Raw genomic sequence first — 72,089 nt, forward strand, 5'->3', positions numbered from 1 at the left:
CTTGCTGGATGTAAACATTTGTTTTTCCAGCGGCGCCTATTATATATAGGTCAAAACTATTATATATAGGTCGTTTTGACCTATATATAATAGGCGCCGCTGGAAAAACAAATGTTTACATCCAGCAAGCTACCACACATCACGCCAGACCAGCCGAGATGCAGCATTAACACCAAGAGGCTCCTGTCCGTCACCAACGTTGTGAATAGTCCCAGAAATGGACCCTAAAAGATAAACTGAGCCTCTTGTCCACCTGAATTTCCATCTGCCTGGAATATCGTCGTTAAAGAAATCAACCCCTAAGTATAAACTACCTGAAAACTACCTGAAAGCTACCCTATCCAGCAAATTACTCATAAAGAGAAGCTATCCGCCATCAAAGTTAATCCAAGAAGCAAATAAACTATAAAATCAGCTTTCTACCCGGACACTCATCGTTGGGACGGCCATTTCCATATATTCTGGCAGTATCGTGATACTATAGGTACACAATTTTAAACAGAAATAGAAAACGCGTCAATTAGCAAAGTGTGGCTATTTGAAGACCCCTTAAAATAGCCTCCAAAGCAATACACGGCCACCTGAAGAAGGCTACTTGGCCGAAACGCGCGTCGTGATCCACCTTGCCGTATTGCTAACATCTTTTGTCTTTTTCTATTCACTGTGTGTTTAAAAGTATTTGTAGAATGAATGTATATGAATTATCAATGATTTAACTAACTGTATACCAAAATAAGGAAAAAAATAATTTTTATAAACTACAAAAATATTACTAAAGAAGATATATATATTTTTGGAACTAATTTCAACAATAAATGAATGAAATAATTTGTTTCTAATTTGGCTTTGTTGGTGAGCTTTTCACTTAAAACACTGGAAACCAACCATTAGAAATATCACATTGTTTTTATGAGATTTGAGTACTTGGCTATAGACCTTTTTCAACCTAAGCTACTAAACAATTACTCAAGGTCCAGTGTTCGAGCTCACAACACTAAAAGAACCCAAAAATGAGCAATATGAAATGAATGCTGGAAACAGCATCAAACTGGCCAGAATATGACCTGAACTATACCAACAATGTTAACTACCAGTCTGTAGAGTACGCGTGAACAGAAGGAGGACGCTGTATGCTGTGGAAACCTTGGTAAGTGCACTCCATATTTAAGACAACACAGAGAAATGGAAAAAGTACTGTGGCATGTGGGTCTAAACGTGGTCGCCATCTTAAAACATGTAACCAGTAATGATGAAAGTCCTGCCACCAATGAATTCGGCACTCAGGAAACACAGGTAAAAGAGAAAAGTGGTGAAAAAACAATGTGAGTACCATAAGCAATATGAAGCTGACCGCAATTTCGCCTAAACCGTGTAAAAAAATAAAAATAAAACCTACAGTTCTGCCAGAATACACGCAAACTGTTTAAAGGTGCCATATGCTCTAAAAAACGTGATGAGTGGCGCCATATTTGAGACAGGCAAAAAAGTATATAGCCGCGCAACAACAAAAATCGGGTCCACTGCTTAAAATGTGTTAAATGCAATGAGCAGCAGAGCCTGACAACGTGTCAAAGTAAACGTGATCTCAATACCACACAGCGATAGGAAACTATAAACGAGCATGTGCTCATGTGAGCACATGGTGCTGAACCAGAATGGTGGACAAAACAGAGCACTCCTGTACATGTAAGTAGGGGAACTGTGCAGTAATAGAAATGATCTACCAAAAGGAGAGAAAGCAAAAAGAAAAGGAAATAGGGAAAAAAGGAAAAATGAAAAGAAAAAGCGCAGATGAAGAAAATTACTCTCATGACAAATTTTGAAACGTGAAATTGTATCTCATGTTTGCCATTATGAGTCTGGACAATAAGGAAACAGCTGCGAAATATGGGTTCCTAGTACAACATTATTACATATAAACAAAGAAACAGACCGAAATCATATTACAAAGTAGAGAACATGCAACGCAATTCCCTTTCTACAGCAAATGTCACAATTACAGGAAACAAATCATATACATTTCATCATTCAACCCATTGGGGATCAATTTATTGAATCTCTTTATCCACCAAATCTCCCTCTGGGATAATAGTTTGGAATTGTCTTTGTCTACACTGGTCTGTACATTCTTCAAAATTAAAAACCTGAGTTGAGCTATGTTGTGTTTGTGTTCTAAATAATAATAATAATGATAATCTTTTTCATATAAAAATATATGACATAAAAGATACAATATCATCAGCACATCAGTATAAAACAGTGATCATAAAAGAGAAAAACAGTCAAGGGGAAGATAAGACAATACAAGCAGTGGACAGCAACTACTAAAAAAACATTAAAAGACTCTACAGGCTACAATAGTTGGTACATAAGTCAGCTACATTTCATCAGCTTTTATGTTCCCCTAGTGGTTCTTAACTTTAAAGAAGATCTTAGGAAATTAAAGACACAGAATAACGTGAAAGCATCAGGGAACAGTTTTAAAAACAGCAGAGCCACACAGGCGTGCTTAAATCTAAGTTTCCTTAAAAGCCCCTTGAGAAACACTCTTATCGGGAATGAATAATGTGGACACAGGAGAACAAAGTGAAGGGTATCCTGTGAAGTCCTACAGTCGCAGCCACAAGGCCCTTTTTGTTCGACATGTGCCGTATACCCGGCGGGTACAGCCAGTAAATGATGTAACAAATTCAGCCTGAACCGTTTAATTAAGAATCTGTTGTGTGCACTGGCTATAAGGGTTAGGTATTGTTCTATAGTTTGTGTTGACATGACTAGGATATCATTTCTAACCATGGGTTTTTGCAATTCATTTTCCTCCCTTTGTGCCAGGGTATATTCGAAGAACAGGTCTTTAATAGGGCCTTTGTCCCGCGAGCACAACCTGTCTGGGTGGGAGAACAAATTGTCTCTACGCATCATGGTCAGGGTGTCCTTTACATATTTCAGCCACAGGATTTTTAACACTTAGTCTAAAGAGAGACAGTCCTGAGCTATTTGCCTATTAAAACCTGTTTCCACTTTGGACCATATGTTCACCCAACACAAGAGGGGTTTCACCGCCACCAGGTCAGAAATATATTTAACACCCGGCTCCTCATGGACAATAAACGCAGGACAATAAACGCAGGGGTGCTCGGTGGGACTTTTCAATAGACGCCTAAAATAACTATTTTCTTTACTTTGTAGTTTATCTGTCCTCACATATCCCCAGACCTCACTTCCATATAAAACCTCGGAACTACAAAAGGAATTATACAATTTTAAGATTGTCCCAGGCAACCAGTTGCCTAATCTATGAGCATACTTGCAATCGCTCCCGTGGACTTTGTGAAACCAAAACACTTGCCCTCTAATAACTGGTTAAAACTCAGTTTTGCATCCAACAAGATACCTAAATATGAGAAGGCCGGTACTTTCCCAAGAATATGTGTGCCAACTGTGTAGGTGTTCGACTTCCTACTCTTCCTCCCTACTTCCATTATGTAAGATTTTTGTTAGGTTGGGTGACAGACTCATCTTTTCCATAAACTCTACGAACCTATCTAGTAAAATCTGAAGTCCCTTTGGTGTGCTAGCAAGAAGGACCGCGTCATCCACGTAAAGTAGGACTGGAAGTGATCTAGTACCTACTTTTGGAGTGTCTGCTTTTAATGTGGTTAATGTTGAGTCAAGGTCGTTAAAATAAATAGTGAATAAAAAAGGAGCTAAAATACAGACCAGTCTGACCTCACACAGACACCTAAAATAATCTGTGATCTTCCCCTCTTGCGTATATCTTACTCCAGCAGAAGTATTTAAATGTAATGCCATTAGTATGTTAATTAAGGCCGGATCTACCCCAAGCAATCCCATAAGGTTCCAAAGTTTGCAGGTACTGCATTTACTACCTTCACCAAGATTTGCGCCCATACCTCAGGATTACAACGAAAAAGGTCAGGGGAAATCCTGTCTGGTCCCGGGGCTTTATTCCGCGAAAGACAATCTATTCCCAATCTCACTTCATCTAAAGTAAAAGAGATAGCGTCCATACTCTGGGCGATAGTCACTATCTACAGGTCATCCTCTCTCTGAGGCTGAATATACAGCCCCTCAAAATGAGCCTGCTATTGTTCAGGTAAGATGTTATGAGCTAGGTTCGGGTTATTAGAATCTTTAAAACATGGGCTGTTGATAACCTTCCAGAAGCGAGTGGAGTCCTTTAACTCCACGGCCTCTTCTAAATCCTCCCATGCCCTCGATTGTAGTTGGCGCTTCCGTGTCCCGACTACTTGTTTATACATTTTGAGGCAGGTCGCAATCTGGCCCCAATCTCTAGGTAATTGTTTAAGGGCCCTCTTTAGAGCTCTGAGGGCCTGCGAGCATTGCCCATCAAACCATCATGGCACCTCCCTAAAACATGGATGTGCAGGTGCTTTTATATAGGTTATCCACTAATTGCGCAATAGCTGTGAATGATTGAACAAACACACGACCCTGTATTTCTGGGTCTAAACAATTCTGAATCTCCTGCTTACCTCTATTAAAAAGGGAGTTATTAAATGAAGCAGTACCGACCTGCGTCCAACGCAGCCGCCTGCCTTGGTCAGTTGCAGAAATCAGCCCCCCGTCAATCTATGCAAAACCGGATGATATCGAGGGGCAACAAGTGACATGGTTACCAGATTGGGAACACTGAATGCACTGTGACAGATATTAAAACAGGTAATATACCTCCTCACTATTTGAGAAACAAAAATAAAATCAATAAATAATCCACAGCCTCTTACCTTATAAGTGGGGGGCACAATTATGTCAGAGTAATGGACAATCATATCCATTGTGTGGGTTAAGCCAAAATTATATAAGAGCACACTCAACTCCCGCCCTGCTTGTGTGTGTTCCATGTGTGGCCAACCAGTCACAATCGGTCACCCTCAAATTGTGACACAGGTGGCAGTTAAAATCTTAGCCAATATTAGATGTGACTTAACTCGGCCTTCAGATTGTAATTTCTGTAATCAGCTACTTAATTCGCCAAGGGATTTTAGTCCCTGTGAGTTTGATTGTGCGTTATAAAAATTAATAAGTGCCAGACGATAAGCATTGCTTACCAATGTTAAGCCCTGTACTAAGCCTGATTCCCATGGCATAGGTTTCCACCTCCCCTGATCCCTTAAATCTACAAACATAATAAGCCCCCCTGGCTCTCCCTGCACTAAACCTTAGTGCTGGGCAGAAGAAAGTTTTGTAACCTTCTAAAAAGAAGGTATTTACTGGCTCTCATGTTTCCTGCATGCAGAAATGTCTAATGTAATGGAGCCACTGCTCATCCCGGAATTTAATCACCAATCCTGCCACGTTCCACAAAATAAATCACCCTTGATTTGCCTCACCGGGTGGCCAAAAGGGTTAGTAGTAGCCCCATCTACACTGGGTGACCTCCTTTCACTTTGAACCCTGCGCTCCTGATAGACTTCACAAGTTGCCCCAGCAGTGACCTCCGCCCTCCCACTTGGATCCTCTATGTATTCCACCCTTTTCTTCAACCAATTTTGCTATGCTTGCTCCCTTAGAGCATCAATCTATATCAATCTATATCATTCAAATCCCTCAGAGGAGCGAATGCATTTCTTAGGTTCGAGCGGACCCCACCCATACTCGGGCCATCTACCTGCGGAGCCACCCATTGAGGGGATATAATATTAGAAGGGGGTGTATAAAAAAAATGAGTGGTACTGGTTTCATCCCGGAACCTGTCATAAGTGATTGTAGAGATGCAAACTAGATCTTCTGGGCCAGTGCCGGGTATCTGAAAATGACAATCACGCTATCCCCAGGGAATATTTTTTTAGACCAATCCATGCCACCCTTCTTGCCATCAGGGTGTGCCTTTGTTCCGAAGTATTAACCGAGGTTACCTTATTTATCAACTGAACACTAGACTCCTCCTGTGTACTGTCTAGTCCTGGTACCCCCACTAGGACCACCGTGTAAGGACAGCTTGCTGGGGTGAGATCTATAAGTGGCATGTTTAGGGTGTTATGGGCAAGCTGGTCAACATCACTGGCCAGGCGAGCATGATGTTAAGGTTCCCCATGGGAGCCTTTTCCAGTCGGCCCCCTGTTAGAGCAAGTCATCTGGCCAGACGTAGTCAGCCCCAAAGCCTGCCCCCGCGGTTCCCCCCCATCCTATTGTGCCCGTAATCATGAAGGGTTCTGTAGCTCAACACATGTCTGTACCAGTGGGATAACATTAGAAATTAGATGGTGTTGGACATTACACTTGGGACAGCAGTCTGTGTGGATTGGCCAGCCAGAGGCAATGATTTTCCAATATTCAGGAGTAAAACCTTTATATCAGAGAAAGTTTTTGATAGCTCACTTAGGAAATCTTTAAGAAGACAAGAAACCAATGCCCTAATTTTTTCCTCAAGGTACCCCCACAGTTCTTCAGCATTCTTCGCATCCTTAGCAAGTTCCTTTGCGCCCCTACAGTCTGGGCGTTTAGTGTCTTCTCCCAATGTCTCCCTAATTTCTTCTGTACTATTCGCTGTTTTTTTTGGGGCTGGTGGGCCACTTTGGTCAGCACGGCGAGTGGTAAGCGGTATGACCCTACTCCGTGTAGTCTGGCCGGCTGCAACAATGTTTATACTGATGCTGAAACTCTGCTTTGGGCTCACCGATTCTTCTACATCCGCCCCAGCCCCTGGCTTAAAGTGTCTCCTACTCCATTTCCCTCCACGTTTTCAGCTACTAATGACATATTCCCATCTAATGTCAAACCTATTAGTACAGCCCTGCCCTGTAAGAGCCTCCTCTCAGCTTTGTCAATTTAGATTGCCCTCACTGCCTTTATTAGGAAAGAGTCAATAGTGCCCTAGGTTGAATCAGGCGATGAGCCTGTGGGGGCATTCTTCCTTTTCCCCATACTGTGATTAGATCAACAGGCTTGCCCGGGCAAGCCCAATCACAGGCCACAGGCAGGGGGCAGTTATAAGATCTGACCACCACAGTGCAACACTCCCAGCACTCCCCGATCATGCTCCTGCAACTGGTTATAAAATGGGGGTCACTTACATAGGGAGACGTGTAGAGCTACAATTGGCTAAGGATATCCAGCAGCAGATGTTAGAGGTGTTGCCTGGCCCGGCCACCTCCGGTCAGTGACAGGCAAGGACGGGCCCGCCCTTGGCCCAGGCGCGGCCCGCGCCGCGGGGGTCGATGCCCATTTCAGAAAATGGGGTTTACCCAAAAGTGGTCCTGGACCTGGGTACTTCAAGCGATACAAAAACCAAGGGTCCTAGAACCTCAATTACAGAAGGGATTCAATCAAGTGACACAGTTGAGTATTGTCTACAGTTTGAGGGGAGTGTGGAGTACAAAAGGATTGTTGTACAAACTCCTCAATGCTTGAGTCAAAATATACACACATCAAATGAGCGTAAGGATAAAAAGAACACAGACCAAAAATGTCAACTCTTCTGGTAATGTCATACTTGAATTATAAAGAAGTCAGGTAATATTCATGAGATATAGATAAAAGATGGAGGTTGCTCCTAGAGGGAACGTGCTGGATAAGGAAGAGGTGCTCAGTGTTGATCAGTGACAGAAAAGAGGCTTTCAGTGGAATAGAAGGGAGAAGAAACTACACATACTTTTCTTAAACAATATGAACAGTTATCATTCACCGTCATATGTGGCCTAGCTTTTCATATATTCCCCATCTGTTCAATTTATATACATTAATACAGCGTTGAATTCGAAATTTGCACGACAAGGGACAAATGAAGGATGTATGACGGTACCACGTGTACTTTTACAACGCGTACCGTTACCACGCTACTTTTACCACGCAAGTCGTTACAACGACTTGCGTGGAGGGGCGCTGGATAGTAAATTATTTAATTTACTATTCCAACTCCAGTCCCCGTGGACTCTAGGGAAAGGAGTTGGATAGTAAATTAAAGTATTTACTATCCTGGAGCGCCCCCCAGCGCATGTCGTTGTAACGACTTGCGTGGTAAAAGTAGCGTGGTAACGGTACCGCGTTGTAAAAAATGCGTGGTAACCGTTGTATACCAATGAAGGCAAGTCTAGGCCTATCCAAGGGCGCCGACGTTTCGATCCGACTTAGGGCACAAGGGAAATTCGCAGCCTCGGCCGTGCGGATCTTCTTCAGGACAGGGGTGGTTGGGAGTAACCATGGTTGGTGGCTTAGTCACCGTCCGCGAGTTGCGAGGAGGCAAGGATGTGTGCGTCATGCCATGGCGCTTTCAGAGGTAAATATGTCATTCAATGGGATACTAGCTAATTAATGGTAGAGTAAGTGGCGCGAATCAAGATAATGAGGCGCCGTTGCGGTCCATGCCAAACAATCCACGGTAATGGATCGGCGGTCTAAAAAGAAGGAACGTGTTCGATCAGTCTCTCTGCAGCTGCATGATGTGGGTCGATGCAGCACTTTATAGAGCTATGGTCACGCCTCGGCAGTTGTGATGAATTTATAGCAATGCACCCTGGGATTCCGAGTACCACCAGGGTGTGGATTAGGGGCAAGGGGCCAGACACCAGCAGGTCAAAAAGGCGAGGATGCAGGTGTTTTGATCCTCACCTCGGTGCAGAATTAAGTCCAGCAACAGTCCGCAAAGTAGAAGCTCGTCCCACGCCGCGGCGGTTGAGGCAACTCTTTATAGCGCGAAGGTCACGCCTCCCTCCTTGGCAGCTGTGATAAATTTACAGCGATGCACACTGGGACTCCGAGTCCGACCAGAGTGTGGATTAGGGGCAAGGGGCCAGACACCAGCAGGTCAAAAAATGCGAGGATGCAGGTGTTTTGATCCTTACCTAGGTGCAGAATTAAGTCCAGCAACAGTCCGCAAAGTAGAAGCTCATCCCACGCCGCAGGGGTTGAGGCAGCTCTTTATAGCGCGAAGGTCCAGTCTCCCTCCTTGGCAGCTGTGTTGAATTTACAGCGATGCACACTGGGACTCCGAGTCCGACGAGAGTGTGGATTAGGGGCAAGGGGTCAGACACCAGCAGGTCAAAAAGGCAAGGATGCAGGCGTTTTGATCCTCACCTCGGCGCAGAATTAAGTCCAACAACAGCCCGCAAAGTAGAAGCCCATCCCGCGCCGTGGGTGTCCAGGCAGCACTTTATAGCGTGATGGTCACGCCTCCCCCCCTTGGCAGCTGTGATGAATTTACAGTGATGCACCCTGGGACTCCGAGTCCCACCAGAGTGTGGATTAAGGGCATGGGCCCAGACACCAGCAGGTCAAAAAGGCGAGGATGCAGGCGTTTTGATCCTCACCTCCACGGAGAATTAAGTCCAGGAACAGCCCGGAAAGTAGAAGCTCTCGTGGGGGTCGAGGCAGCGCTTTATAGCGCGATGGTCTCGCCTCCCCCCTCAGCAGTTGTGATAAATTTACAGCATTGTAAAAAATGCGAGGATGCAGGTGTTTTGATCCTCACCTAGGTGCAGAATTAAGTCCAGCAACAGTCCGCAAAGTAGAAGCTCATCCCACGCCGCAGAGGTCGAGGCAGCTCTTTAAAGCGCGAAGGTCCAGTCTCCCTCCTTGGCAGCTGTGTTGAATTTACAGCGATGCACACTGGGACTCCGAGTCCGACGATAGTATGGATTAGGGGCAAGGGGCCAGACACCAGCAGGTCAAAAAGGCGAGGATGCAGGCGTTTTGATCTTCACCTCCACGCAGAATTAAGTCCAGCAACAGCCCGCAAAGTAAAAGCTCTCACGGGGGTCGAGGCAGCGCTTTATAGCGCGATGGTCTCGCCTCCCCCCTCGGCAGTTGTGATAAATTTACAGCGATGCACCCTGGGACTCCGAGTCCCACCAGGGTGTGGATTAGGGGCAAGGGGCCAGGCACCAGCAGGTCAAAAAGGCGAGGTGCAGCTGTTTTGATCCTCGCCTCGACGCAGAATTGAGTCCAGCAACAGCCCGCAAAGTAGAAGCTCATCCCGCGCCGGGGGGGGTCGAGGCAGCGCTTTAAAGCGCGATGGTCACACCTTCCCCCTTGGCAGCTGTGATGAATTTACAGCGATGCACCCTGGGACTCCGAGTCCCACCAGCGTGTGGATTAAGGGCATGGGCCCAGACACCAGCAGGTCAAAAAGGCGAGGATGCAGGCGCTTTGATCCTCACCTCCATGCAGAATTAAGCTCAGCAACAGCCCGCAAAGTAGAAGCTCTTCCAGTGACACGGGGGTCGAGGCAGCGCTTTACAGCGAGATGGTCTTACCTCCCTCCTCGGCAGTTATGATGAATTTACAGCGATGCACCCTGGGACTCCGAGTCCCAACAGGGTGTGGATTAGGGGTAAGGGGCCAGGCACCAGCAGGTCAAAAAAGTGAGGATGCAGGCGTTTTGATCCTCACTTCTGCGCAGAATTAAGTCCAGCAACAGCCCGCAAAGTAGAAGCTTGTGTTCTAAACAGTGTGCAGCTAGATTAGATTTAGTATTCTGATTGCAGATCATGCTCTTGTGCTCTGTTTGTGGAATTTTAGTTTGCGATCTGAACATCGTCTGCGCCAGCTTGTCACCTATGTACTACGTGCCCGGCAGCCATTTTAGGTCACCTATGTACTACGTGCACGGCAGCCATTTTAGATATCATGGTCTCCCTGTCCACGATCGATCGCCAGCGCGCCCCTCTGACCCAGCAAGCATCCTCCGCGCACCCCGGCTCCCCCTCCCCCCCCTCATGAGCATGACCCTTCTGCATGACCCTGTCCCTGGGAGTCACGCCAGCGCCTGACCAACACCTCCTCTCCTCCCATGAATGCCCCTCTGTTGATAAACCTTCCCTCTGCACTGGATTGTCCACGAGCATGAATACCACTCCATTGATGGCCCCTCACCCCGTGTCCGACTGTCCACACAGGTCCGAGGCCATCGCCTAAGCCGGGAGATATCATTTACTGCCCCTTATTGTATGAGGTCGCTCTCTTTCAAAGAACCCTCTATTGATCCAGGCCTCCCCGCCCCCTGTGATATGATCAGGCGCACACATCCTAAGACTCGGCAGAACACTCAGCTGCGTGATGACCCCCTCCTCTTATCAGCAGGTTGAGGACCTCTATTGTGAAGGTATATGGGGGTGGGATTGACACAAGGATTACGGGGATGTCTTTTCCTTGCTTTACAAAGTTCTGATTGTAATAAAGAAAGGTCACATGCCATAAACCAGTGTATAAGAGGCCAGGCCTCCGAGAGGCTGTCAGAGCACCTCGAGACGATACCTTGTTGTCTGATCTGATGTGTTCTGCTCCGTCGGAATAAACTTCTGTTTTCCTGCCTTCTGGTCTCCGGCGCCTGCCTCATTGCTTGGTAATTTGAATGGTACAAGGGCGGTTAGCGCCGGGCAAATCTTGAGAAAGGTCCTAGCCCTACCTTTTTCCACAATTGGCGTCCCAAAGCGTGGGGCCCATCAGCGACACGTGGATCCAGTGGGAGAGGTCCCGATGACAGAGTGAACGACTGCAACGATCGGGAAGAGCTCGTGTCCGATAGACCCTCGTCTGACAGCCGATCATCCGACCTTCACTAGTTCTGAACAGACCTCTCTCGAGTGATCTACGGTCCTGACTGGGAACCATCAGGAGTGCCACGGGCATCACGAAGGAGAGAGGACGATCGGGCGCTGGATCCAGAGGACAGGAAACCGTCCATGCGGTCCGGGTAAGGTCGTGTAAACACGACGAATTGAGAAAAGATTGTTTTGTTTGGATAATACTAGTATTACGCTTTGTTGAAACCTCTGGAGATTCGCTGTCTGCAAACGGAGAAAACAACAGGCTCTCTCTTTGCAAACAGTGAAGGATAGGTAACGCAGACTTTTGTCCCCGTTGTAATCCGTCGTGCCTATCTTCCTCCCCCACTGTTTCCCGAACTGTCGTTCGTGGATTATTGTCTGGAGATTCTTTGTCTGCAAACAGGGAAGAGCAAGGTCTCTCTTTGCAGGTAGAGAAAGAGTGGGTAACAATAACTTTTCGTGCCCACTTATTCTCCCCACTGAATTGTTTTGATTGACCGATTATTCGGTATTGGTTCGTTTGAGGTATTCACCGCCGGCAAACAACGGAGAATAGAAATATTCTGTCTAGTCTTTGCCCGCCGTGATAAGGTAGGTAGTGCAGACTTTTGTCCCCGTTGTAATCCGTCATGCCTATCTTCTCCCCACTGGTTGGTAGCCTGTTTAGCCCGGACCGCTTATTAGAGATGAACCATCCAGCTCCACTGGAGGGCACCCCTAATAAGGACATGTTCACTAAGTATGGACTAGTCGCTATAGCTTACACTAAACTATGGCATAAATATACAAAAAAGAACCCTGAAAGTCAGTGGCCACTGATAGGTTCCTTTAATGAAAATAAAATAAAAACATTAGAAATAGCGCTCCAGAAGAATAAGACCACGCCCACTATGCTCGACAGTATCGGCATGTGGCGCAAAGAAACGGAACAACGAAAGAAAAGAGAGGAAGCAAAAATAGGGAAAGAATTACGAAAGGCAGCCCACCTGGCCGCAAAGCAACTAGAAGAGGAAGTAAAAGAAAGAAAGGAAGCTACACAGAACCAAGAATCAGGGTCGACAGGCCAATGTCCTGTTAGGACCCCCTCTGCGCTCTACCCTGAATTACCCTCCAAACAGCGGGTGAACGATGAGTTACTACTAGGTCCCCCAATCATCTACATGCCCCCTCCGTATGCCCCCTGCCAGCAACACCCGCGGGCCCTCAGTGTAAACGAGAACGACCTTGGCGCTAGTGCACCGGCCCTCACGGCCTCCACACCAGCCACATTAACAACATCGTCAGACGACCCCGAGGCTAGTAAACAACCCCCAGCCAGACCAAATAGGTTAAGCAAAGATGAGCGGGATGGGATCGACAAAGTAGCAAAGACATTAGTAGAACGAAGGGAGAGCGAAGATTATACAATGAGCATATATAATTCACATGCCGACAACCACAGACGGCATTTCATCTTGCGATTCAGCTACTACACCCTGAACGCATATGAAGATAGGTATCAAAGTAAGGGTCCCGCTAAACTAACAACACTGTATAGGAAGATTGATGTTGGAGATGGGACTGAATGTGAGGCGACGGAGCTCTTCATGCAGATGCTTGAGGTCTTCCGCCACCTCACGGAACAGAAACCAGAAGCCAAGGTCACAGTCCCTGAAACAACCTCGGTAGAAGTAGCCAATACTATGATGCCTATCAGAGAAGCGGCCCCTTACTGGATCCCGCCACGGGGCCAGGGAACAAGCGATGATATCAATAATGAAAATGCAAAAGGGAGGGTCGTGTACAATTGGGTTTACCAACCATGGGACCGACAAGATATCCTAACCTTTAAGCAAACCCTGCCCGATTTAAGAAAGAACCCAACGGCATTTTATACCGAATTAGGCACAGCCTTGGGTTCGACAATAATGACTTTAGCAGATATTGACTTGTTCTTTGGGTTATGCCTGCCAGCTGACGTGTGGAAGCAAATCCGGAAGGCTGACCACACGGATCTGTTTGGACATACCTGGGACCAACTCGGTAAACTAGATGGACAAAGAGAGCCTGGAAGGAAACCAGTAAAAGACATACTGGAACTCCCAGACAAACTAGTTCAGAAGTTAAAAACACTGATCCCGGAAAGAAAGGTAGACTGGTCGATAGTCACGGCCTGTCGACAGAAACCCCAGGAAGATGTGTCAGAATACTTCTCCCGATTTGAGACAGTGTTCTCCGACTACAGTGGCCAAGACATGACCACCGCAACCGGACAGCACCTGTTTGTACAAAATTATGTAAAGGGCCTAACACAAGAAGTCTCCCAAAAACTGCAGACGAGTGAGAGTAGTTGGGGGGCCTCCAAACCCGCAGCTATCCTTCAGATGGCTCAGTATTACGAGCACCAAAGGAATGAGAATGATAGAGCGTCCGAGAAAAAGAAGAAAGATTTAAAGGAAAGGGTAATGATAGCCCAGATACAGGGTATAGCGGTAGGACGGGAACACCAAAGGGGGAACTACCAATCAACCACCCCCAGAGATCTACCTTCTAAAGATCACACCCCAACACCTCACACTGGACGTAGAGACATTAGCAATGACCAATGCGCCTTCTGCAAAGGGTTCGGCCATTGGAAATCCCAGTGTCCGGTTCTGCTAGAGATGAATAGAAATAGGGATTCCAGGGATGTGGCAGGTGGTCCGAGGAATAGAGTGCAGGGACGAGGGAACCCCAACGACACCAACAATGACAGATCAGGGAGACTGAACACATTTGACCGTCCCCGACAGAACCAATATCAGCTGTCCGAAGGTGAAAATGCCCCCGACTTTGCATAGGGCTGCCAGGGGCAAAGGAGGGATCCAGTCGAGCTCTGTGTTGACCAGCAAGGTCCTTATGTCACCGCTAAGGTCCTGGGTACAGAGTCTCCATTCTTGGTAGACACTGGGGCGACACGTAGTGTGTTATCAAAACGACTGATTCCAAGGGCACCCTTGTCTGGCTCACACATAACGTCGATAGGTTTCGATGGAACGCCCTCCACTAACCCCCTGTCCGTACCTATTACCTTTGACCTAGAAAACAACACCACTGACGCGACATTTCTGCTTTCCTCCAACTCCCCTGACGCCATTATGGGCATTGACTTACTGAAACATTTTCGAGCTACCATTAGGTGTTCACCAGATGGAATACGAGTCATCCTGTACGACAACCCAGACATGCCCAGATCCCGTCCCCCACGACACATGTGCTCCATAACTGACGCTGACCTGTCCCTGCTTGACACCCTGCCTCCGTACCTGTGGGCCAAAAATGACTCTGATGTGGGGCGAATGATGATTGATCCTATTCACATAACTGTACGACAGGACGCTATGCTCCCGAAACTCCCGCAATATCGGATATCGCCAGAGGGTGAGAAGGCACTGGTAGCGATCATTCAGTCTCTGGTAGATGCAGGAGTGGTTGAAGAGGTGGTTAGCAACGTTTGCAACAGCCCAATCCTACCTATTGTTAAGAAGCAAGGTGAAGGAGATGAGAAAGCGTACCGCTTCATCATCGACTTGCGAGAGATTAACAAAGTGGTTGTACCCCAATATCCTGTAGTCTCCGATATCACCACCATTCTGACCCTCATCCCGTCCACTGCCACTACCTTCACTGTTATCGACCTTAAGAACGCGTTTTTCTCTATCCCCATTCATCCAGACAGCCGTTATCTCTTCGGCTTCACTTTAAAATCCCGCTCGTACCGATTTTGTAGAGCTCCCCAGGGGTACACTGAAAGTCCCAGCATTTACAGCCAGGCCCTCAAAAGGCAGCTAGATGCCTTCCAGCTACCAGATGGAGTGGTGTTGATCCAATATGTCGACGATATCCTTTTGGCGGCCGACACCACCCCACTTGCCACGACAGCCACTGTCCAACTCTTACACTTTCTTGCAGAAAATGGCCATAAAGTCTCCAAAAAGAAGTTACAGTTCTGCCAGCCACACGTGACTTACCTAGGCCATCTTCTGTCCAAAGAAGGGAGGAAACTTACACCCGACCGAATCCAAACCATCCTAGACACCCCCATCCCAAAAGCACAAAAGCAGGTCCGCTCTTTGGTTGGCCTAACCTCTTTTTGCAGACAGTGGTTGCCTAATTACAGCCTCATTGTGAAACCATTACTTGCCCTGCTGACCAAAGATGTCCCCTCCCCGCTTCCTTGGACCACTGAGTGTCAAGCCTCCTTTAAGGAATTACGGGATGCACTCTGCTCAGCACCCGTCCTCGGAACGCCGGATTACTCCAAACCCTTCTCCCTCTTCACCCACGAAAGGGAGGGGTGTGCATTGTCTGTCCTAACTCAATCAATTGGTCCTAAGCAGCGCCCTTGTGCCTACTTCTCCACCACTCTTGATCCTGTAGCCAGAGCTTTGCCTGCCTGCCTTCGAGCAGTAGCTGCCGCTGCTGTCTCTATCCGTCAGAGCGAGGGAATCGTACTTTCCAACTCCCTCACAGTATTAGTACCCCATGCAGTCGACACCCTTTTGAACCAGACAAAGACCCAACACCTGACTAGCGCACGACTGACAGGGTACGAGTTGACTCTGCTTGCACCCCACATCACACTAAAGAGATGCACGACTTTGAATCCTGCCACATTGTTACCCCTGCCTGAAAATGACCCCGACGTGCCTCCCATACACGACTGTGTGACCCTCACGGACGAACAGACAAGGAGTAGGGTTGACCTCCGAGACACTGCTTTTTCTGACCCCGATGGAGAGCTATGGGTAGACGGCTCATGCATCAAACTCCCAGATGGCACCACTTCAGCTGCCTATGCAGTAACGACAGCCCGAACAGTAGTTGAGACAGCCTGCATCACACAACGATCTGCCCAGGCAGCAGAGCTGATAGCCCTCACCCGAGCATGCATCATAGCCGCAGGGACCACCGCGAACGTATATACGGACAGCCAGTATGCCTTCGGAGTGGTCCACCATTTTGGGCTCCTGTGGAGGGAGAGGGGATTCCTGACGTCCCACGGCACCCCAATCCTCCACGGAGATCTAGTTTCCGCTCTGATTGAAGCAGTTCTCCTCCCCAAACGATTAGCGGTAATCAAATGTCAAGCACACAAAAGGGTGACAGACTTAGTTGGACAAGGGAATGCATTGGCCGACATCACTGCACGAACCACAGCTGAGAATAGGACGGCAACACGCATGTATGTGACCAGGTCACAAGCAGAGAGATGGACTGACGCAAGGGAAATGATCAGAGACATCCAGTCGGCCAGCACCCCTCACGAACTGATTAAGTGGGCAGGGGTGGGTTTGAAGGACGAAGAGGGCTGCTGGCGAACAAAAGATGCAAACAGATGGTTGCTACCCGACTCATACCTGATCCCCATACTGACAATGGCACACTCCCCCGCACACATAGGATCTGCACCCATGATCGAACTCATTTCCAAAGTCTGGCACAACGACAAAATCCCTGACTCAGCCAGACGCCTAGTTCAGCAGTGCCTCATCTGTCTGCAACACAACCCCGGGAAAGGAACTGTGGTACCCCGGGGAGGGTTTGGGACCCCCAATCACCCCTTTGAGGTCCTTCAGATGGACTACATCCAACTAGAGAGATGCCAAAACCTGAAGTATGTACTAGTCATCGTATGTGCCTTCAGCAAATGGGTAGAGGCCTATCCAACCCGTGACAACACTGCCATGACTACTGCCAAAGTACTACTGAAGGAATTCTTCCCTCGCTATGGCCTTTGTCGAATTTTATGGAGCGACAATGGCCCCCACTTCATAGCTGAGGTTATTCAACTAATCCTAAAGGGGTTGGGGGTGAAGCAAAGGTTTCATGCGGTCTTCCACCCCCAATCCGCCGGTCTAGTGGAACGCCATAATGCCACACTGAAGCTGAAATTGTCAAAAATAGTGGCCACCACTGGACTTAACTGGCCGGATGCCCTCCCACTGGCCTTGTTATCGATGCGCTCCACTCCCACCAAGCACCATTTGACCCCCTACGAGGTCGTGTTTGGGCGACCGATGAATCTCTGGACTGCTCCCAAACCGACCTCCATTCATGACGTCCCAGACGTCCTACTATCTGATTATTTGTGCAAGTTAACTAAAACGTTGTCTGTCATTCATCAACAGGTGCAGCAGGCCATCCCCGATGCTTCCAGGGGCCCCGGCCACGACATCCAACCGGGAGATTTTGTCCTAATACGAAATTTCCAGCGGACCAAGAGTCTGGAACCACGGTGGACGGGCCCCTGGCAAGTGCTGATTACCACCCGAACGGCACTTCGAGTGGAGGGGAAGAAGCACTGGCTGCACGCACATCATTGCCGGAAGGTCTCTGCAAACCTGGCCACGACAGAAAACGTCAGCGCCCAAGAAGAGCTCCTGAGCAAAGACCGACCGATATTGGACTGTTATCCCGATACTGAGGCACTCGAACTTGCAAAATTCTCTGATCCCACTGTGCCATCCAGAGAAGGGTATTTCCTGCGTCGAAAGGAGGGAGTTTCGTCTAAGTAGGCCACGGACTAAGCTAAATCTCAGAACGGTGACCTAAGCATCCAAGGGTTACCGGGAGAGAAGCTAAGCGAAGTCTGTGGTTCTGCCCACTACCGAGCCCCTTGAAGGTGATGGAAGCGCCAGATAAGAAGATGATGGAAGCGCCAGATAAGAAGATGATGGAAGCAACAGGAAATACCCAGTATAGAAATCCAAAGACTGACAACTTGCACAAATCAAAGACAATCGCACTCTTCATTGTCTTCCTCTTCTGCCTCCTCCTCATGACCTCCTTCTGGATTCTGGAGGAAAGCACACCGGCTCATGAGGCATTGCTACCTACTGCACAGCCAACACCCCTGAAAGAGCATCACCTAATCTCTCTGTCGCCTCAGCTCCGAGAAAGGCGCAGGGAATTCTGGAACAATTCCTTCGTGCAACTGTTGCACCAACACAACCTTGCTGCAAATGCTACGAACTGCTGGATCTGCGGGTTGCTCCCGCATGCCACAGGACACTCCATCCCCTTCATCCCTTCTCCTTTCTCAGTTCATGGCTCCTGCCTCGCCTGGTTGATCCTCATGCAAGAGAGCCACAAGGACAACGCCACCTCCAGCCGGACAGTGTCACACTTCTACTCTGGGTTCTGGCTGAACAGAACCGGAAAGACCCCTGCTACCCTGTGTCCTGCGCTCGCAGGCGCCACCTTCCTTAAAGACATTCCAGCCAAAGAACGAGTCGAAGTACAGGTGCTCCACAATCCAGCCAGAACCACCTTCTCTCATCTGCAAAAACAAACTACCGCCACCCTGACTGTGGCTCTGTCTGTTATCAATGTCACTGGCCTTGTGTGCCTCGAAGGCCAGGGAACGCAGCTGGTGGGTCACAGCTCCTGCCGAATCACCAGAACATTGGACTCAGTTGACCCCCCTTCCTTTGTTGCTTCTCCGAACATGTACTTTGTGTGTGGCACCAAAGCTTACACCTGGCTCCCGAAAGGTTGGAAGGGTACCTGCTACATTGCCTTCGTTCTTCCACCCACATATGTAGCCCCTGCCAACCATCACCGGCAGAGGCGTGCAGATGACATGGAACAAGCCGACTCCACTGGAGCTCAGTTCCTAGATGCAGCAAAGGGACTTGTTCCTCTGTGGGGCCCAATGGCAAACAGCCGCGCTATCCGACACCTGACCCAGGCAGTAGAAACAACGATCAACATCACGGCTGGCATCCTCGCCAACAACACTGCGGAGCTTCAGGCGGTCCGCCTTGTGACCCTTCAAAATCGTCTTGTCCTAGACGTGGTCCTAGCCGACCGAGGAGGAGCATGCCGCATCATCGGATCCAGCTGCTGCACCTACGTGCCAGACAACTCGCCTTCAGTCTACAAAGCCATTGAACACCTCCACAGACTTTCCTCAGAGGTTCACCAAGAGCGGGAAGGATGGTCGCTTGGGAGCTGGTTTTGGGACACTTTGAAGAATTGGGGTTGGAAGTTGTTTTCCTTCGTGCTGATACCTGTTGTGATATTATGTGGGTGTTGCTTAGGTATCCAATGTCTGCCACCTTTGTGCGGCCTTGTTTCCAATTGTATGTGCCCAAAGACTTTGGACTTCCGAAATGAGCACATGAGCCCCCTCTATGAAGTAGAAATACGTGGCCTTATGGGGATAAATCCAAACTGACAAGTTGGCGAGACATGTTAAAAGGGAGGACTGTGGAATTTTAGTTTGCGATCTGAACATCGTCTGCGCCAGCTTGTCACCTATGTACTACGTGCCCGGCAGCCATTTTAGGTCACCTATGTACTACGTGCACGGCAGCCATTTTAGATATCATGGTCTCCCTGTCCACGATCGATCGCCAGCGCGCCCCTCTGACCCAGCAAGCATCCTCCGCGCACCCCGGCTCCCCCTCCCCCCCCCTCATGAGCATGACCCTTCTGCATGACCCTGTCCCTGGGAGTCACGCCAGCGCCTGACCAACACCTCCTCTCCTCCCATGAATGCCCCTCTGTTGATAAACCTTCCCTCTGCACTGGATTGTCCACGCAGCATGAATACCACTCCATTGATGGCCCCTCACCCCGTGTCCGACTGTCCACACAGGTCCGAGGCCATCGCCTAAGCCGGGAGATATCATTTACTGCCCCTTATTGTATGAGGTCGCTCTCTTTCAAAGAACCCTCTATTGATCCAGGCCTCCCCGCCCCCTGTGATATGATCAGGCGCACACATCCTAAGACTCGGCAGAACACTCAGCTGCGTGATGACCCCCTCCTCTTATCAGCAGGTTGAGGACCTCTATTGTGAAGGTATATGGGGGTGGGATTGCCACAAGGATTACGGGGATGTCTTTTCCTTGCTTTACAAAGTTCTGATTGTAATAAAGAAAGGTCACATGCCATAAACCAGTGTATAAGAGGCCAGGCCTCCGAGAGGCTGTTAGAGCACCTCGAGACGATACCTTGTTGTCTGATCTGATGTGTTCTGCTCCGTCGGAATAAACTTCTGTTTTCCTGCCTTCTGGTCTCCGGCGCCTGCCTCATTGCTTGGTAATTTGAATGGTACAAGGGCGGTTAGCGCCGGGCAAATCTTGAGAAAGGTCCTAGCCCTACCTTTTTCCACACTGTTATTCTAATCTTAATCTTGCATTCTGCCTTGCCTATGTACATTAAGCCACAAGGGCAATTTATGTAGTAATCAGAATCACCTGAATATATTAGTTTTGATTGGTTTCCCTGTCCGAGGGTGGGTGATGGTATTTGATGTTGTTAAACACTTACACAGTTTCTGTTTTTAATTGTTCAATTGATATTAACAACCAGATTGAATTTTCAATTAAATAAACAACAGAATGTTAACTGAGAACTCTATATTTTGTGGCAGTGTACAATTTATAATTAGGTGTTGAATTTGAATTGAAGCTGTGTGACCAGGTATTAAGTGAAGCATCACTTGTTTGGGTTTCATCACACATGCTCGTTTATAGTTTCCTATTGCTGAGTGGTATTGCGATCATGTTTACTTTGACACGTTGCCCATGAATTCAGACCACTCGCTTTGTTATAGCAGAAAAGGCCACTTTATTCAGGATATAAATAATCATAAAATTTCCCAACAGATCATCAATCATGTAACTTTGGCATTTGAACGCAAACCATTTATTTATTTATTTAACTCATTTCATTCAAAATTTGGACTTTATACCGAAACCATCAACTAATCATCAATAACTTCCCCAACATTTTCCTTCCATTTTTTCCCCTCCATTGTTGTGTCTAATTCCCCCTATCTAACTAATAACTAGAGGAGCCCGCTCTAGGCTTCTCTTCCCTGGGGATTTTATGCCGCAGCCATCTGTTTGGGAAACGCATCCTGAAGTGGCAACTAAGATTAGAACTCTTAACTCATGAATGTACCAGCCTTCCAACAAGTACATCATGCGTTTTTTTTTTTTTTTTTTTTTTAAAGGGGTGGGTGGGTGGGTGGGATTCTGTTTTTACTGAAAAACGCCCTCTCTATCTACCTACGCCTGCTCTCCTCACTAAAAAACGCCGTCTAATCTGCCCTAACGCTCTCCCTGCCTCGCACTCCTGGACCCTACCATCTGTGCAAAAATCCACAGGGGGAGACGTCTCACGCCGCTCGCCCCTGCGGAGCCATTGCCCATGAATTCAGACCACTCGCTTTGTTATAGCAGAAAAGGCCACTTTATTCAGGATATAAATAATCATAAAATTTCCCAACAGATCATCAATCATGTAACTTTGGCATTTGAACGCAAACCATTTATTTATTTATTTATTTATCTCATTTCATTCAAAATTTGGACTTTATACCGAAACCATCAACTAATCATCAATAACTTCCCCAACATTTTCCTTCCATTTTTTCCCCTCCATTGTTGTGTCTAATTCCCCCTATCTAACTAATAACTAGAGGAGCCCGCTCTAGGCTTCTCTTCCCTGGGGATTTTATGCCACCCAGGAAAACCAACGAGTTTTCCTGTCCCCACCTAAAATAGCACAAACATCTTGTTCATAACTTGGAATTGCACCAAACGTTGACCTGTAGTTCTTGTGCAAGCATGTCTCTTATTTCCACTAAATAGTATGCCATGCCTATCTGGGACAGATGGACCCCGTCATCCCGGAAAAGGTGGCTCTCGCTACCCGAGATGCCCTCATGTCGCAAAACCCCAATCTTCATAACCTTACAAAAAACTTTCATGGCTTTATTTAGTTTTCTCATGGCCTTTTCGACTGCTCCATGGGACCTGGCCTGCCGCCATGATTTTCTGTAAACGAACTCAGTCCAAAACACACGAGTGGTCGGCCAATTTATCCTTAAAACTGTCAAGTCAAGTTGCATTTGCTTGATGAGCGTGAGTCCTGACATTTTAACCAAGTCATTCTCACCCAGATGTATTACCAGTTGATCCGGGCATCCTCGTACGTGGAACATTTGCGATAGAGTAGGAAACAAATCAACCCACTTCATTCCTCCTTTACCCTTCCATACTACCTCGTGCGTCGCGCTAGGGATACCCAATGACCGTCCATAAATCTGCTTCTTCGCAAACAGGGCTGCCCACTTTATAAACGAATGTCCCACCATCCAGGTCTGTTTCTTAAACTTCGAATTCGCCCCCCGCACTGTACCTGGAATGAAATGAAAATTAGACCCACACAACCTATCATTTTTTTTTTTTTTTTTTTAAACAACAGCAAAATCATTTTCTAACATAACGTTTGTAGCTGCTAGATTTCCATCTGCCTATGCGATTTAGCAGATCCACACCTAAACCCAACCTGCCAGCCTCTGTAGCCACCCCTATCCGAAAAGAGTGTGTGGCAAAAAACTGCGGGTTTTCCCCCATAAAGGTCAGCGCTTTTCTTAACACCGCTAAGAATTGAGAACTTGTAATCTTCCTCCCAGATTCATGTATGAAAATCGGTCCCTTCTGAAACTTGTCCCCAGAAGCAAAATGAACCCACTCTTGCACCGGGCAACAATCTGCTACCCCACTCTTGTTCAGAAAGACCCACGTCCCTCGGCCTAGCTGATCTGTCTTCGACCTCCTCACCCAAATTCCCAATCTGTGTTCTCTTACCGAAATCTCAGCACTGGAGAAACCTGTGTCCTCTCCCACCCCCAAAACTTCCGACACCCTGAAAGCCCCACAGAACATCCAAATCATAGCTAACCTAAAACGCCCCACCTCCCAAAGATCATAACAAATTAAACCCAACTGATCTAACAACTTCTGCAATAAGTCAAACGTGATGGGAGCTTGCGGCTGCTGAACAACACTTGACCCCCTCTGTACACCTTTCAACATTCTTCTAACTAATTGATCCTCAACCGGGTCAAAACCCCAGAACAACTGACCGTAAAATGATAAACCTGACAGTTTTCCTGCTATGGTTGTATGTGACAAACCTTTATCTATGAGAGTCAAAACAAAATCACAGATACTACCTATGACCTTCCCCACTGACTCAGATCTGCCCAAACTCTGTGAGTACTGTACAAACTCTTGCCACGCCTGCACATAGCTTCTTCTAGTCGAAGGGGCAATGGACTGCTCGACTATCTGACATATCCTCACTCCCCTAGGGCCCATATGTTGTGCGGCACTGTCGTTTTGTGGAAATCTGCCCTTGGCGCCAGCTCGCGGAACTTCTGCCACTGAAATCGGGAAAGAGCATCAGCGATGGAGTTATTAACCCCTGGGACGTGTTTAGCCTTAAACATCATGTTGAAACTCAGACTTAAAAGCATAAACATCCTCAGTAGTTGCAACACTCTAACATCCTTAGCCTTTTGGTTATTTAACAAGTTCACCACTGCCATGTTGTCAACATGAAATAACACTGATCTGTTCTGAAATTCTTTGCCCCACACTAGCAATGCGCAATCAGTGGAAAGAGCTCCAAAAAGGCTATGCTCCTGCCTTGACTATTCCAATGTACTGGCCAACCCTCTGCACACCACCTGCCTTCCCAGAAGATACCAAAACCAATGGATCCCGCTGCATCTGAGTATATTTGAACTTGCCAAATGAAGTTGTCATCCACAAACTGTAAAGGTACACCATTAAAATTGTCCAGGAAGCACAGCCACACTCGCAAATCTTCCTTGATGTGTTTCGTCACTCGCACTCTGTGGTGTGGGAGATACGCTCCTGATAAAGCCATGCCTAGACGTCGACAAAACGTCCTCCCTGCCCTCACCACCCGGCAAGCAAAGTTCAGATAACCCAACAAACGCTGCACCTGCCTCACTTCAATCTTAGTGGTATCCATAATCGTGAGGAGAAAAGCCTTAATTTCACAAATTTTTCTCCATGGTAGGCGCACATACATCTGTTTGGTATCCAACTCTATGCCCAAAAAGGTTATGACTGTATCCGGTCCCTCAGTCTTTTCTGGTGCTAACGGGACCCCCAAAACTTCAGTCCATCTCTGAAAATGCATCAATGCCCGTTTACATTGCCCAGTGTTTGCTTTTCCTATGAACAGAAAGTCATCTAAGTAGTGACAACTGACACTTTCAGGACACGTCTGGGAAAAAATCCATTGTATGAATGTGCTGAACATTTCAAAAATCGCACAAGAGGCCGCACAGCCCATTGGCAATACCTTGTCGACAAAATAATGTCCTTCAAAGAACATTCCTAATAGTTCAAAGTCAGTAGGGTGAATGGGCATTAAACGAAAAGCAGATTGAATATCACATTTGGCCATTTCAGCTCCCTTGTCCATTTTTGTCACAAGCTCCATTGCCTCATCGACTGTTGTGTAGGATACTGATGTGTCGACTTCTGATATAAAATCATTGACAGATCCCCCCTCTGGCCAGGATAAATGCTGTATCATCCTATATTCTCCAGCAGCTTTCTTGGGAATAACTCCAAGAGGGGAGACCATCAGATTCGGCAAAGGGCAATGCCGGAAAGGGCCCGCTATTCTTCCAACTTCGATTTCAGTTGCAAGCTTCTTACAGACCACCTCCGGCAGTTCCTTCGCCGAACGTAAATTGTCAGCCCACCTCTGGTGCCTGGGTCCCTGGTATCCCAGTTTAAAACCTTCTTGAAACCCCCAGAACAATCGAGCTGCTGAATCAGTATCAGGATATCTATCCAACCAGGGCACTAAGTTGTTCAATTTAATTGGAGTAGGTGCCTTTCGGGAAAGTATGGAAAGGGGCACCTCTGCCTCTTGTTGCCCAGCCCCACTGCTCTGGGAACCGCTGCTGGTCACCGCCTCTGTAACCACCGAAATTCCCTGCCGGTGCATTACATTGCGTAAGCGGATGCCGTCCCCCACAATGGGAACAGTCGTGTTTGAAACGGCATAATGGCCTGTTGCACATGCCCCTGTTGTAATTCCAGCAGGCTCCTGTACCTGAAGAGAAACCTCTTCCCCCTGTACCCGCTCCAAATTGAGCGGGACGCCATAGAAAGGGCCGGTATGGGACTGGCAAGCCACTCGCTGTATGCGTCGTAGCTGATGGATGAGACGTGGACATCCATTGAAGCCACAACTCTGAATCCACATCACCCCAAGGCTTTTCTACACAGATGCTAATACGAGCTCTAAATTCCTCGTCATAATTCAGCCAAGAGTATCCACCAAAATGTGAATGTGCCTTCCTGACTATGTCCATATATTTGTACAAGGCCACAGATCTTTCAGGATACCTTTCACAGTAGATGCTCGCATAAATCAAGAAAGCTGAGGTCCAGTTCTCAATCGTGCGAGGCACCCTGGGACGTCGCGCCAACTCCCATTCTTCCTCTTTTGACCCCTCTTTGGCCTGTAGATCTCGGTGAAGCAACTTGAATATGTCTACAAACTCGTGATTCCAAATTCGCTGTTTAGTTTTTTCTGATAAGTGGGAACCCAAAGGCATCGCCAGACCCATATAGGGAAGCTTCTGCCTAACATTAACAGTTACTCTTTGATCGGACGCCGCCTCCTTCGTATTCCCTCCCACTGCGACCGGTAACTCCTGGGGTAAATCTAGCGTGCCTGTTGCTGTACTGGACGGCAGCTTACCTGGAACTGCCGCGGCACGTGGTACCACAATCTTTCTGCCCTCTCCTCCCCCCACAAACTCCACCACAGGTAGTTCCCTGACATTCACTCTGTCGCTCCGTCCCTCATCCCACACTGCCCACCATTGATGCTTACCGCATGGTAGCTGTCCTGCCCGCCGCTGTAATTCAGTCGGAGCCATCCGCTCTTGATAGTCCCGTGGTGTCACATTTTGAACCGAAGAGTCCGCACTTGACCTCTGGAACAACAAAGAAGAATTCGTTGCCCCCCCCCCAATCCTGACCTCTTTCCCCACATTGCCCCCAAAAATTTGTTTTGAATTTACACTCTTTTTGCTTTTCTTGAAATTCCCAGCCTGACTCCTGGATGCCTGACTAAACTCACCACTCCCTTGAAAACCAGCACTAGTCCCTGGGCAAGCCCCGTCTCCCACCCCCCCATCAAACTGTGACCAAATCAGACTTGAACTCCGCTCTTGAGGCCTATCTGATCGCACAAAATCCGCTCTGGATTCGCTAGAGTAAACTTGATCAAGCTCCCCAGTATACCTTGACACTATAGGGGCAGCCGCATTAACAAATGGCCCATTCAAAGAATTCACCATTTGTGCTTCAACCATGTCGCGCTGTGCTCTCGAGTTACCCACCTCTCTGGAAACATGGCGCACATTTTGTTTGTCAGTGAACATTGGGCGCTCCACCCAAAGCAACTGACCTTCTCCGCTCTCGCCCTGCGCGCTCTTCCTGTGTGGAATATCATATGGTGAAGGGCGTGCACATGGAAAAACATATTGAGTGTCCCATTGCCCGGCGTCTTGATCCCTAGACAAAAGTCCATGTCCTTGGTCCTGCTCGCACTCTACTTCTGAGTCAGTCTCTTCATAATATTCTTCTTCTACCTCAGAATCACTCACATCCTGAGTCCCCTGACCTGAGCCATCTCGCTGACCTGTCTGATGCCCCACCGCCGAATCCAATGGGGGCTTCCTCGCTCCAGTCTCCACCACTCTTGTCAGCCTGGCACTATTCTGAGGTATAGGGATAGGAATCAGCTGAATGAGGGGGGCACTGGTGGGTTGCGTGTCATAAACTATTTCTTCTTCGCTGTCGCTTGAATATGCCACTAAAGAACCCGACCCCCCTTTCATGATGAAGTTCTGACTGGCAGAACTCTGCATATAGTCCTTGCCCGTCGCATCCCGCACGGGAAGACAGCTAAAGGGGTGGGAAGGTAATGCCAACCCCTGTTCACCTATTCTGTCTTGCGTAAGGGCCACCTTCTTAATCGCTTTTTCTTTCCCTTTTCTCTTCAGGGCTACCTGTGTACCCTTCTTAGCCGCTCCTGAAGGTACCCCCGCCACCTGCACATTTACCTCAGCTCCAAAGTCACTTGCTGCCTTCTGCCGTGTGAGGGAAGACGCTTTACGCTCCTCTGTACCCCGTTCTATCTCCACAGGTCTTAAGGCTGCTTCCGCACCCGCGCTCAAGGAACGAGCTCTCACCTTCTTCTTCTTGACAGAAGCCGGTTGACAGGCTTCAATGGCAATTTGAACCCCTTTTGCCGCTTGTCTCCGTGGTGGGCGCTTCGGGGGGAGCATTTCCTCAAGTGCTGCTTGTGTCAGCATGTCCTCCCTACCTTCCTGCTGTATTACCCTTAAGAGGAAGGGGTCCCGTGACCAGAATGCAGAAATAACAAATTTACACCATTTGTATTCAACAATTCCAATAAAGAGAAAACTGTTTTAAAGAAGCAAAAAAAGATTTTAATTCGAGATTGCATACATCCTAATCAATGGATATCTCACTTATTAGGTACATCCTTTTGGTATCACAATTTATATACAATGCGTGCCCACATTCACAACAGGAGGGGGGTGGCGTGAGGGAAAGTGTGGGGGGTAGGATATGTGTGATCTGATTCATTCAGTGACAAGTCTTATTGTAAGCTTCTAAGACAATGTACATGCGGTCCCTGAAAAACAGGGCCACAATTAGTGGCTCCTAAAAGAGTCCAAATTAATCAATGATAGAGATCGGCCTAACTCCGTTGTAGCCGTTAGTGTCTGATTGGGGGCCGGAGTTGGTCGTGGGTGATGTAGTCGTCTACGTTTCGACCCAATACATGTAGGTTTCTTTTCCTTACAGGAGGGTCTTCTTCAGGACAAGCAGTGTTGTGGGTGGGCAACCACCTGGGGAGTAATTGGAAAAGCGAATTAGAAAACCACCAATCCTGTATTTTGTTTCATAGGATGGTAGTTCCAGATAAATAAATTAACACTACGTTAACGTAGTGTTAATTTATTTATCTGGAACTACCAAGGAAAAGGAACCTACATGTATTGGGTCGAAACGTAGACGACTACATCACCCACGACCAACTCCGGCCCCCAATCAGACACTAACGGCTACAACGGAGTTAGGCCGATCTCTATCATTGATTAATTTGGACTCTTTTAGGAGCCACTAATTGTGGCCCTGTTTTTCAGGGACCGCATGTACATTGTCTTAGAAGCTTACAATAAGACTTGTCACTGAATGAATCAGATCACACATATCCTACCCCCCACACTTTCCCTCACGCCACCCCCCTCCTGTTGTGAATGTGGGCACGCATTGTATATAAATTGTGATACCAAAAGGATGTACCTAATAAGTGAGATATCCATTGATTAGGATGTATGCAATCTCGAATTAAAATCTTTTTTTGCTTCTTTAAAACAGTTTTCTCTTTATTGGAATTGTTGAATACAAATGGTGTAAATTTGTTATTTCTGCACTCTGGTCACGGGACCCCTTCCTCTTATTCTATATTACTACCCAGGTCCCTACTGACTATATTGGGTTCAACCCTGTTTCTTATAACAACGTATTACCCTTAAGGCAGCTATTAAATTTTCACTCATATCCATTTCTCCCCTTCAACAAAACCCTCCTTTTCTCTCACTAAATACACTATTTTCTACAGTAATATCAATATAAACACTATCTACGCTCACTATTCTGTTTTTACTGAAAAACGCCCTCTCTATCTACCTACGCCTGCTCTCCTCACTAAAAAACGCCGTCAAATCTGCCCTAACGCTCTCCCTGCCTCGCGCTCCTGGACCCTACCATCTGTGCAAAAATCCACAGGGGGAGACGTCTCGCGCCGCTCGCCCCTGCGGAGCAATTGTCAGAATCTGCTGCTTTGCTGCTCGTTGCATTCAATACATTTTAAGCAGTGGTGGAACTTCCACCACCATTGGTTACACGTTCAAAGATGGCGACCGTGATCGGGTCCTGATTTTTGTTTTTGCACATCTATATACTTTTTCGCCTGTCTCAAATATGGCGCCTCTTATCAAGGCTTTTAGAGCATATGCCGCCTTTCAACAGTTTGCGTGTATTCTGGCAGACTGGTAGGTTTTTATTTTTATTTATCTATATTTTTTACACAGGTTAGGCGAGATTTCCGTCAGCTTCATATTGCCTACAGTAGTGTTGGAGGGTGGTACTCTAACGGTACTTTGATGTCCATTGTCTCTCTCTCTCTTCTTCCTTGGATTGCCATGATTTTTAATTTACTAGATTGCATGTTTTTGTTCTTAATCTTCTTGTTTTGGACACCTGTCACCTGCTACACAGCATGGTGTTATTGATGATTAATGACGTGTTTTTGACATTTATCGTTTAAATTGTTTCTTGAATATAAGGTGCCACTCCTGACTCAATCCCTGTGTTTCACATGTGTGTCTTGTTATTTCAGATAGCACCTGTGTGCTAAATTATGTGGTAAATACCACCCTCCAACAGCTGGCAACCATGTATGCGACGTGCATAAGAATTTCCAGACTGCAAGGAGAGGGGAAATTCCCCTGTGGCTGTAGCTGGAGGTCGCCCCTCGCTGGCTCTTCCTGACTGAACCACCGGATATCCACGAGTAAGTCAAAGAGTTTTTTGCTTTTTCTCCTAGCCTTGCTTTGGTGTAGTGTCTGGCTGTGGTTAGTTGGGGGCCTGCAGGTGTAGCGCAGCCTAAGCCACCGTTCCTTGCTGACTGGTGTCTTGCCACGAAAACAAACCTCTGTTTTAAAACTAAGCACGTGAGCAGGCACTGTGCTAGGATTTATTGTATAAAGTCGATGTTTGAGGTTGTGGTTTTCTGGGTTTCCTGTGCACGTTTTAATATTTCGTATTTGCTTTTATTTCGCCTGAGGAGTGAGATATAAAAGCTCTCAATTCTTGCATGGTTTCAGGGTGAGAGTCCCTAAAGTTTTAAACTGTCCTTGTATTGTGACAGGGAGAGGAGAGTGCGTCTGGCAGCTCTCAGCTTTTGTATGGTTTCAGGGTGAGAGTCGTTAAAGTTTTCAACTGTCCTTATATTGTGTCAGGTAGATGAGAGTGTGTCTGGCCGCTCTCAGCTTTTGCATGGTTTCAGGGTGAGAGTCCCTAAAGTTTTCAACTGTCCTTGTATTGTGACAGGCAGATGAGAGTGTGTCTGGCCGCTCTCAGCTTTTGCATGGTTTCAAGGTGAGAGTCCCTAAAGTTTTCAACTGTCCTTATATTGTGTCAGGTAGACGAGAGTGCGTCTGGCAGCTCTCAGCTTTTGCATGGTTTCAGGGTGAGAGTCCCTGCAGTTTTCAACTGTCCTTGTATGGTGACTGGTAAGGGAGGTTTAGTGCTAAAAGTATTAGAAATCTCCAGCCTCTGCTGAACTAAAGAGTTAAAATATGTCAATGGTTAATAGACAAAATATTAGCTTTGTGAAATGGTGGCCGGCTAGCTCCTCATATAATAAAATTAGCATTTCTAACAGTGTAGCAGAATAAAGAGGAAGTACTTCACTTTCGAAACTAGTTCCCTTCTCGGTTTCCTTCTTTTTCAGTCAAAGAGAAAAATAAACTTTTCTTATCTATTATCATATCTTACATTGTAAGAATTCGTCTTTTCATTCTGTTTTCTGGTAAAAGAGTGCACAGTCTTGACTTCTAATTAATTGTGAAACAATTGCCGATTCTTTTTTTCTCAAAAAAATATAGTTGCCTGTTATCATGGGTAACTCATGGTTTTTCTATCTTCATGTTTTCAAGTAACTCTTGTGTTTCCTTCTAAAATCGGTACCTGGGGCAATGACTGAGTGATTCCTTCTTGTTATACAAATTGTCCTCTTTCTTTTAGCGATTATGATCCAGGTGTATAAGAGTGTATGTTTATATGTTGTGTGCATTTCGGAGTGCTCAATTCTGCTAAATATATGTGTTCCCTGTTAGTGTGAGCTCAAAATTCCCCTCCTTGTCCCCTGTCCATAACATGTTGGTAGAATATGAAAATTTTAAAGTGCATCGTTACATCTATCTTAAAAACACCAGCTTAACTTCCTGTTAATAAAGCCTTTGGAAAAGATTAAAATAGGCTCACCAATTAACATACTGGACTGTGAATAAATTAAAAGTTTCTTTTTCTCCTATCTCTCTGAAAAGCCAACAATTAAAAGCACTCTTGGACACAACTCACACTTAACCCCCTGCGCCTATCTACCACAAATAAAAGCAGGAATATAACAATTCAATTTCCTCTCTAAAACAAAGAGGTTTAGTGCATGGCTGGTCCGAAAGCAGTGGGTTAACTCAATTGATTGTTCAGTCCAGTGGCAGATAGCGGTTGGAGGAGGTATTTAGCAGAGAACTCTAGAACCGAAGGACGTGCTTGCGACTTCTGGCCTGACTGAAACCAAGCTGTAATTGCCAAAGTTCCAAGGGGGCATCTGCAAAGGGAAAACACTAGTCGGACAGACTGGTCCTCCGACTTCTGGCTTGTCTGGGAAGAGGTTGAAGATCTGGAAGCTTGTGGGCACCTGGACAGTGAGAAGAAGAGGGCTCCTTATGGACATTTTTCCTTTTAAGTTCTACAACCTTAAATAGTAAAGGCAAATAGGAAAAAGGACTGTTGCTTCTTTGACAAACATGATACTTTTAGCGGACTGGTTCAAAAAAGAGAAGCAGCTGTGCTAAAATTACATTTTTGGTCAGCACTAGGAAGGTTTGCAAACGAAAACAGTGAAAGAACTGAAGTGATCCTCCACCTACTCCTAAACAGACGGGTTGCTGTATTTAACAGTGGAACAGACACAATAACTTCGATAACTGCGCATCAAAGTGACATTCTATTAACAGTTTGGGACATGCTGGGAATAGATACAACAGTAACACGGGAAGTGAGGGTGTCCCTACTGACTTTGACAAGGCTACTGCAGTGGCCATACATGTCACAGGACTTGCCTAGCTTTTCCAGATTCTACACACCCAGATCTAGTCTGGGCAAATTGCTCACAGGGATCCTCCATTCCTGAAAGCTTGCAGTATACACGCTCCTTGTGTTCACCTGGCACTCCAGTAACAATTGAAAACTGGTGGGATTCTTCAACAGGATCCAACTACTCTGGAGGGCCCATAGAGGGAGCCCACAGCACATCCTCATGCACAGCAACGACACTCATATGTAACTCTGATGAATCAGTAGAACAAACTGACTCTCAAGGGTCCAACTCTCCAGGCTTCAGGGGTCAACAACAAGGAGGGGAACACACATTAATTCCAGAGGTAGACTATACTTACCCAGAAAGCCTAATTAACCATCTCATCTCGCGCCCTCTAACATCACCTGAAGAGCAAAATACAGTGCGTGACACAGAGGCAGCATTACAACACTGGAGAGACTAGGGGATGAAAGTGGCATCAGTAGAATCCCCAGCAATACAGATTGTTGTGTACCTCATTAACAACCACAACACAGGTCTCAGAAGGCGGCCTTGCATCCTTCATTCCGGAAACACCCTTAACAAGTGCAGTCCTCCTAACCGTGTTCCAGGTTTTAGGCATCGATATTAGACAGGAGCAGCAGGTGAGGCTAACAATAGTCCCCGCCTACGTCTCACAGTTACATACAAGAACAGCCCTATAAATGAAAGTCAACATGGCTACTCCATAGCCATGGGGAGCGACCCTTGACCCTGCTTGCAGGTCAGGCCGCTCCCCACACCGCACAGCACCGCCTGTGCGTCCTTGACTCTAGGACCGCTGCTGTCGCTTCTGTGAGTTCGTTCCCCCTGTGTCTGCCTGCCCCCATTTTTTTGACTTGCTGCCCTGTCTTAATTTTGCTGTCTTTTGTTATTGCATTGCCTCTCCTGTACTTCTTGTGCTGTTTTGCCCCTTTTTTGCCGCCTTTTTCCCTCTTGCTTCTGTTCACCCGTAATCACCCGCTGCTGCTTCCCTGCGGCCCCACCCCCGCTCGCCTAGTCGCCAGCCTGTTCCTGCCTCCCAGCTGCTCCTCCCTTTCACCTCACCATATATGGCAGCCGCTGCACGGCCGTGCAGCAGATGCGCCGCTGGCGTGCCGAAGGCGCGTCTATGGCAAGCCCGTCTGCACCCATCTGTGCCTAGACCACGCCCAGCGCCAGGACCCCTGGCCCTCGCGTATGCCACGACGCCCACCTCTGCTACGACTCCAGCACCCTCAATGGACTCAATGACAGACGATCACGCACCTGCTGCCTAGCCACCCCAAAACGCACCCAAGGACCCTTCTCCTGCCGGAACCGCAGCTTCGCCAGCATCCGGCCCACCAACCCACCTACCAAAGAACCCAACTACCTTAGATGCATCCTGCTCAACAACCGCTCCGCACGCAAACACGCCGTGGAACTCTGGGACCTACTGGACTCCAACACCCCAGATGTCGCCTTCCTGACGGAGACCTGGCTGAACCCCTTCTCGGCACACGATATCGCCATAGCCATCCCGGAAGGCTATAAGATCACCCGCAGGGACCGCATCAATGGAGTAGGAGGAGGAATTGCCATTGTCCACAGGAACATACTCGAAGTCTCAACCAACACCGACGACACCCTCAGCACCGCCGAACACCTGCACTTCCAGATTCACACTGATCCCAACACCACTCTCAGAGGAACCCTCGTCTATAGACCCCCCGACCCCGAGCACAGTACAGCGTCTCCATCACCGACCTCGTCAGCATACAAGCCCTCGCCTCCACAGACTACATCCTCCTCGGGGACCTGAACTTCCACCTCGAGAACAACAATGACACCAAATCCTCCACCCTGATTGACAACTTTGCCAACCTCGGACTCAGACAACTCATCACTACACCCACCCACTCCACCGGCCACACAATTGACCCCATCTTCTCTGCAAGCTCCCACGTCTCCTTCAACCACACCACCGAGCTCCACTGGACAGACCACCGCTGCATCCACTTCCCCTTCCGGAAACCCACCACACACCACCCCACCCAACAGATGCCGCCCCACTACTTGAGCAAAGTCATGAAGACCAGCTGTCCACCACCCTCGCCCGTAGCCCACCCGCAGATCCGACCGACCCCGACACTGCCGCTCACAACCTCAGACAGTGGATCAACAACTGTGCCAACACCCTCACCCCGCTCATGAAGTCCTCCAACACCCACACCAGCAAGAAAGCCAGCTGGTTCACCGAAGACCTCCAGCACCCCAAGCGAACCTGCCGAAAACTCGAAAAAACTGGATCCGTGAACGAACACCGGAAAGCTACACAGCCCACAAGAACGCCACCCACAGACAACACCACCTCATCAAATCCGCCAAAAGGACCTCCTTCAAAGACCACCTAGACAACAGCGCACACAACAGCAAAGAGCTCTTCAACATTGTGAAGGAACTCTCCAAACCCCAGCTCCAACACCAACGACATCCCAGCTCAGCAAGACCTGTGCGACTCGCTGGCCACCTTCTTCCATCACAAGATCGCAGACATCCACAACAGCTTCAACGCCGTACCCACCCCGGCATCAACTGAGACCCCCGCTCCCACGACCACCACCCGCACTAACAGCCTGCTCGCCTGGACCAACATCAATGACGACACCATCAAGATCATAAACACCATCCACTCTGGATCCCCGGAAGACACCTGCCCACACCACATCTTTAACAAAGCCTGCAGCACCATCGCACCCCATCTCCGGAAAACCATCAACATCTCCTTCGAGACAGCGACCTTCCCGGAGAGCTGGAATCACTCAGAGTTCAACGCCCTACTCAAGAAACCCATGGCGGACCACAAGGACCTCAAGAACTTCCGACCCATCTCCCTGCTCCCGTTCCTGGAAAAGGTCCCCGAAAAGGCCGTCAACAAACAACTGACCAGCTTCCTCGAGGAGAACAGCATCCTGGACCCGTCCCAGTACGGGTTCCACAGCGACCACAGCACCGAAACTGCCCTCTTAGCTGCCACCGATTACATAAGGACCCTGCTAGACAACGGAGAAACCGTGGCCCTCATCCTCCTGGACCTATCAGCCGCCTTTGACAAGGTCTGCCACCACACACTACGAACACGGCTCTACGACGCCGGAATCCAAGAGAAGGCCCTGGACTGGACCTCCTCCTTCATCTCTGGCAGAACACAGAGCGCCCGCCTCCCCACCCTTCCGCTCCAAAGCCAGCGGGATCATCTGAGGCATACTAGCAGCATGTACAAAGGGACCCCCTCAACAAGATTAATTGTGGCCAAGGAACAGAGGGGAGAAGAAAAACATCACTATGAAAGGGTTGTTCCTTCAATGGCCATACACTTCAAATATTGATATACATCCTACTTGTTAGAACTTGGTGACAAAGTTATTCTAGACAATATTTATTTCAACATTTCTTTTATTCTCATTTTATATGATTTCTTATTATTAGATTTGTAGAAAATTATTTCATCATGAATACATTTTTTTGAAGAATATTTTTTCTTTTCTAATACATGTAAACAAATATCACAAAAATAGCTATAAATATGTACAAAAACATGTGACACAGGTTATTTAAAAGGACACCACCTGATACCATACACACAAACTCAAAATCCTACCATTCTCACACCCATACTTCATTCAAAGCACACCATCAAGGAAAAAGGGGAAGAAACGTATTACTTACCTGTAACAGCAGTTATCCAGTATCGGTGTCTTTCATAGATTCACATGCCTGAATCATTCCCCGTCGTCGAGACGGGAGCATCCGGTACATAGAAAAGTAATGTCCTATAGAGAAAAATAGGCCTAAGGGCCTCACCTTAGTAGCCTATCCTTGTCCTTATGTAAAAAGGACCAAACTCTTAGAGCCAGCCAATCAGCTATCACCTCCCTCTAGAACCTTCCTGACAGGAGCCTCAGTCTCTCAGATTTTCGTACGCACCAAGCTAGGTAGGCGTAATACAGTTAGAGAGAAACGTAAGTCCTTCCAGGGGAGGCGGGAGGGTTGCATGTGAATCTATGAAAGACACCAATACTGGATAACTGCTGTTACAGGTAAGTAACGCGTTTCTTATCCAGTATTAGGGGTGTCTTTCATAGATTCACATGCCTGAATGAGAGTAGTCAGCAATACATTATGCACATTTCTGATGTAATCATGCTATATAGTCATTTTAGATAATACACATATTACCATGCGACTTTGAAACATTAGCATACATCAATATATCATAACAGCAAGAGATGTGCATACTAGGATGGCGGGATGTTAGAAGGCTCACCTCACTGGAATAGATGGCGAAGCACCGGCCGGCCCACTGCTGCATCCTTCAGAAGTTCAGCATCCAGGCAGTAGTGCCCAGTAAAGGTATGCAGCGACTTCCATGTTGTCGCCCTGTAAATGATAATGACTGGCACCCCTGCAAAGAGAACCATAGAAGTGGACATAGCTTCCATGGAGTGCGCTCTCGCTTTGGAATGCAATGACTTTCCAACTTGGTCATGACAAAAAGCAATGGCTGCAGAAATCCATCGGGAGATGCTCTGCTAGGCAAGCGGCAGACTCTTCCTAGGTCTGCTGGAAGCTACGAATAACTGGTTAGATTTCCTGAATGTTTTCGTTTTGTCAACTTAAAATTGTAAACATTGCTGGAGATCCAAGGAAAAAAACAGCGATCTCTCAGCTGCCGTGCTTGGGTTTGGCAAAAAGGAACGCATAACCACAGGTTCATTTAGGTGGAAGTCCGACGGAACTTTTGAGATAAATCTAGGATTGGACCTCAGAATTACTCTGTCGTTATTAAACTGTAGCAAAGGATCCTGGATCCAAAACCGCCTGTAGCTCACTGACCCTCCTTGCGGATTTGAGCGCCATGTGGAGTGCTGAGTGTGCACGAGACATACTTTAGGTCAGCTCCGTGTACTGGTTCAAATGGATGTTTCATGAGCTGGTTAAGAACCACATTGAGATGCCGGGAGGTGGCAACCCCCCTACTGGCGGGAAAGATCTATATAATCGTTTTAGAACTTGGTTAATCAACCCGCTTGACCAGAGCGATGGACTCGTTGAAATTCTTTTATAACGAGATATTGCTTCTAAGTGTTCCTTTATGGAGGAGTGGGCTAGGTCCGACTGTGCCACATGTAATAGATAAGGTAATATTTGCTCCGGTGAAGTGGAGAAAAGCCGAATCTCGTGATCCACACCCCAAACACAAAAGCACTTCCATGTCAGGGAATATGTTTAGGTGCTATCCGCCCTTGCTCTGGTAAGAATGTCTACAGTCATGTGGAATATTCAGATTGTGGAACTCTGAACTCAGGGGCCAGGCGGGCAACCTGAGAGGCTTCAGATCCGGATGTTGAGCTTGATTATTGTTCATTGTAAGCAGCGATAGATACTGCCACAGGTGGACCGGCGGCTGCAGGGATAGACGGTGGAGCTCTGTGAACCAATGTTGCCTCGGCCAAGTTGGGGCTATTAAAATTAGGATACAAGGCTCCACCCAAATTTTCTTGAGGACCCTGGTAAGTATCGGGAATGGCGGAAAGGCCTACGTTGCGCCATGCGATGGGAGATGCATTCCCTAGAGACCCTGACTGGGGTTGCCAATTTGCGAAATGTGGCCGTTTGGCGTTCATTCTCATCGCAAATAGATCTATTTGCGGCGTGCTTTATCTGGAGAAGATGTGGCCAATGATTTGTTGGTCTAGTTCCCACTCGTGTGACAATGTTTTCTGTCTGCTCGACGTATTGGTGAGCCCATTGTTTGGCGTGCTTTATCTGGAGAAGATGTGGCCAATGATTTGTTGGTCTAGTTCCCACTCGTGTGACGATGTTTTCTGTCTGCTCAACATATTGGTGAGCCCATTGTTTGTCTTATTTTTGGCAGGCAAGCTGGAAGGGCCAGGAAGACCGCCCTCAGTTCAAGCAGATTGATATGTTGTTTCTTCTGTATAGGAGACCACCTTTTGCATATCTGTAACTCTGGCAGAAAAACTCCAGAACTTTCCAAAAAGACGCCTTTTGTGACGACATAAGGAACAGCTGGAAGTAGGAATGACAAGCCTTGAGACAGGTTTTGAGATGATATCCGCCATTGCAGGACTCCGACCATGTGAGGATTCACTTTAATGTGGTCGTCGGATGACCCTGTGCATTGGACCCACTGCTTCGGGAGCGCCTCCTGTAGAGGTCTCATTCGTAGTTGACAGTGAGGAATCAGGAGGATACACAATCACTCTCTGGATGGGAAGCTTTGTTGACTGCGTGTGCAGGGTTGCACCTAGGAAACTGATGTGGTGAGAAGGTTTCAGCACCGAATTTTCCTGATTAAGGGAGAGATCCAAGCAATCGTAAGCTTGAAACAGGCGTTGGAAGACCTGGACACGTCTTCTAAGGATGAAGCCTTGACCAGCCAGTCATTCAAATACTGAAAGACTTGGTGTCTGAGATATGCCGCCACCGGGGAACGGTATTTTGTGAATATGTGCGGCGCAGACTTAAGCTCTAAAGGCAGAACACGAACTGCAAGTGTCCGCCCACTACTGCAAGTCGTGAGTACTTTCAGCGATTCCCGTGAATTGGGATCTGGAAGTAAGCGTCCTGTTCGCAAGACCTCCTTGATTACCATGCGAAACATCTGCTTCTTTAGGAATTTGTTGATGGCCCTGAAGTCCAAGATTGGTTTCCAACTCTTATCTTTTTTCTGGATCAAAAAGAAGCGGGAATAAAACCCTTTCCCCTTATGAGGAGGAGGAACTCTCGCTAAAGCTCCTTTCTACAGCATAATCCAGATCTCTCGCAGAAGCAGCCGTATCTTTTGATATCTCCTCTGTCCTATCCTTGAAAGGACAACTTCTCAAAGGAATATTGCTTGTTTTGCCATTGCTGGCGCTGAAGGCATCGTGGTCTACTCTGGCCTGCAGAGCAGGAAGACTTGTAGTGATAATTTCCTCGGAAGGAAGATCGTCTTCTTCCTCCATTTCTAAAAAAGGACTGGTTCTTATACTGAAGAGTGCCCAAAACTCTCGCATTGTCTCCTTTGTTAACTTTTTGGACGGAAAGAGACCTATTTGGATACGCAAGTCCGCTGCTCCAGCCAACTGGCGGAACCCTGTCATCATCTAGCAGATTCCTCCCTACTTCTTCTTTGAATGAATCTGGCAATTCCGACAGGTATGGGGAATGTGTGCCCGCAATTGTCCATGATAGCCTCCCAAGAGCACTAGAGTGGTCACTGAGGAAAATTGTTCCCAATGTTGTTCACTCTTATTCCTTCCCTATCCGGAGGAGGCGACAACGGGGCCGAAGGATTCCCGGAGTTCTTTTGGGCCACCTGTGTCACTACGGAGTCCGGCTTAGGATGTTTCTGTTAAACACGCCGGTGCTGTATTTGGTGCCCTATACTTCTTATCCAACTGGGGGATCACTAGTGACACAGAGGAGGGGTACTGCATGACCCTTACCCCTTCTGACCAAAGGTAATTGATAATCAGTATTGACCTTACTGCCTTCATGAGAGGTTCTATGAATTCGTACAAGAAGCAGGCCTGTTCTTGAGAGGTCATTGAGATCTTTAAACTTGGAGTAGCCCTCTCTACCACCTTATAAGAGATTCCAGAATTGGCAGATTTTTTCCCTTCGTCGACGAGCCAGTCGACGCGATCGCCGTCATAGACTATGCCGTCGTAGATGACTCCATAGACGATCCGTCGTAGACAAGGCCGCCGACGCCGTCGTAGACTAGCCTTTGTAGAGGAGGTCATCTTAGACTAGGCCATGGTAGACTAGGCCATGGTAGACTAGGCCATGGTAGACTAGGCCATGGTACCCTAGGCCATGGTACCCTAGGCCATGGTAGACAGGCCGTCGATGACTATGCCGTCGTAGACGAGCCATCAAAGATGAGCCTTCGTAGACTAGGCCATCGTAGACTAGGCCATGGTAGACTAGGCCATGGTACCCTAGGCCATGGTAGACAGGCCGTCGATGACTATGCCGTCCTAGATGAGCCATCGAAGATGAGCCTTCGTAGATGAGGTCATCGTAGACGAGGCCATCGTCGATGCCGTAGACAGGCCGTCGCAGGCGAGCAGTTATAGGCGAGCAGTCATAGGCGAGCAGTCATAGGCGAGCAGTCATAGGCGAGCATTCATAGACGAGCGTTCATAGACACTTTCCTTGTCATAGACGCTTTCCTTGTCATAGACGCTGTAGTTGTCGTGACGCTCTTGTCATAGGCGCTTTCCTTGTTATAGACGTTTTAGTCGTCGACGCTCTCGCCGTCGACACTGCCGTCGCTTTCCTTGTCATAGACTCTGTACTCGTCGTGACGCTCTTGTCATAGACGCTTCCCTTGTCATAGACGCTTTAGTCGTCGACGCTCTCGTCGTCGACGCTCTCGTCGTCGACACTGCCATCGTCGACACTGCCGTCGTCGACGCTGCCGTCGTCGACGCTCTCGTCGTCGACACTGCCATCGTGGACGCTATCGTCGACGGTCTCATCGTAGACGGTCTCGTCGTCGACGACGTCAATGCCAATCGTTGACGGTCTCGTCGTCGACGCTCTCGTCGACGCTCTTGTCATCGACGCTCTCGTCGTCGACACTGCCGTCGTCGACGCTCTCGTCGACGTCGATGCTTCCATCGTCGACGGTCTCATCGTAGACGCTCTCGTCGTCGACGCTGCCGTCGTCGACGCTATCGTCGTCGACGTCAATGCTCATCGTTGACGGTCTCATCATCGACGCTCTCGTCGTCGATACTGCCGTCATCGACGCTCTCGTTGTCGACGCTCTCGTCGTCGACACTGTCGTCATTGACGCTGTGTCTACGCTCTCATCGTCGACGGTCTCATCATCGACGCTCACATCGTCGACGCTCACATCATCGACGGTCACATCGTCGACGCTCTCATCGGCGACGAGCCGTCGTAGACGAGCCATTGTAGACGAAGAGGCTGTACAAGGCAATGGCTTTGCCATCGACGATCCTGTTGACAATGTTGGCTTCTTAGTCTTTACCTCAGGGGGTATAGAAGACGCCTTTCTGAATGATCCCATGACCAGAGGAGGTGATTGTGACTGCACGGAAGTCGTCTTTTTACCTGACTTTTCTCCAAAAGCAAGTCCTTTACTCTCCTTAACCACAGAGTGAGGAGATTTTGAAGGACTGCGCCCGGAAGACCCATGAGCGGTCTTTTTGAGGGCCTTCTCAGGACGTTCCCCTGAGGAATGAGTCTTAGGAGATTCTCTTTCTGAGGTCTCCTAGACGTTGAGGGCAACACCTCATCACAGTAACTGGAGAAAATAAAGAAACCTCCTTCTGGTCTTAACCATATTAAAGTCGCTGCTCACGACATCTCAAAAAAAAATATTTGAGAAAGTGTAACATACCTTGCAGCCTTTGGCCTTCAGAGTGAGGAACAGAGCAGAGCAACCTCTTGAAAAAAGAAGCGCAGGCTCAAAAACAAAATCCTTTCTTTCTTCTTTAAAGAATGTACTTGAATATAATCCATAGTAGAAAAGTAAAATTATTGTAATGAAGTGAAATAACACAGAATCTGAGCAGAGCTCAGGGGAGACTCCCTAGCACAACGTGCGGTAGAAAATCTGAGAGACTGAGGCTCCTGTCAGGAAGGTTCTAGAGGGAGGTGATAGCTGATTGGCTGGCTCTAAGAGTTTGGTCCTTTTTACATAAGGACAAGGATAGGCTACTAAGGTGAAGCCCTTAGGCCTATTTTTCTCTATGTATGTCTCTAGGAGATTACTTTTCTATGTACCGGAGGCTCCCGTCTCGACGACGGGGAATGATTCAGGCATGTGAATCTATGAAAGACACCCCTAATACTGGATAAAGCTGAGTTACAGTTGGCAAGATCTAAATGCCAATTCCAGGGTCTCAAGATGCAATTTGAGGCCCCTGCACCAGGTCGACGCGCGTTTCGGTGGCTCTAGGCCACCTTCCTCAGGACCTTTTTCTCACAGTTTATTTGCCAGATGTCAGGGGATCTATAAAATGTATATGAAAAAGAAAGAGAATATATCTGTCACCAAAATAGTCGCAACAAATTGACAAAGACAACTTTATAATGATTTTGTTTAGATTTAGCACAGTAGCTCTTCACATGACCAGAAGTTGCAAGAAAAGGTGCACGGTGTGTACTGTCACTTTACGTTTAAACATCATAACGTCACATTCAGGATGATATACTAGTGTCAAGCCTAATTACATAACAAGCAAAGAGAAATAGACAGGGATCCTATTCCTACAAGGGGTACTTTACATTTATAATGACGCACACAAAAACTTTCCACAGATAAAAGAGCGTTAATCTACTTACGGTAAAAGCAAATGTTTCCTATTGCTTAAGTTCTATCTTCATATAGGTTGACCAATTTGGAGAAACGAGATGTACAAAGAAAAAGGCACCTAAATAAAAGGCAAAGGAAGCCTTTACTATACATACTGCATACAGCTTGACTAGAGACAGGCTTGTTCTCTCGAGGGGAATCTTAACAATAATCGGTGCACTATGCAGTCCGTTGTTATTAATGGCTCAGATCTCCATAGTGGTATATGACAGTTCTTCCTATGATCAGGGCAACTGAAACAGAAATACGACAATGTTACGATTTATACAGCCTATCTCAGGGCTACATGCTGAACTCTGTAGACCTAAGGAACTTATAGTAGAAAACGCACCTCCTAGTCAGCTAGTGGCTACCGGTTATCTTTTGCTCGAAGTTAGACGATAAAGAGTGTCTTCGCGGTGAGGGGGTTTGGTCTAATACTTAATAATCTGAAACCTGGAAGAAGACGCAGAGACAAAACATAAGTTTATCTGAGCCACACTAATGATAAGACTCATTGTAGTTAGAGGTTATGCTATAACAATTGCATGAACATGTATCTGATAAGGGATATCTTACTTTTGTCAATACTGCGGTATATTCCAGTGGAGAGTAAATTGAGAAGATTTAGATACCTTACAACCATCTGAAATATAAAGATGGTATATATCACGAAAGGATGCAAAAGCATAGGCATAGAAACATGCACAAAGACACCCTAATCGTACAATTGCATGGTAGATTCATAACAAGCACTAAGGCACAAGAGAATTAGGGGGGCTCAGAGAGCACGGAATCAGATGTTAGAAGTAGCGGCCCGATCTTACCGGCATATCGCACTACGGCCGCATTCTAAGCCTGCATAATCGCATATCACCCATACTTGTAACCTACCAGGGCTTCTCGCATGGCCGTGTAGACTCCCCTCTCTTCTTAAAGTGTTCGCGGTAAACGGCGTTCATTATGCGATATCCGACTTATAACCTATCCGCGAGGTGACAAAATCACGCGATAATCCCCATCTTCCTGATGTGATCTAAGACGTCATGCAAGACGCAACATAGAAGGTGGACTACAGACCAGTAGCCATTTGCTGGAAGAGTATAACTTAGGTGAAGCACTAAAGAGAAAACGGGGATACCGGACAAAGGGCATTTTTAGCTAAGCTACAAGGGAGAGAGTAATCTCTAAGTAAATAAACAACTACTTATTAAAAGTCCCGGCAATACGAGAACACATGAGAATAATACTTGTGTATTGTGAACAGTCATTTTCTCTTCGTGCCGGTAATCATAATTAACACACATGTCCACTTTTATTAATTTTCATAGGTATGAAGAAGGGCTCAAAATAAGATCAAATACTCAAAACATAAGACAATTCAAAAATAGAAAAATAGGAAAAAGATCAGCCCCCAATGATGGATCATTTTTACAAGGATGGATCATTTTTACAAGGACTATTGATAAAGGTTGTAGTACAGGTACTAACTAGAAAGAATGTAAACATCTCTACTTGGTAACATACCAAGATATTTCCTCATTCAATCCACGTTTGACACTATCCAGGTGATAGATCCAGAATGTTTCACGTTCCTTCCGGGAGATTTCATTCAAATGGCCCATTCTGGGTACTACCTTTTCAAGGATAGACCACTTGATTTCATGTTCAGTGTGGTTCTTATCTAGACAGTGTTGGACTAGGGGGGGCGATAATTTTTTTGCCCTAATGGCAGACTTATGTTCACTGAAACGGACGCGAAACTCGCGACCCGTCTCACCCACATAAGCCAAACCACAACTGCAGAACAGAATGTAAATGATGTTACTACTGCGACAATTCGTCAGATATCGCAGTTTAATTTGTTTTTCATTGAATTTAATCACCTCAGATGTGATGGCTGAATCACAGGCGTGGCAAGAGCCACATCTGTGATTGCCTAAAACAACTGGTAGGCCTGTGATGGAACGCAGATTATCAGAAGACGAAGTTTTTGTTTGTCTGGTATGTACCAGCATATCCCTAAGGTTTTTATTCCTTCTATAGGCTAACAGGGGTAGTGGCAAGGAAGGAACATTCTCGTCAGAGTTCAAAATTCTCCAATTTTTATTGATGATGTTCCTAATTTTGAAGTTCAAAGTAGAGTGGTTAATCACACACGTTATCCGATTTTGTGCCCTGGAGAAGCGCAGTTCTGTCATAATATTTAGCTCTTTTATAGGCATGCCGGACGAGGCGATGGGGATAGCCTCTCTTAAGCAACCTATTTTGGAGAGCATCTCCATGTTTGTGAAAGGAGCTCATATCTGTACAATTTCGACGAATTCGTAAAAATTCACCGAAGGGGATGGATTCCCTTTGACAATTCGGATGATAGCTGTTAAAATTTAGAATGGTATTTTTGGCTGTACTTTTCCTAAAAAGACTTACTGTTAGAAATCCATCAATACCTTCAATACTGATGTCTAAAAAGTCCACTTTCCGATTGTTGAAATTCACCGTGAACCTCAAATTGGTATCACTAGCATTCAGCCAAAGGATAAATGTCTGTAAAAGTTCTTCTGGACCACTCCAAATAAAAAAAATATCATCTATAAAACGCTTCCAAACTGAAATATTTTCAAAAAATGGGGCTAGTTCATTATAGATGTTTTTGAGCTCCCACTCTCCCATGAAGGTATTAGCCACACTGGGGGCACAAGAGGCCCCCATTGAAGTACCTTTGATTTGTTTGAAAAGGCGGCCATTACACTCAAAGAAATTGTCCAAAAGGACAATATCCAGACATTGAAGAATAAAAGCATCAGGGCGATCCGACGGATATCTCCGTAGTAGGTCTGAGACTGCCTGTAACGATCGACACTGAGGAATATTTGTATATAATGCCTCAATGTCGAGCGTCACAAGGATGTCCAAGTCAGGGTTGAATGGCAGGGCCTCTATCTTATTGATTATATCCCCGGTGTCACGGATATAGGAGGTATACTTCTGAGTAAGGGGACACAGAAATCAATCAACATACTTTGATAGAGGTTCCGTACCGGACCCAATGGTAGATATTATTGGGTCGCATAGGTGGATTTGTTTCTGACTTGTGCGTTTTTGGAAGACCATAAAGGGCAGAGGTTATGGGGGAGGCTTTGTTAAGAAAAACATATTCATCTTCACAAATATATCCGTCTGTGAATGCCACTTGGGTTATTTCTTGAATATGTTTATTCAACCTTTCCAGTTCCTTCCGTTGTGCTGGTCTGTAATGCTCTGTCACTGACAACATCTCAGACATTTTATCATCATAGTTGGCTCTGTCAAATAAAGTGATACCCCCACCTTTGTCACAAGGTTTAATGACAATGGAGGGATTAGATTTCAGTTCATTAAGAGATGCGATTTCCAAACTAGAGAGATTAGACTGAGGTTTATAGGGATTTTTTATAATTCGTGCAATGTCCCGAAGGACATTCTGTTCAAAAATACGCATGTCTGTGCCTACCATGTCCAGTGTCGGAGTGAAAGTCGATGGTGGTTTACACTTAGACAGATTATTGTCTTCCTCATTTGGTGGACGGTCAGCAAAGAATTTATTCAATCTAACCTTTCGAAAAAAGGCAAACAGATCCTCATGTAGCTTGAATTTGTTCAAATGTATACTTGGGACAAAGGATGGGCCCTTGCTAAGCACTTTTATGTCCTCAGGCTTGAGTGACATGGAGGAAAGATTGTAAATTGGTAAATCTTCTTCAGTAATGGAAGTGGGGACCTCTGTACCTCCTACCACCAGTACTGCTGATTGCGTGTCCTCACATACTGTTGTGGAGGTTGAGGGCTCATTTGGGCTTGGGCTCCTTGATCTTGCCAACGTACATTCCTCCCTCTGTACTGGCCCCGGGGTAAAAAAACCCTTCCATTGAATGGACGTTGAGTAGATCTACCTCTAAATGGCCTGGAATTGTATTGGCCATTATTCATATCTTGATAATTCTCTCCCTCTGATCCCAAAGAACCAGAGTCAGAGAAATACGTGTACCTCCTCCCAGAGTAGCCATTGAAATTAGGATTGTAATTACCTTGCGCCCCCTCCTGATAGTAGCTAGGGGTGAGGTATGGGTAGATCTTTTCTTTAGTAAACCACCTTACATCTTTTCTTAACTTATCTGTCTTTTTATCAGTAAGGTAGGTATCAAACTCCTTCATTTCAGTTTGGATTTTTTCAAGGCTACTCTTAGCTTCAAGGTTTATCAAAGGAGAAACAGACACTTGTAACACTAAGCCATTGGTTTAGTAAATTTTAGAGTAACCTCATAAACCCTATGCAAATTGGAATATAGCGGTATATGTGGTTCATCCGCCCCGCATATGGGTTAACGGCCGTTATCATCGGTTACTCTAAATGTGTGATTTAGCCCCCCGGGGGCAGAGTCAGCACTAGACGAATGTGTAGACGCATGCGGCTCTGAGTCCCGAGGGCCCCCCGACGCAAGCAAGTACTCCTGGTTATAAGAAACCAGAGGAGTCAATACCCTGCAAATAATACAGGTTATTTAAGCATTACAACACAAAAAGGTGTGAGTAAATTTAAATATTGTTAGTCCTTTGTTAGTCCTGACGAATGCTCTATAGACCCCTATGGGCCGACAGAGCAGAAACATGTCGACGTTTATGTATTAAGTGTTTTTTCTACTACTATGATCCAGTAACCCGATCAATTCAGTAGTACCAACTATTTTTAACCAATTGGTAACCACTCCACCTAATAAACCTACTGGGGGTGAGTTTCCAGTTTTTTTAAACATTTTTTCCCTTCTTCCCTTTTTCTTTTGACACACCACTTTTTTCTCTCTGGACACTGCACTATATGCCAGAGGTGCCTCCGGTTGAGGCGGGCTAAATCACACATTTAGAGTAACCGATGATAACGGCCGTTAACCCATATGCGGGGCGGATGAACCACATATACCGCTATATTCCAATTTGCATAGGGTTTATGAGGTTACTCTAAAATTTACTAAACCAATGGCTTAGTGTTACAAGTGTCTGTTTCTCCTTTGATAAACCTTGTACTTTCCCTGGGGAATGAGACAGACCCGTAAATCCCTAGTCCCTACACCTGTGATTGATTGATACTCTTAGCTTCATCCACAGCCGTGGATTCATTAAGCTTAGCTTCTAGGTCATTTATCTCCTGTAAAAGTGTGGATGCTATGTCCTTAGCAGTATCTATGATCAACATCATCCAGTCCCTGGAGCAGCGGTTTCTTTGTACATCTCGTTTCTCCAAATTGGTCAACCTATATGAAGATAGAACTTAAGCAATAGGAAACATTTGCTTTTACCGTAAGTAGATTAACGCTCTTTTATCTGTGGAAAGTTTTTGTGTGCGTCATTATAAATGTAAAGTACCCCTTGTAGGAATAGGATCCCTGTCTATTTCTCTTTGCTTGTTATGTAATTAGGCTTGACACTAGTATATCATCCTGGATGTGACGTTATGATGTTTAAACGTAAGGTGACAGTACACACCGTGCACCTTTTCTTGCAACTTATGGTCATGTGAAGAGCTACTGTGCTAAATCTAAACAAAATCATTATAAAGTTGTCTTTGTCAATTTGTTGCGACTGTTTTGGTGACAGATATATTCTCTTTTTTTTCATATACATTTTATAGATCCCCTGATATCTGGCAAATAAACTGTGAGAAAAAGGTCCTGAGGAAGGTGGCCTAGAGCCGCCGAAACGCGCGTCGACCTGGTGCAGGGGCCTCAAATTGCATCTTGAGACCCTGGAATTGGCATTTAGATCTTGCCAACAGTAACTCAGCTTTCCCCTTTTTCCTTGATGGTGTGGTTTGAATGAAGTATGGGTGTGAGAATGGTAGGATTTTGAGTTTGTGTGTATGGTATCAGGTGGTGTCCTTTTAAATAACCCGTGTCACATGTTTTTGTACATATTTATAGCTATTTTTGTGATATTTGTTTACATGTATTATAAAAGAAAAAATATTCTTCAAAAAAATTTATTCATGATGAAATAATTTTCTACAAATCCAATAATAAGAAATCATATAAAATGAGAATAAAAGAAATGTTGAAATAAATATTGTCTAGAATAACTTTGTCACCAAGTTCTAACAAGTAGGATGTATACCAATATTTGAAGTGTATGGCCATTGCGGCATACCCCAAGGCTCATCCCTCAGCCCAACGTTGTTCAACGTCTACATGGCACCGCTCGCTAACGTCGCACGACAGCATTACCTCAAAATCATCTCCTACGCCGACGACACCCAGCTGATCCTCTCCCTCACCAAGGACCCCCACACCGCCAAAACCAACCTCCACGAAGGAACAAAGGCTGTCGCCGACTGGATGAGGAACAGCCGACTGAAGCTGAACTGACAAGATGGAGGTCCTCATCCTCTGATCCACCCCCTCGGCCTGGGACAACTCTTAGTTGCCGACTGCACTAGGAACACCCCCTACACCCACCAACCACGCACGCAACCTAGGGGTCATCCTCGACTCTAGCCTCTCCATGACAAAGCAGGCCAACACCGTCTCCTCCTCCTGCTTCAACACCTTCCGCATGCTGCACAGGATCTTTAAGTGGATCCCCACCAAAACAAGAAGGATGGTCACCCAAGCCCTCGCCAGCAGTAGACTGGACTACGGAAACGCACTCTACGCAGGAGCCCCGGCTAAACTCCTGAAACGTCTGCAATGCATCCAGAACGCCTCCGCATGCCTGACCCTCGACATCCTTCTCCACAGCCACATCACACCCCAACTGAGAGACCTGCACTGGCTCCCTGTCAACAAGAGGATAACCTTCAAACTCCTCACCCACGCACACAGGGCACTCCACAACATCGGACCAACTTACCTCAACAGCCGACTCAGCCTCTACACCCTCAGCTGCCCGCTCCGCAGACCGCGATCTCGCCACCGTTCCCCGCATCCGAAGAGTGACCGCCGGCGGCAGATAATTTTCCCACCTCGCCCCCAAAACATGGATCACCCTCCCCATCCGCCTACGACAAACCGAAGACCTTATGATCTGCAGAGAACTTCTCAAGCCCTTGTTCTTTGAACAGTAGCAGCTTTCCCCCCTCCCCAGTACAGTTGCACAACAGCCAGATGATGATGTAGAATGCGATGACACTTCCCACACATCACATTCAACAGCTCACAGCGCACACTCTGTCTCCAGTGCTTCCTTCACTGGCAAACAGCAACACCTTCCAAGCCTGTGCCATTACTCCCACAAGCAGTTGCCGCCTAGCATTACACCAATACTGGACCGCCCTATCGCAACCCGACGAGTCAGGAGCGGTGAACAAGAATTCCATGGGTCCTGTGCTCCCTCAGACCTAGGCAAATGAAGACACAGAATAGAATTAATTGATTGATTGATTGATTGCTTTATTTCGATATGCATATATCATAAAAGCGGTACAAAAGATAAAAACAGCATGTCGAAAAAAAAGTATGACTGTACATTAGATAAAAGAGTAAAACACATTTGATCAGCATAAATTAGTTAAAAAAAGAATTAAATTGATATGGACAGTCTTCTAAGTCTAATCAACCAAGCCCATTTTAAAAACTTGGCAACAGCACAAACAATAGGAGGGGCTGTATTGGTTAAAAGAATCCGAAGGGCAACAGAGTACTGGCGAGTACCCAATTCTCTGCAGATAGGTCCAAGCCAACGTGATCTGGGGCGACCATAGTCCGGGCATTCGAAGAGAAAGTGAGGCACCGTCTCTGGTTTGTCGGGACATAGAGCACAATAGCGTGATGAGGACTGGGATTTATTCCACCTGGAGCAGAGGTCGGCCAAGGGTGGGGTTCCTAACCGGAATTTGATGTACAAGGACCGGTCCATGGCGAATGTTATTAAGTCCATGTACGGCTCGTAGGCGACGACATCTTTTATCAGCAGAAAAGCTGCGGTGGTTTTGCAGTGCTGCTGATTAGTGATGCGCTTCACACGAACCCACTCCCAAAAAAGTTTTTTTAAGGTCTCCTTCGGGGGAGCGGAGTGGCTATGCCAGCAGGAATCCAGGCCTAGGTCCCCTAAAAGATGTTTAATGTCCTTCAGCCATTTAATCCTGTGCCAACCGTCGGAGTGCATCACCTCAGCTAGGCCATCAGCATAAGATTTTAGCTCCGGTACCCTCCACAGGCGAGCCCAGAGCAAGAGGGGTCGAAGACGGGCCTGATCCCTTATAGCTTTACAGCCAGTATCCATGAGCACTGGGATAGTCGGACTACTCGATGGAATGGCAAGGAGATCTTTAATGAATTTGTTTTCGGCCTTGCTCAGTAAATCCACTTTGCCCAGGCCCCACAGTTCGGCTCCATAAAGTGACGCAGGGACCGCACGTGCTTTATATATATCAAGTAGAGGGGCAACACAATGTTTTGTTGAGTTGTTGAACTCCTTAAGGAGGCCCCCCCCACCCTTTTGTGGGCCATTGTCATTTTATTGATGTGGGCGGTCCAGCTCAACTCGTCATTAAGTCGAATTCCCAAGTAATCGAATTCTGCCACTCTTTCAGGGGGTATAGAGTTTAGAGTGGGAGGGCGGCCAAGTTTGCGAGGTGGATGCATAACTAGGTACTTGTTTTTTTCCACGTTGATGACAAGTCCCTTGGTGGTGCAAAAGTCCTGGAAGCGATTCAGTAGTGTCTGGAGACCTTGGGGGGTTTTAGAGATGAGGAGGGTGTCGTTGGCGAACAGCAAAGTTGGAATTTTTACGCCTCCCAGAGTGGGAGCGTCTGCTGGTTCGCCGAGTAGATGATCTACCACCCCATTGATATAGAGGGAGAATAGGGTGGGGGCCAGGACACAACCCTGCCTTACTCCCCTCTCGACCCTGATCTTGTCGGTCTTTTCCCCATTCAACCCCCATCTGACCTGGGCATAGGTGTTGTTATGCAGTTTGATAAGGAGGTTTAGTATATACGGGGGCATCCCTAGACCGTGTAGCACCCTCCAAAGTTCCTCCCTGGGAACCATCAATCAATCAATCAATCAGTGACACTTATAAAGCGCGCTACATACCCGTAGGGTCTCAAGGCGCTGGGGGGGGGGGGGGGGGGGGGGGGCCGCTACTGCTCGAACAGCCAGGTCTTCAGCTTCTTCCTGAAGGAGAGGTGGTCTTGGGATGCGGGGGACGGCGGCGAGGGCGTGGTTGGCTGATCGGAGGTGGCGTTTGGGAGCGTAGAAGTTGACTCGGCTGTTGAGGTAGCTCGGGCCTTGGTCGTGTAGGGCTTTGTGTGCGTGGGTGAGGAGGCGGAAGGTGATTCTTTTGTTGACGGGGAGCCAGTGAAGGTCTCTCAGATGTCCGGAGATGTGGCTGGTTCGTGGGATGTCGAGGATGAGTCTGGCTGAGGCGTTCTGGATCCGCTGGAGTCTCTTCTGGAGCTTGGCGGTGGTGCCGGCGTAAAGGGCATTGCCGTAGTCCAGCCGGCTGGTGACGAGGGCCTGGGTGACGGTCTTTCTGGTCTCGGTGGGGATCCACCAGAAGATCTTCCGTAGCATGCGTAGGATGTTGAAGCACGCCGAGGAGACGTTGTTGACTTGCCTGGTCATGGAGAGGGAGGAGTCCAGGATGACGCCCAGGTTTCGTGCATGGTCTGTCGGTTTGGGTGCGGTGCCCAGGGCGGGAGGCCACCAGGAGTCGTCCCAGGCGGAGGGTGAGGAGCCCAGGATGAGGACCTCCGTCTTGTCCGAGTTCAGTTTCAGGCGGCTGGTCGTCATCCACTCGGCTACCTCTTTCATCCCTTCGTGCAGGTTGGCTCTGGCGGCGGCGGGGTCGTTGGTCAGGGAGTGGATCAGCTGGGTGTCGTCGGCGTAGGAGATTATGCTGAGGTTGTGTTTGCGTACGATGGCCGCGAGGGGGCTCATGTAGACGTTGAAGAGGGTGGGGCTCAGAGATGATCCTTGGGGGACGCCGCAGATGACTTCGGAGGCCTCTGACTTGTATGGTGGTAGGCAGACTCTCTGTGTTCTTCCGTCGAGGAAGGAGGTGATCCATTCCAGCGCCTTGTCCTGGATGCCGATGTTGCTGAGGCGCCGTACTAGGGTGCGGTGGCAGACCGTGTCGAATGCCGCGGAGAGGTCTAGGAGGATGAGGGCCGCTGTTTCTCCATTGTCCATCAGGGCTCGGATGTCATCGGTGGCGGCGATGAGGGCGGTCTCGGTGCTGTGGTTGGCTCGGAAGCCGGACTGTGAGGGGTCGAGGGATCCGTTCGTCTCGAGGAAGGCGGCCATCTGCTTGTTGACGGTCTTCTCGATGACTTTGGCTGGAAACGGGAGGAGCGAGATGGGGCGGTAATTCTTGAGTTCGGTGGGGTCCGCTGTGGGTTTCTTGAGTAGAGCGCTGAGTTCGGCGTGCTTCCAGCTCTCGGGGAAGGTGGCGGTGTCGAAGGATGTGTTGATGATGTCTCGCAGGTGGGGTGCAATGACAGCGTCGGCCTTGTTGAAGACGTGGTGAGGGCAGGGGTCGGTCGGTGATCCGGAGTGGATGGAGTTCATCGTGCGGATGGTGTCTTCGGTGCTGATCGGGGTCCAGGCGTGGAGGGTGGTGATGGGGGGGGTGGTTGTTTGGTCATGGTGTGCGTTGGTTGGTTGTTGAAGCTGTTGTGTATGTCCGCGATCTTGTTGTGGAAGTATGAAGCGAGGGAGTTGCAGAGGTCTTGCAATGGGATGATGTCGTTGTTTCCTGCGCTGGGGTTGGAAAGCTCTTTCACGATGTTGAAGAGTTCCTTGCAGTTGTGTGCGTTGTTGTCCAACCGGTCGTTGAAAGCTGTTTTCTTGGCGGCGCGGATCAGCAGGTCAAAGGCAGTCTTTAGGTCAATAAAGGCCAAGTAGAGACTGCCTTTGCCTAGCTCCACCACCTTCCAGTGTAGTAGCAGGAGCCTAAAGACCTGTTCGATAGTTCCGGTGCCTGGGCGGAACCCGGCTTGCATATCGGACAGGATGTGGTTATCGTCCACCCATTGTGAGATCCTCCCCAATATGACTTTCCCCGCCAGTTTCTGGCTCGAGTCTATTAGGCTTATGGGCCTGTAGTTCCCAGGTAGATCCCGGCTGCCCTTTTTGTAGATGGGGACGACCTCAGCACCTCTCCAGGAATCTGGCACAGGGCCTCCCACAACGATTGCATTGAGTAGTGCAGAGATTAGTACCCCCCATTCTTCCGGATTTGCCCGGAGGATATCGCCTGGTAGTCCATCCGGACCAGCTGCTTTTAATGGTACCAGGGTTTTAATCTGCTTTGAGACATCCAAAACAGAAAAAAGTTCCAGGTCTTGCACTAGGGTAAAGGGCGGGAGGTTAAAAGGGTCGTTTAGTGTGCCTTCAGCGGCAGAGTAGAGTTTTTGGAAGTGGGAGAACCATGTCTGGGCATTAATGGTACAGGTCCTCAGGGTGTCATCGGGACGGTTCCTATTGCTCACCAAATCCCAAAAACCTTTGGCATCTTTCCCACGACTGGCAGCCAGGAGGTCCTGCCAAAAGTTGTCCTCCCACTCCATCTTTGCGTTTTTTTTGGCAGAGTGCATAGTGTCTCCTGGCCACCCTAGTCCTGGATGGTAGTTTGGACTTGACTGCTTCAATGAGAAGTGACTTTGCCTCCCTGCACTTCTGATTGTACCAGCTCTGTCTAGCTCGTGAGCTTGGTTTCCTTCTGTTCGTATTAGCTGGAACTACAAAGAGGTCACTGATAGCCTGGGTTATGGTGCAGAACCTTGGGGCCACCTCTAGCCACCCATCCTCTTGGGGGTCAAGGTTGACTAGGGCTGAGGCAAGAAGCTGCCTAATGGCAGAAGTTTTCTCCTCTGAAAGTGCCAACTTCGCCCACTTTAGCCGCCGTCCACAGTTGGCGACTACTGACCGGTCCGGGGCGGGGTTACGAGAAGTTCTGGTCACAATGCTAGTTAACCACCTGTGAGACAAGGTGAGAGAGAGGAGATTGTGGTCACTCTCGACAGATGGTATAATCACCATGTCCTCCACCATGCTCCACAGGTGTACGTCAAGGAGAAAGTAATCAATCCGTGACGTATGCCCTGGCCTGTTGTAGGTATGGGCCCCTGCTTTGTCGGACCTAGTCCTGCCATTGGCAGCCCTCAGACCAAACTCCATAGCTATTGAGTTGATCTGGAGGGTCATTTCTGTCCACTTTTTAATAGGACTGAGTTCAAGGGACGGGATCCCCCACCTGGTGTCGTGTTCCTCTTGATCAGTTAGGATTTCGAGGTCCAGGGGCTCAAAGGTACAGTTGAGATCGCCCGCCACCAAGGTGCAGGACCTGTGAGGTGACGAGCGAAGCTGGGCTTCTAGACAGGCTATTACTGGGGATTCTCTACCCCCCTTTGTGCCTCGGGCGTAAATGTTAAAAATATTTAGGATGACTCGGCCCTGGGGATTTTTCAGCAATATGTTAAGGAGATCCGGGTATTTGGTATCCCGCTCCACCACCCTGCAGTTGAGTTCTGAAGCCACCCAAATTAAGAGGCCACCCGAAGGGCGGCCCCTACTAGTTACACTATGAACTGCCGGCAAAAAGTGGGTGGAATATCCTGCCTTGTGCAGGGGCACCCCGCTCCAGGTTTCCTGGAACAGGCATATGGAGTATTGCTCCACTAGCGCGTTCCAGTCCGGCAGCGCTAGCTTCCTCTCGAGGCCCGCCACATTCCAGCTGGAAACCCTAAACGTGGGGTCCGTCACAGCCGCAATGCTACAGTCCTCGACAGGGGGCAGCGTGTCCACAACACCCACAGCAGGGAGGCTAACCAGTGGGTCGGAAGATGCCCTGGTCTCCCCTTGCTCTTTTACAAACTCGGCAGTAGCCTGGCTTTGTGGTATAATTGAGGGGCTACGGGATTTAAAGAAGGGGGTAGGCTCGGCAGCAGGACTCAAAACCACAAGGGCCTCCCCGGGAGCGTCACAGAGTCAGCAGCCCCAGGAACCCCAGTTCTGCATCACTGGAGCTGGGTATAACTGCTGTGGGAAGACTCCCGGGGAAGGATGACCATGGGCGATGTTTTGAGGAGGGGGCCCGACAGGGCATAGCGGGGTGGACAGGACCGGCCTCGGGTAGAAAAAAGTTAGGTCGACAGCATCGACCCCCGTGCCTGCCGTTCGGCCTTGGGAGCATATTGAGTGGGCGGCTCTTATATCTTGAAAATTGACCACCACGCAATCTCCCTCAAAAGGTTTCTTCCCATGCCCGATCCAACCCACCCTACGCACCCCAAGGATCAGGCCATCTACACCCAATGGAAGTGGTCTATTGGTTTTCATCCAGTGGATGACTTTGTTTTTTAGCGCCTGATGTGTTTCCTGCTGTGATTCTTTTAGGGGGGGGGACTTTGGTGAGGACAACAACATACGGGTGGCATTCGGGAGGGAGATTTACCGGGGGGCACTTGCGTGACGGAATCTGCTGGGTGGCCACTGGGGGAGGATTTTTTGGCAAGGAGGAATTTTTAGACAAAGGGGGATTTTTGGGCAAAGAGGTGGAATGGGTAACCCTAGAGATTGATGCTGCTCCATTGGTTTTAGCAGGCGCAGCGGAAGCCGATTGCGCATTTGGACCAGCCCCTTTCTTCTGAGAGATCTTTTGGGCAGGGTTCGGCGCAAGTGCCGTCGCTGCTATGGGGGGAGTGCCGTGCACCTGGACTACGTGAGTGGAAACACTCGGCATTGCCTGCTTCGCACTGGCTAGAGGGGCTGGGGTAGGAGCTTTCCCTGTAGCCAGTGATTTGGCCGGCGGTGACGACTGGACTCTGGTTGTTTGGCTTACTGGGACCTCTTTAGGAACATTCCTATCTGGGTTGGTCTCACTAGGCTTAGGAAGCACTTTCAGCAGGGTTTTCAGGGAGAAAAAGTTGTCCCTAGTGGCCTGTTCAAAATTGTCCAGTCTAACCCCCAGGCTCTTAACTTGGTCGAGTAGTGGGTTAAACAAAGACTTTACCAGTTTCTCGAGAGACTCGAGAGAGGTACCCTGTTTTGGTAGGGCCGGTGTTGCTGGAGGCAGGGGGAACGGTATCTGGGACTCAACTGCCTGCTGGGGGGAGCTAGGGATCCTGAGTAGTTCCAGCTCTCCAGCGTCTGGGTATGAGGTACCCCTATGGAGCTGTGTCCTAGAGCGCTTGTAGAGCATGGAGGGATTTCCCCTCCGAATGTTAACCCCCCTTTTCCTTTTCCTATGTGCCCGTGAATGTTTAATCTGAGGAAATGGTTGTGGGTCAGGTGGGGGCACAGTAGGATCCGAATGAGACCTGTTATCGGGAAAGCTGGCTAAGCAGCTGGATTGTCCAGCAGCTATAGCCTCAGTACAGCAACTGCCTGGGGAAGGGAGTGATATGAGGCTTTCAATCCTGTCTAGTCCTGCCTCTAGCGCTACAATGTGTTGCTCGTCAGATGAGGGCCCAGGCAGAGGTAGGTTGAAGATGGTAGTCGGCGGCGACAATGCATGTGCCGCAGCTCCCAAGGATGAGCGCTTAGATGGTAAAAGGTCAAGTGAGAGGCGGCGTTCCGTCATTGCGATCTCCTTTTCAATGACGTTAGCCACCCTGGTGATAAATTTGTCCATTGTGCCAATCATCGTGGGGCCCCCTAGAGCACTTGCTCCAACGCCCCTCAGGGCTTTACCGGATCTGGTGGACATAATGGATTCAGGAGCTGCAGTTGGGCTCAGAGGGATTGGGGCCGAAGGAGTCGATGAAAGGGGGGTGGCCCAGCCCAGCCTCTGCAGGCCCCGGACGGCCACAGACGGCCCGCCCTTTGCCCGGGCTTCGCCCGGCGTCCCGCTTGCGTCCCGCAAGACGGGTTCTCCTCTGGTTTTGTAGAGTGCCGGTGGGGGCGGGGCACGCAGGGGGGCGCTGACCGATGACTCGTGGTCAGGCAGGGACTCCTGGGATAGCGAGTCCCTGCTGCGCTTACCCCTGTAGCCTCCTCTGTTGACGGTCTCCCTCGGCAGCCAGCAACCAGGCAAAGTCAGGTCCGCGTTGGTGGGTCCTCCCACGGGCGAGCAGTCCACAGAGACTCCAGCCCACAGAGACTCCACAGAGGATAGTGACGTCCCAGCAAGTTCCCTCGACTTCACAGGTACGCCGGGGGAGAAGGGTCCATGGGTCCTTTCCATGGGTCCTTTGCTCCCTCAGACTTAGGCAAATGGAGACACAGAATAGAATTAAGTAAAAGCATGGATAGCATAGCACCTGAAGACTTCCACACTAACTTGCTACAAAAAACACAGTTTCCCAGCCCCAAGGGCGATTTTGCATCCATTCGACGCCTGTCAATGAAAATGGAGCAAATGCACGAGACACTAAGTGAAATGTTCAGTAACGTAAGCCTCCTACCACATAAAGTAGATGCAAAGACAGACACCCCATTACAAGAGGCACTGCCACCACATATCCCTGATGCAAGAGAAGGTGTTGGAATGGCACAGAATGAGTCCACTGTCTCTGGCATGCCCCTGGCAACTACCACGACCATTCATGACAACTTCCCTGCTCAAGCACAACAAGTACTTTTGCAAACATCACCACTAACAATGACACATGCTACTGGCCCACCACCTGGGTCTACGCTAGCCTTCATACACAACGCACCAGAGAGGGATCATCTAGACGAAGCTGAACAAAAAATTAAGAAAAAGAGAAGGACCGAGATAGAACAACTGGAAGTACTGAGAACACATGGGTAACAAAGAGTTTGAATTTTTGAATAAAAAATTCCCTCGTACACCAGTTCTGTATTTGCTACCCAAAATTCATAAAGACTTAGCCGAGCCACCAGGACGCCCGATTGTATCGGGCGTCGATTCCTGCTTAGAACCACTATCTAAGTACGTCGATTTCTTTCTAAAGCCTTTCCTGACGGAGGTAAAATCGTATCTCAGAGACACGACGGATTTTTTAACAAAGGTGGAGGGCATCGAGTTTGATTCATCCAAACAGATTATGGCAACCATGGACGTTACGTCCTTGTATACTCAAATTCCTCAGGAAGAGGCGCTTGAGGTCATTGAATTGGTTTTAGACAAAAGGGAGAGGCCTCACAGGGTGCCTACTGCATTTATACTTAAACTTGCAGCCATTGCTCTACAGAAGAATTTCTTTACATTTAATGGCCAGTTCTATATGCAAATTAAGGGCACTGCCATGGGGTGTCCTTATGCCCCAGAAATGGCAGTGCTCTATATGGCACAGTATGAAACTCTGTATGTAGACAATAATAATCCCTACAAGAAGAATATCCTTCAATGGTGGAGATACATTGATGACATCTGGCTCCTGTGGCAGGGGAGCCAGATGGAACTTTTAGAGTTCCATGTCTGGATCAACAACAGACATCCGGACATTAAATTCTCCATTGAAACCAGCTCCATGAAAATGACGTTCTTGGACGTCGAGGTTACCTGTGAGGAGGGCAAACTTAAAACATCACTCTTTAAAAAACCGACTGATAAGAATACCATCCTCCACCACAAAAGCTACCACCCAAGAAGTCTCAAGGCCAATTTGCCCTACGGGCAAATGTTACGCATCCGAAGAAATTGTTCGGAGCTTGGCGACTATGACCAACATGCACAGGCATTTTGTAATGAAATGATCCATAGAGGCTACCCTAGGAAACTTCTTAGGAATTCATACAAGAGGGCACGTTATACCCCACGTGAGACCCTATTACAAACCAATGAGAAGAAAGAGTTGGACAGGCTGGTATGCGTGACCACATTTGGTCCTGATACCCACAAGTTGAAGCAGGCAGTCCTTAAGAACTGGCACTTGTTGGAGGATTTAGAATGCCCCTTCCAACGTCCGATTTTCGCATACAGAAAAAACCGCAGCTTCGGCCAACACATTGTGCGAGCAGATCTCCCCAAACCCTCACCCAAACATGATCTCCGAGCTCTATGGGACATGAAACCGGTAGAGGGACACCATAGGTGTGGGAATTGTGTATCGTGCAGTAGCACCATTGAAGGCAGTGAGTTCGAACACCAAGGAACTAAATGGAAGCATCTGGGTTTTTCAAATTGCAAAACCAAAAATGTGATTTATGCTCTGATATGCCCCTGCCCTAGGTTATATATAGGGAAAACAAACCAGCAGGTGAATCTCTGCATAGGGCAGCATAGATCAAGGATTAAGAAGAGACTATTAACAGCCCCGGTGGTACAGCATTTCATCGAAAAGTCCCACAATGAGAATGATTTCAAGTGGACTGTTCTCCACACCATGAGCCATGTACAGCGCCCTGCTGACATTGATAAAATGTTACTCGAAAAAGAAGCCTACCTAATTTTGAAATTTAATTGTGTCATGACTGACCTTAACAACATGTCCGAACTGTCAAGAATCTGAGACTTTGTGTCATACTGCCGTGTTGTCAATATTGTGTTTCATTTATGAATGATACATGAGGGAATTTTGGTACCCCTTTGATACTATTGTCCATAAGTTGAATCCGCCTTTCATTGCTTCTCAAACAACTGACCCCGGATGGTGTTTATTTTACCATAAAGGTTTGGGCACTCCAAATACCATAATGCACCTGGGTCCGAGAAACCTCCCACCCCTCTGCCTCGAAGCAGGTTCCCTTTAAGTACGTAGAAATGGCCGCCGCCACTTCTAGCTGACACCGAGAGAGTGAGAATTATTGCATCCAAGCCGCGCAAACAAGAAAAGTCTAGAGGTGAGCGTGATACTCGGCTTTACTGATCTGTTTAGAGATTCACATTAATGGTGCTTCCCGCAGACTAATTAACCACGCGTCTTTTCAGACTACGACGGTACGTGACTGCGAAGCTCCAAGGAGAACAGAGTGACTGCGAACAGCCCCGGCTGGGACCGCAGAGTGGGGGCGAGGAGTGCTGCTAGCAGCAAGAGTTAAAGGTACAATGAATTCTGGCGCACTGACATCTCTAACGTGTACCACAATGCCAGGTTAAATTTTTGTGTACATAAAAGAAACCAACACTCATTTAGCTCGTTACTCTTACAGGCACAGGGCAGAAGTGTCTGCCGCCTCCCAGCAGAAGAATTTGAAAGGTAGGACAATATGATGTAATGTAACATTCGCTTTTTTTTAAAAATGGATACTTTCATGGCACTATGGAAGCATTCTCCTCATGATAATATGGGTATATATTTCCCATACAGGAATCTATGAAAAGACAACCCTCCGCCCCCAGACCCCTTTTTGGCCACTAAATCGATCTTTTTAAGGTATGAATTTTTTTAATATTATACCTTGGTTTGTAAATAAAATGCAGGTCGTTATTCTATGCCCAAGAGACCACACGTTAAATATAGACAACACCTTTTTCCCCAGGTTGGTGTTGTCACTGAAGTTACCCTGGTTGTGCCCTGAATAAAGGATTTGGTCCATTTATAGAAACCCGAGCAGGCCAACCAAACACTAATACTTAGGTACTTTTAATTCTATTCAAACGGTTCTTCTTTTCTAGAAGAGGCCATTTGGTTGTATTAAAACGGTTTATTATTTTTTTACATTCCTACAGAATAATAACAAGAGCCCTGATGAGAGTTTGGAAACTTCATGTCCAAACTTGAAACGCGTCGGCAACCCAGCAAGAGCTAATTATAGACATCTATTGTGTTCCAAAATCATATCTGCCTCACGCTGTTTTTGCTCTTGTTTTCGAATTGGCTCTTTTGTCGTGTATTTTTTGATTTGTCTGCACTAAATTGTTTAATTGTAAAGTTTATAGTTTAGCACTGTTTTATTTGTGGGATGTTACACTTGAAATTCTTCTTCTTTTCACAGAGTCTGTTAGTATCATTATGTTAATGTATTTTTGAGTTCATTGTCAATAATTGTGTATGTTGTATCCTTTTCTGCCAAACAAAATTGCTTTTGAAATAATGATTTAAAGAAAAAGGTATAAATAAATATACCAGATCAAATTTAACGTCTTTGTTCATTTGGTCCCTGTAATAAGGTATTGAGTGAGGGGGCACAGCTTTTTGTTTTCGTTTCAACTTCCCTGCTCAAGCACAACAAGTACTTTTGCAAACATCACCACTAACAATGACACATGCTATTGGCCCACCACCTGGGTCTACGCGAGCCTTCATACACAACGCACCAGGGAGGTATCATCTATACGAAGCTGAACAACAAATTAAGAAAAAGAGAAGGACCGAGATAGAACTACTGGAAGTACCGAGAACACATGGGCGACCTGACGACGTCATATCATGTCTCGGGAACAGCCCTAATGCGTTCCACTAGGCAAGGAAATCACTATAACATGATGCTCTGTAAACAGAGTGCACCACAGAGCAATGACTTAACGCCCAATGAAATAGTCACACAAGGGGAGGGTTCAGACTTCTATGTCAATCCCTTCACTGATGATTTGGCAGACTCGACAGAAGGCTTCGCACCACAAATGATCCTGTGGCCACGAGTTGGGTCCTTTGATCCACAAAATATGGCAACAGCAGAAGACTGTATCCTACGCTGGGAGGGCAACCAAGATTGGAACTACGGTTGCATGAGGGTATTTAAAAATATGGTAGAAACATGCATGTAATTTCTACACCACATGACCCACAGCAACACGTACAAGAGTGACGCACCAAATGCCCCTACTGTTAAAAAATGCCAGTGACCCCCCTCTGTATGTCCCGTGGCCACAAATGGACAAAGACAATTTGAAGAAACAACTCCTGCCACTGACAGAGGGCCATAGCAAATGGATAGCAGCCCTAAAGAAACAAACTGTTGGTGTCAACCTTGAGGTGGGTGATATCAAAAGCCTGCTCACCTCCCTGATCAGAGAGGAAGCAGAAGATATACTAAAAAACAGCAATAAAAAAATTACGCTCACTGAAACAGAGTATGATGGCGTCCTGTTCAACAAAATATGAACTGGCATATGGTCCCAGTTGCGTTGAAAATTATCTGATGTCCCAGACATGAAATCTCTAATGTCACAAACAATGCAGCAGAATTAAGACCCAGCACGGTACATTTGATGACTAAAAGAACAAGCATCTGCAATGCATTAGGTCTCGCATTTACGAGAGTTTGAGCTTTTATTTATGTTTTGGTTTTTAAAACATAAATAATAGACTTTCATTTACAAAGCAATAGCTCAAACTCTCGCAATGCGAGACCAATTGCATTCCAAATGCTTGAAGGCATCACTGAGTTGCCCCCTTCTGTCTCCAATGCCCCTGAGGAGCTCCTTGTTTGCTACGAGTTAAATAAACAAGCCTGTAGTCACAACTGCGCACCAGAGACCCTCCTGTCCTTCTGCAGTAAGAGAAACTTGTTAAAGAAAATAGTGCTTACAGACTAAAGAAGACATATCATATAAAAACCGAAGTAAAAGGGCCAGTCCTAATGGGAGGTTACAAATGAAGACAAGGCTCTACTAAGGAGGGACTAACAAGCCTCATAACGAATCAGAAGCCAGCATTTACAAAAGACGATGACAAACCAATGACAAATATGGGCAGAGAGTGCGTGGGGCTTCAAGTACATACTCCAATACAGCATGGCTCGCGGAGCAGCGCATGCGCTGCCCAGGCTCGACCTAAAAACAGGCATCTTATTTTAGAAGCTTTGTTATGTTTCAATTGTGTTATGCCTTGCGCCTCCAAACTAAAGAGACACGTCTGTACCATCACAGGCCTCTGTGAAATCCATATATTTTTCAAATCGATCAACCCTCCAAAATAATCTCAGACTTTTATGTTTTGAGTTCAATACCCCAAGTACAAATTAGTTAGTAAACACAAATACAAAGATGTGGGCAATCCTGAAAATTCATAGAAAGAGCTGATCAAGAGCAGAGACTGCAAGAGGTCTGACTTGGCTCTAAGAGCACAAGTTGAGTCATTAGATTCAGAATGTAAATTGTGCAGCCAACGGCATCTAAAAACAGAATATAGATTCTTTTAAGTTAAAAATAGGTTATTTCTTGAATGCTTATGTTTCTGTTCAGTACAATGGATCATATATCTCTCCACTGTAATTTGTTAAAACACTTTTTAAAAACAAACTGTTTACGACCTTCAGCAAACCGACAAAATGCAAAGAGTGAACCTACAGATGTCTCTTGGTTATTTGCAACGTATATCTGGGCAATATCACTGCTGTTATGTGGAGCAACATTATTGTCTATTAAACCATTTGTGAGCATTTTAGGTATTATTAATCCTGAACTAAATTTCTTCAAGGTGGTCCTAGATATGAAGATCTATTACAATGAGTTGCGGTTCAGTAAAATGATTTGCACAATATCGCACAGTGTGATCAAATGAAGCTGAGATCTGAACTAAGGTTTCCTAGTTATATACAGAATAATTCACCCACTGGACGAATAGCTCCTTCTCTGCCCTTTACTCCCAAAGGACAATGCTTTGAGCTCAATTATTATCTGATTTAAAAGACGTATACAATTTCAAAACTACTTTCTTCCTCAATATCGGAGAAGGGAGGAGGCTTTTTTTAAGTTAATTGCACTCCTTTCCCCTCACTGAACGAATCGTGCAGAGGGTCACCACCTCAATGACAGCATCTACACTGATAATCAAAACAACAGGACCGACTCTCAGTCCACACAGGTGGAGACGCTTGTGAATTACAGCTCACACCCAGCAGAAATGCACCTTTTTAGATTTTGAACCATCAACTGTCAAGTGGCAACAATTTTCTTCTCATCTTTTAATATTATAATAGGAAGGGGAAGAAATAGCTCTATTTTGGCTCGCAAGAGCCCATGGGCCTATGGCCAAGCCAGAGCCAGTCATTCAGCTTTAACCTTGCAGATCTTTACAAATACAGTCCCACGCCTGCCTATCTTCAGATACAAGCAGTCCTCCATAATAGTGTCAAAGAATCCATTGTAACCTTACTATAATATTCAGGGAAAGCTTCTTTAGGCAAACTTTTTTTGTGATTTACCAACAGCCGTACATGTGCTTCAGACAGCCTCAGCTGGAGGGGGCGGAGGAGGCTTGTTGCCAACAGGATCCCACGTAGGTGCCCATGAAACAAGACTATCTACACCCAAGGACATTTAACCTAATCTATTTTACTGCCGCAACATTTTCTGTGCTAACATGGCAACAATAAAGTGAATATTTTGCCTTGACAATGATAACTTCTGTGAAAAAAAAATCGCGAAATAATGGTGCCTCCTTATGCCACGTTATTTGCCTTTCCTTGTTGCGGATTAGGTCGTTCATTTCTGCTTAATTCCAGTGGCGAGGCCAGGACTCAAGGGCTCGTTTTAAAGTTCGATAGCAGTAAACAACACTTTAAAGAACCTTCATTTTTACTTTGGCTTATATTAAATTACCGATCTGTCTTCTATTCCACCACCATTCAAAAAACAACCTGACGTTCAGAACCTTTGTTAAGCACTACTAGGTGCTGTAGTTAAATTACTGAACCTGCATGATGGCTTGCCGCACAATACATCAAAACAAGCATTGAAAATGCACTGGGTCTCGCCCTCGTTTAAGTTAAAGCAATTCTGTTTGTAATTAGGTTGCTTTTTAGGTCGAGCAGACCTACTCTCAATGCGTGAGCATTGAGAGTGTCTGCTTCAGACCTTTTGTGGCCCGAATTTAGGAATGTGGACAGCTACCAGACGCGCGCTTTGACGAGGTCAGATTTCACCTCGGGAGCGAGCGTCTGGTAGCTGCGCATGCGCAAATCAAATCCCTTGCTCACACACACACACAGGCAGCCCCCACCCCTCTGCATGCACGCACACACACACACACAGGCGCGCGCATGCACACGCAGGCATACGACACACATACAGGCACACATACAGGCACACTATCCCCTACCTCGCATTCTCTCTCAATCACACAGTCATGCATGCGCACACACATTCCCTCGCGCACACATGCACACACGCGTGCACACACTCACCCTCCCCCTCCCCCACCCCTCCCAGGCATACACACAGGCACGCACGCACGCACGCACTTCACTTCAGCCCTGGGCCCCACTCACCGACTGCGCTCTTCCGGCGGGCTCCTCTTGCGCTCCGCTCCTCACGGCGCGGCGCGTCTCGTCTCCTCTTCACAATCGGGGCTCCCTCAGGTCCGAGGAGCCCCGCAACAGGCGCCACACTCCTCCTTCTCCCCGGCCCCCTCCTGGGGACCCGGGCTGATTCGGACCGGCAGGGCGCTCCATGCGCCGGCAGCTCGCGGACCTCGGGAGGCGGGACTTCCGGTCGGCCGCGACCGGATTGGCCGGCCGGCTAAGAGCTTCCGGGTCGCCGCGGGCAGCGCGGCGGCACCCTACAACATGAACTTGTTATTTTTTGCGGTGGAATGTTTGTCATTGTTGTAGGTTGTGTTGGTGTCCATGGGGGTGGCGTAGAGGCCCCTCCACGTGTTCAGCCATCTATTGCAAAAAGTGACTGCCGAATGAATAGTCATGTTGTACCTAAATAACATTTCCATACCCCAAAAGGGACACTTCATTAAATTTGGAACGAGGTAATGCTGGAGACGTGTAGATTGCACACACACTTGCAGGGAGTGCTCAGGGCCGCGGTTTTCCAATTTCGTGTCGGCCTACAACAGGTTGTTTTCTTTCTGAAGTGCGAGTTTTCATGCTCTGTAGTGCACCGCACCACATGCAGGTGGGGTCTTCCTTTCTGCATTAATGCAGGGGTATCAAGCGAGGGTAGTTAGCGTAGGTGAAACCGAGGCCCCAAGTCCAGGACCGTGGGCTCCGCCTCAGTCCCCCCTTCTTGCTGCTGTGCAGGTGGAAATCAGCAGACTTCGAGGCAGCAGGCAGCGGCCACACGGAAATCAGGCTGTTGAAACCAGTGCCAGGCAGTGCTGGCCTCCTGCAGTCTGTTCCTGTGCAGGGCCACACTCCTCTCTGCCCCCACTGCTACTTTACTGCTTGCACTTGCTCTGGGAGTTTAAATGCAGAAAGTGTGCCTTCGTGTTTGTCTGCAACCAGGCGGTGCTTCGCCTGTCCCCGTGAATGCTTGTCGGATCTCTTAAACCTCCTCGTTATGCTAATGTTTATAGTTGCTTCCACTAATGTGTTGACACTTCCCAAATAGTTCTGTTTGATTGCCCTTAACTTTGTCCTTTTCTTAAGAATTTTTTTTTTCCGTCACATTAATGTAACATGGAATTTACTGAAAACTATGCAAATTACTCGCAAGAATATAAAAGCCCAGAGCTTTGTCTTTGGTGTGAAATATTAGAGAAGTGACCATCCACACAATGCAATGTTTGATTCGGGAAGTAGAGATCAAAATCCCAGCTTCCTGGTTAGATCAGATTGGGTGATTTTGGGCAAATCGCTTTACCAGGCTGCAATTTTCAGTGCCATCGCAATTGAGAGCCGTTTGAAGTCATTCAGCTGAGGGCGAGCACTAACCAGATTTATTAGACCATAATATTACTACCATGTAATACACTTGTTCTAATTATTTAGTCATATGTGGGCATTCCAAATGGACATGTCTCCTTGTTAAACTAATGGCATCATCAGGAAGGCATGATGGGCTTTGTGAATGTTTCAGGTTTCAAAACAATTCTCTTTATTAAATGTAATTTAGTACCTCTGTATGATCTAATGTACTCGGGGATGGACAGGGAACTCAAAACAAATTGCAGCAACATAACACAGTGAGCAAGCCTGACCTTCTCAAGGTCATTAAAGGGGATAAAAGGGTCTCTTCCCAGGAAGTGTAGAGAAAAGTAGGACAACACCTTGCATTTTCAGCACAGTCTTATACAAATTATATGTCAGTAAGACAATTGTGTGCCTAGTACAAAACATTTGCGAATGTTATAACTATTGGCATTGTAAATGACAAAGCTATTAATTTAGCTATTTTTAAAAACACATAAATAAAAAAAATTGTCATTTACAAGACCAATAGCTCAAACTTTCCTAATGCGAGACCTATTGCATTGCAAATGCTTGTTAGCTTTGCTTTTATTAGTGTCTTTCACACGTTCATGTACGTAACATACATATGTATGCATATATGTATATGTATGCATGCATTTATATTTGTATTTATATAGATATGCAGATTATATATATGTTTATATATGTATGTATATACATATGAGGCAGGGATCTGTCTCTTAGTCATGGCTGATTTTGCACTTTGCACTTTTGCACTTTGCACGTGTGTTTACACAAAATGATTAATAACTTTAGCACTAGCACTTTAGTAACACCGAAGGGCAGCAGACACTACTCGTACGTATCTTAAACATCTAGATATGTATTTTTATCCTGTTGACCACTGATCCCAAAATCAGGATATTAACGTATACTTGAAAATTATGCTGCATATAAATGGTTTTATGATTTCATAAAACTCTCAACCACTAAAAAGGATTTTATTAATAGGTTGTAAATATTAAGCATAGTCAACATTTATTTACGAATTCATGTATTTAACGTTGGTTAAAATGGGGTCTGTTTTTTACCAGGATGTGATGCAAATTTTATGTGTTTTTAGTGTCTATGATTGTACACGCCCCCTTTGTGTGTTAATTGTGCGTCCTATTTATTCACTGTTATTGGTTCTGTCTGGCATGTGATCAAGGCTACCGTGTCGTAGCCGAAACGCGTCATGCTGGCAACTACGAGGGAATAAACCACCTTTGAATTTCAAAACTCAGCTCTGTGGAGTGGTCTGTACCTGTGGTTTTCGTTGTTTATAGGAATGCTTTCCTCACGTAAAGAACGGAGCAGGACTTTGAATCGTATATATATACACATACATATACACATACATATATATAAATGCATATGCATATATATATATATACATGTGTATATATATATGCATATGTGTGCGCGTAGAGAGGATGAGGTAGAGAGTAGTAGAGAGAGAGGTAGAGCAAAAGGTAGCGCGAGAGGTAGAGAGCAGAGAGGTAGAGAGTAGAGAGGTAGAGTGTGAGTAGTAGAGAGTAGAGTGAGTAGTAGAGAGTAGTAGAGAGTGAGTAGTAGAGAGTAGAGTGAGTAGTAGAGAGTGAATAGTAGGGTAAATAGTGGAGTGAGTAGTAGAGTGAATAGCAGAGTGGGTAGTGGAGTGAGTAGAGAGTGAGTAGTAGAAAGTGAATAGAGAGTGAGTAGAAGAAAGTGAGTAGTAGAGAGTGAGTAGAGAGTAGAGCAGTAGATAGTAGTAGGTAGAGAGTAGTACAGAGTAGTAGGTAGAGAGTAGTAGGTAGAGAGTAGTAGGGAGTGAGTAGTAGAGAGTGAGTAGTGGAGAGTGAGTAGTGGAGTGAGTAGTAGAGAGTAGTAGAGAGTGAGTAGTAGAGTGAGTAGTAGAGAGTAGTAGAGAGTGAGTAGTAGAGAATGAGTAGAGAGTAGAGTAGTAGAGAGTAGTAGAGAGTAGTAGAGAGTGAGTAGTAGAGAGTATGAGAGAGTGAGTAGTAGAGAGTAGTAGAGTAGTAGAGAGTGAGTAGTAAAGAATGAGTAGAGTAGTAGAGAGTAGTAGAGAGTGAGTAGTAGAAAGTGAGTAGTAGAGAATAGTATAGAGTAGTAGCGTAGTAGAGAGTGAGTAGTAGAGAGTAGTAGAGAGTGAGTAGTAGAGAGTGAGTAGTTGAGGATTAGTAGAGTGAGTACAGAATGAGTAGTGAGTAGAGAGTGAGTAGAGAATAGTAGAGAGTAGTAGAGAGTAGTAAAGAATGAGTAGTAGAGAGTAGTATAGAATGAGTAGAGAAGTAGAGAGTGAGTAGTAGAGAGTGAGTAGTAGAGAGTGAGTAGAGAGCGAATGGAGTATCTCACACACACAGTGTCTCCCACACACAGTGTCTCACACAAAGTGTGTCACAGTGTCTCTCACACACACAGTGTCTCACACACACAGTGCCTCACACATACACAGTGTCTCACACACAGTGTCTCACATACACACACACAGTGTCTCACACAGTGTATCTCACACACAGTGTCTCACACACACAGTCACCCACACACACTGTCACACACACACACAGTGTCTCATACACACAGCCTCACACACAGTGTCTCACACACACAGCGTCACACACAAAGCCTCACACACACAGTGTCTCACACACACAGTGTCTCAAACACACATACAGTGTCTCACACACAGTGTCTCACACACACTGTTTCACAGTGTCTCACACACACAGTGTCTCACACACACACAGTGTCTCACACATACAGTGTCTCTCTCACACACACACACAGTGTCTCAAACACACACAGTGTCTCACACACACAGTGTCTCTCACACACAGAGTGTCTCACACACACACAGTGTCTCACACACAGTCTCACACACAGTCTCACACACACAGCCGCACACAGTGTCTCACACACACAGTGTCTCAAACACACATAGAGTGTCACACACACACTGTCACACACAGTGTCTCTCACACACACAGTGTCTCTCGCACACACAGTGCCTCACACACACAGTGCCCCACACAGTGTCTCTCACACACACACACAGTGTCTCACACACACACACACTGTCCTGTCACACACACACAGTGTCTCACACACACAGCCTTACACAGTGTCTCACACAAACACAGCGTCACGCACACACAGCCTCACACACACAGTGTCTCACACACACATACAGTGTCTCACACACACACAGTGTCTTACACACACACACACACTGTCTCACACACACACAGTGTCTCACACACACAGTGTCTCACACAGTGTCTCACACACAGTGTCTCACACACACACAGTGTCTCACACACAATGTCACACCCACACTAAGCACTACGAAGTGCTGTAGCTAAATTACTGAACCCGCATGGCGGCTTGCCGCACCATACAACAAAACAAGCATTGAAAATGCACTGGGTCTCGCCCTCGTTTAAGTTAAAGCAATTCTGTTTGTAATTAGGTGGCTTTTTAGCTTTGATTTTATTAGTGTCTTTCAAACGTTCTCGTACGTAACATGCATATCTATGCATATATGTATATGTATGCATGCATTTATATTTGTATTTATATAGATATGCAGATTATATATATGTTTATATATGTATGTATATACATACACATACATATTCACTGAAAAAACCATAGGTTATAGACCATATATAGTTAGGGATTAGCATTTACAAAACCTTATTTTACTCACACAAAACCATTGAAATTCGCATATATAGTTAGTTGCACTAACTATATATCGCGCACCCGCAAACCACTGCTGATGATGTCACATATTACATCATTCATGACATGGTCAGTGACATCACTGATGACATCACTGATGACATCATCCAGTGACTGTATGTTTCTGTAAAGTAAAAATATGTCTTACATATTGAAGAATGAGTGGATGTATAAGTGTCTGGATGAAGGATTCAGTAGGTGCATGACTGACTGTATGAGAGAGTGATTAAATGTGTCTCACTGAGTGCATGGGTTAGTGACTAAACTGTCTTAATTTGTGCATCATTATATCTGTTGTTCTGTAAACTGCTGCATGTGTTGATCAGTAGCTATATGAGTAACTATATGGGTTATTGATTGGTTGCCCAAGTATTTGTATGGGAGAGTGAGTGTGTGTGTGGGGGTGGCTGGGAGGTGTGTGACTCTGTGCATACATGTGTGAACAGTTGATTCACTAGACGTATGGGTTCAAAACTGCATGTGGAAACAGCTGTATGGGTGGTTGACTGTGTGCATGAGTGTATTGGTGAGTGAATGGATATCTCAGTGCTATATTTCAAAGTAAGTACATATGTAAAACACAGTACATGTGAGAGTTGACATATAGAAATTACTGTGTATAAGAGCCAGTGAATGTGTGAGTGGCTGCATGGATCATTGAAAACGTGTATCAGTGATTGTATAAGAGAGTAAATATGTGTTAGAATATGTTTCAATAAGTAAGGTGTGTATAACTGTATAGTTGAGGAAATGGAGGTGTGATGGATTCGTTGCATGACTGACTAGGTGTATGAGTAACTCCATGGATGAGTGACAATCTGTGAGTGTCTGTTTACACTGAGTGTATCTAAGGTTATATTAGAGTCTGAAGAGGTTAATCGTATTATCACATGAATGATGTCATCAGTAATGTTGTCAGTGATGTCATTTGAGTTGTCAACAGTGATGTCATCAGTGATGTCACTGACCATGTCATGAATGATGTAATATGTGACATCATCAGCAGTGGATTGCGGGTGCGCGATATATAGTTAGTGCAACTAACTATATATGCGAATTTCAATGGTTTTGTGTGAGTAAAATAAGGTTTTGTAAATGCTAATCCCTAACTATATATGGTCTATAACCTATGGTTTTTTCAGTGAATTTTCA

At 46.9% G+C, this 72,089-nt stretch overlaps 1 protein-coding gene across 1 annotated transcript; it reads right to left on the reverse strand.

Annotated features, from left to right (window-relative positions):
• Positions 1–21,971: 21,971 nt before the first annotated feature.
• Positions 21,972–29,016, reverse strand: LOC147698336 (uncharacterized). The gene is made up of 3 exons (XM_086933427.1): positions 28,988–29,016; positions 26,244–27,766; positions 21,972–22,706 (listed from the first exon to the last, which is right to left on the reverse strand). Exons 1-3 carry the CDS (start codon positions 29,014–29,016, stop codon positions 22,084–22,086), a joined length of 2,175 nt encoding a protein of 724 aa, XP_086789553.1. The 3' UTR covers positions 21,972–22,083.
• Positions 29,017–72,089: the final 43,073 nt, after the last annotated feature.

The sequence above is a fragment of the Lissotriton vulgaris genome, chromosome 8, assembly GCF_964263255.1.
Source record: "Lissotriton vulgaris chromosome 8, aLisVul1.2, whole genome shotgun sequence".
Lineage (NCBI taxonomy): Eukaryota > Metazoa > Chordata > Amphibia > Caudata > Salamandridae > Lissotriton > Lissotriton vulgaris.

Bases quoted from the DNA above. Each gene is read 5' to 3' on its own strand.
- LOC147698336 (XM_086933427.1), bottom strand. From the start codon at position 29,016: ATGGATATGAGTGAAAATTTAATAGCTGC. The intron at 27,767-28,987 runs CTTAAGGGTAAT...GGACCCCTTCCT, and splicing joins AGTGAAAATTTAATAGCTGC to CTTAAGGGTAATACAGCAGG. The intron at 22,707-26,243 runs GTAAGCATCAAT...ATTTCATTCCAG, and splicing joins GGCAGGACAGCTACCATGCG to GTACAGTGCGGGGGGCGAAT.